Source organism: Triticum urartu, chromosome 5 (assembly GCF_003073215.2).
Source record: "Triticum urartu cultivar G1812 chromosome 5, Tu2.1, whole genome shotgun sequence".
NCBI classification, from domain to species: domain Eukaryota; kingdom Viridiplantae; phylum Streptophyta; class Magnoliopsida; order Poales; family Poaceae; genus Triticum; species Triticum urartu.
In genome coordinates, this window is record NC_053026.1 from 5,539,443 (window position 1) to 5,611,531 (window position 72,089).

Here is a 72,089-nt window from a genome sequence, read left to right on the forward strand (position 1 = left end):
GCCTGAGACTAAGTGCTTCTACTGCAAAGGGACTGGTCACTGGAAGCGGAACTGCCCCAAGTATTTGGCGAATAAGAAGGATGGCAAAGTGAACAAAGGTATATTTGATATGCAGATTATTGATGTGTATTTTACTAGTGTTCGTAGCAACCCCTCGGTATTTGATACTGTTTCAGTTGCTAAGAGTAGTAACTCGAAACGGGAGTTGCAGAATGAACAGAGACTAGTTAAGGGTGAAGTGACGATGTATGTTGGAAGTGGTTCCAAGATTGATATGATCATCATCGCACACTCCCTATACTTTCGGGATTAGTGTTGAACCTAAATAAGTGTTATTTGGTGTTTGCGTTGAGCATGAATATGATTTGATCATGTTTATTGCAATACGGTTATTCATTTAAGTAAGAGAATAAATTGTTGTTCTGTTTACATGAATAAAACCTTATATGGTTACACACCCAATGAAAATGGTTCGTTGGATCTCGATTGTAGTGATACACATATTCATAATATTGAAACCAAAAGATGCAAAGTTAATAATGATAGTGCAACTTATTTGTGGCACTGCCGTTTAGGTCATATTGGTGTAAAGCGCATGAAGAAACTCCATGCTGATGGACTTTTGGAATCACTTGATTACGAATCACTTGATGCTTGCGAACCATGCCTCATGGGCAAGATGACTAAGACTCCGTTCTCCGGAACAATGGAGCGAGCAACTGACTTATTGGAAATAATACATACTGATGTATGCGGTCCGATGAGTGTTAAGGCTCACGGCAAGTATCGTTATTTTATGATCTTCACAGATGATTTGAGCAGATATGAGTATATCTACTTAATGAAACACAAGTCTGAAATATTTGAAAAGTTCAAAGAATTTCAGAGTGAAGTGGAGAATCATCGTATCAAGAAAATAAAAGTTTCTACGATATGATCGCAGAGGTAAAATATTTGAGTTACGAGTTTTGCCTTCAGTTAAAACAATGTGAAATAGTTTCACTACTCACGCCACCTGGAACACCATAGTGTAATGGTGTGTCCGAACGTCATAACCGTACTTTATTAGATATGGTGCGACCTATGATGTCTCTTACCGATCTACCACTATCGTTTTGGGGTTATGCATTAGAGACAACTACATTCACGTTAAATAGGGCACCATCTAAATCCGTTGAGACGACACCGTGTGAACTGTGGTTTAGCAAGAAACCTAAGCTGCCGTTTCTTAAAGTTTGAGGTTGCAATGCTTATGTGAAAAAGTTTCAACCTGATAAGCTCAAACCCAAATCGGAGAAGTGCGTCTTCATAGGATACCCAAAAGAAATTGTTGGGTACACCTTCTATCATAGATCCGAAGGCAAGATATTCGTTGCTGAGAAAGGATCCTTTCTAGAGAAGGAGTTTCTCTCGAAAGAACTGAGTGGGAGGAAAGTAGAACTTGATGAGGTAACTGTACCTGCTCCCTTATTGGAAAGTAGTTCATCATAGAAATATGTTCTTGTGACTACTACACCAATTAGTGAGGAAGCTAATGATGATGATCATGTAACTTCAGATCAAGTTGCTACCGAACCTCGTAGGTAAACCAGAGTGAGATCTGCACCAGAGTGGTACGGTAATCCTTTTCTGGAGGTCATGTTACTTGACCATGACGAGCCTACAAACTATGAGGAAGCGATGGTGAGCCCAGATTCCGCGAAATGGCTTGAGGCCATGAAATCTGAGATGAGATCCATGTATGAGAACAAAGTATGGACTTTGATTGACTTGCCCATTGATCGGTGAGCCATTGATATTAAATGGATCTTCAAGAGGAAGACGGACGCTGATAGTAGTGTTACTATCTACAAAGCTAGAATTTTCGCAAAAAGGTTTTCGACAAGTTCAAGGTGTTGACTACGATGAGAGTTTCTCACTCGTATCTATGCTTAAGTCTGTCCGAATCATGTTAGCAATTGCCGCATTTTATGAAATCTGGCAAATGGATAAACAAAACTGCATTCCTTAATGGATTTATTAAAGAAGAGTTGTATATGATGCAACCAGAAGGTTTTGTCAATCCTAAAGGTACTAACAAAATATGCAAGCTCCAGCGATCCATCTATGGACTGGTGCAAGCATCACGGAGTTGGAATATACGCTTTGATAAGTTGATCAAAGCATATAGTTTTATACAGACTTGCGGTGAAGCATGTATTTACAAGAAAGTGATTGGGAGCACTACAACATTTCTGATAAGTACATGTGAATGACATATTGTTGATCAGAGATAATGTAGAATTATTCTGCAAAGCATAAAGGAATGTTTGAAATGAGTTTTTAAAAGAAAGACCTCGATGAAGCTGCTTACATATTGAGCATCAAGATCTATCGAGATAGATCAAGACGCTTGATAAGTTTTTCAATGAGTACATACCTTGACAAGATTTTGAAGTAGTTCAAAATGAAACAGTCAAAGAAGGAGTTCTTGCCTGTGTTACAAGGTGTGAAGTTGAGTAAGACTCAAAAACCCGACCACAGCAGAAGATAGATAGAGAATGAAAGTCATTCCCTATGCCTCAGCCATAGTTTCTGTAAAGTATGCCATGTTGTGTACCAGACCTATTGTATACCCTGCCCTGAGTTTGGCAAGGGAGTACAATAGTGATCTAGGAGTAGATCACTGGAGATTGGTCAAAATTATCCTTAGTGGAATAAGGATATGTTTCTCGATTATGGAGGTGACAAAAGGTTCATCATAAAGGGTTGCGTTGATGCAAGTTTTCACACTGATCCAGATGACTCTAAGTCTCAATTTGGATACATATTGAAAGTGGGAGCAATTAGCTAGAGTAGCTCCGTGCAGAGCATTGTTGACATTGAAATTTGCAAAATACATACAGATCTAAATGTGGCAGACCCGCTGACTAAACTTCCCTCACAAGCAAAACATGATCACACCTTAGTACTCTTTGGGTATTACTCACATAGCGATGTGAACTAGATTATTGATTCTAGTAAACCCTTTGGGTGTTGGTCACATGACGATGTGAACTATGGTTGTTAATCACATGGTGATGTGAACTATTGATGTTAAATCACATGGCGATGTGAACTAGATTATTGACTCTAGTGCAAGTGGGAGACTGAAGGAAATATGCCCTAGAGGCAATAATAAAGTTATTATTTATTTCCTTATATCATGATAAATGTTTATTATTCATGCTAGAATTGTATTAACCAGAAACATAATACATGTGTGAATACATAGACAAACAATATGTCACTAGTATGCCTTTACTTGACTAGCTCGTTGAATCAAAGATGGTTAAGTTTCCTAGCCATAGACATGAATTGTCATTTGATTAACGGGATCACATCATTAGAAAATGATGTGATTGACTTGACCCATTCCGTTAGCATAGCACTTGATCATTTAGTTTGTTGCTATTGCTTTCTTCATGACTTATACATGTTCCTATGACTATGAGATTATGCAACTCCCGTTTACCGGAGGAACACTTTGTGTGCTACCAAACGTCACAACGTAACTGGGTGATTATAAAGGTGCTCTGCAGGTGTCTCCAAAGGTACTTGTTGGGTTGGCGTATTTCGAGATTAGGATTTGTCACTCTGATTGTCGGAGAGGTATCTCTGGGCCCACTCGGTAATGCACATCACTATAAGCCTTGCAAGCATTGCAACTAATGAGTTAGTTGCGGGATGATGTGTTACGGAACGAGTAAAGAGACTTGCCGGTAACGAGATTGAACTAGGTATTGAGATACCGACGATCGAATCTCGGGCAAGTAACATACCGATGACAAAGGGAACAACGTATGTTGTTATGCGGTTTGACCGATAAAGATCTTCATAGAATATGTGGGAGCCAATATGAGCATCCAGGTTCTGGTATTGGTTATTGACCGGAGACGTGTCTCGGTCATGTCTATGTAGTTCTCGAACCCGTAGGGTCCGCACGCTTAAAGTTCGGTGACGATCGTAATAAGAGTTTTTGGGTTTTGATGTACCGAAGGTTGTTCGGAGTGCCGGATGAGATCGGGGACATGATGAGGAGTCTCAAAATGGTCGAGACGTAAAGATTGATATATTGGATGACTATGTTTGGACATCGGAAGGGTTCCGAGTGGTTCATGCATTTTTCCGGAGTACCGGGAGGTTACCGGACCCCCCCCCCCCGGGGAGAAGTTATGGGCCTTATGGGCCATAAGAAGGAAACACACCAGCCCAAGGGGATGGTGCGTCGCCTTTGGGCAGGAGGCCGAATTAGAGAAGGTTTGGGGGTGCCCCCCCCTTTCCTTCTCTCCTACTCCTCCTTCCCTTCCTCTCCTACTCCAACTAGGGAAAGGGGGAATCCTACTCCCTGTGGGAGTAGGACTCCTCCAGGGCGCGCCATAGGGGCCGGCCCTCTCCCCCTCCTCCACTCCTTTATATACGGGGGTGGGGGGCAACCCATAGACACACAAGTTGATCTTCATGATCGTTCCTTAGCCATGTGCGGTGCCCCCTTCCACCATATTCCACCTCGGTCATATCGTAGCGGTGCTTAGGCGAAGCCCTGCGCCGGTAGAACATCATCACCGTCATCACGCCGTTGTGCTGACGAAACTCTCCCTCAACACTTTGCTGGATCGGAGCTCGAGGGACGTCACCGAATTGAACGTGTGCAGAACTCGGAGGTGCCGTACGTTCGGTACTTGGATCGGTCGGACCGGGAAGACGTACGACTACTTCCTCTACGTTGTGTCAACGCTTCTGTTGCCGGTCTACAAGGGTACGTAGACAACACTCTCCTCTCTCATTGCTATGCATCACCATGATCTTGCATGTGCGTAGGAAATTTTTTAAATTACTACGTTCCCCAACAGCAGGAGCACGAGGCAGGACCGGTGCTGCTTTGGGCGGCTGGAGCAAGAAGACCAGAGGTTGAAGAAGCAGTACGGCCATTGGATGGACATCATACGGTCACTGGAGCTAGAATCGTGCATATTGACTAAGTTGACAAAGCCCTCCATCCCCGTCAACTTAGTAGGCCCCCAAGTTAGCCTGCCACTATACTGGGTCCCAGCTAACAGGGGGAGTATTCATTTTTTTGTGCGTAATAAGGAGGCACTTCCTTGTGTGCGAAGATATAGCTGGTGGGTCCGAGCTGTCAGCGGCGGTAACGTTTTTTCGTGAAATACAAAGGCCCTTTCGGTGGGTCCCTGATGTCAGGTGGAGGAATCATTATTTTGCGCGTAATAAGGAGGCATTTCCTTGCGCGCGGCCGTGGACCCAGCTGTCGGCCTCTCCACGTACAGTCCACTCAGATGCATGTCAGTCGTTGACCACATTGACCAGGCCGCGCCGAGAGCACTAGGGCGGTGGACGACGGCGAGTGAGGGAGTCCTGGATTAGGGGGTGTCCGGATAGCCGGACTATACCTTCGGCCGAACTCTTGGACTATGAAGATACAAGATTGAAGACTTCGTCCCGTGTCCGGAAGGGACTTTACTTGGCGTGGAAGGCAAGCTTGGTGATACGGATATGTAGATCTCCTACCATTGTAACCGACACTATGTAACCCTAGCCCTCTCTGGTGTCTATATAAACCGGAGGGTTTAGTCCATAGGACAAACAACAATCATACCATAGGCTAGCTTCTAGGGTTTAGCCTCCTTGATCTCGTGGTAGATCTACTCTTGTACTACCCATATCATCAATATTAATCAAGCAGGACGTAGGGTTTTACCTCCATCAAGAGGGCCTGAACCTGGGTAAAACATTGTGTCCCCTGCCTCCTGTTACCGTCCGCCTAGATGCACAGTTCGGGACCCCCTACCCGAGATCCGCCGGTTTTGACACCGACATTGGTGCTTTCATTGAGAGTTCCTCTGTGTCGTCGCTTTTAGGCCCGATGGCTCCTCCGATCATCAACGACGATGCGATCCAGGGTGAGACTTTTCTCCCCTGACAGATCTTCGTATTTGGCGGCTTTGCACTGCGGGCCAATTCACTTGGCCATCTGGAGCAGATCGAAAGCTACACCCCTGGCCGTCAGGTCAGATTTGGAAGTTTAAACTACAAAGCAGACCTCCGCGGAGACTTGATCTTCGACGGATTCGAGCTGCAGCCGAGTGCGCCGCACTGTCACGATGGGCATGATCTAGCTCTGCCGCTGAACAATGCCCTGGAGGCCGCACCCGCATCAGCTCCGACCCTTAATTCAGGGCCAACTGCGCCAATCGAGGATGGGTGGTTGGACACCGCCTTGGGGGCTGCAATCTCTACGACGATCGAGCCGAATACCAGCCCTATTCTCTGCGAAGCCCGTGACTCCAAGGAGCCGGACTCCTCTCCAGACTCCGAGCCCTCCACGCCCCTACCGATCGAACCCGATTGGGCGCCAATCATGGAGTTCACCGCCACGGACATCTTTCAGCACTCGCCCTTCGGCGATATTCTGAATTCACTAAAGTCTCTCTCTTTATTAGGAGAGCCCTGGCTGGACTATGATCAACAAGGTTGGGATGCGGATGATGAAAAAAATTTAAAGCCCACCCACCACCCATTTCGTAGCCACTGTCGATAATTTAAACGACGTGCTTGACTTCGACTCCGAAGACATCGACGGTATGGACGACGATGTAGGAGATGAACATGAACCAACGCCTATAAGGCACTGGACAACCACCTCATGTCATGATGCATACATGGTGGACACACCCAAAGGAACACAGGGATGCAACGAGGGATCGTTCACTCGAAAAGCAATCAAAGTGGTGACGTAAGCGCCGCTCCAAGCCCCGCCTCGACAGAGACAACAACCATACAGACCCAGCCATAGAGCAGGACGAGCCGGCGGACAACGAACATGCCTTCGAGCAACCGTCCGAACAGGGCAACTTGGATAAACAAACCGAACACCCCGTCCCCGGCGAAAACAGCAGTCCGTACGACCTTACGCCGGATAGGCTCATGGAGCAGAAGAACCTCCAAGAAGGGCTCGTCGCTACTGCGCGTAGCCTGAAAAAGCAGAAGCGGAAGCTCAAAACTGCGGAAGATGCACTCAGAATCAGATGGAGCAAAGTACGCAACACCGTAGACAAATATGGCAGCAGTCGCCGCACAAAAAGCTATCCAAAGCGAAAGCTACTGCCTGAATTTGACGAGGAGACCTTAGAGCCCCCGCGGTCAAAAAATAGGAAAGCCACCCGGTCGGATAGACGACCGCATGGCCAGCATGGAGCGGCAAGCGGCGACGCACACAAGCCGGCATGCGATCCACCAAAGGATCTGCATCAAAAAGATGGCCCAGCCAGATCTATCTACGGCCAAGAAAGCAAGCTCTAGTAACCAATGCAACACAACAAATAACCGAACATCGCGGTACACCCAAATACAGGGGTGCTGCACACCCCCTATGTTTCACCGATGAGGTGCTGGACCATGAATTTCCAGCGGGATTCAAGCCTGTAAACATAGAGGCGTACGATGGAACAACAGACCTTGGGGTCTATATCGAGGATTATATCCTCCACATACACATGGCCAGAGGAGATGACCTCCACACCATAAAATACTTACCCCTCAAGCTTAAAAGGCCAGCCCGGCATTGGCTCAAAAGCCTTCCCGAAAACACCATTGGAAGTTGGGAAGAGCTTGAGGATGCTTTCCAGACAAATTTTCAAGGGACCTATGTCCGCCCTCCGGATGCAGACGATCTCAGTCACATAACTCAACAGCCCGGAGAGTCAGCCCAGAAATTCTGGAACAGAGTTCTTACTAAAAAGAATCAGATAGTCGACTGTCCGGACGCCGAAGCCCTAGCAGCTTTTAAGCATAACAATCGAAACGAATGGCTCGCAGACACCTCGGCCAAGAAAAGCCAAGAACAATGGCCGCATTAACAAGCCTCATGACCCGCTTTTGCGCAGGAGAGGACAGCTGGTTGGCAAGATGTAGCACCAGCGACCCAAGTACATCCGAAGTTAGGGATGGAAACGGAAAACCCCGACGCAACAAGGACCAGCGCCGGAATATGAGAAACAGCCCAAAGAGCACGGCGGTCAACGCCGGATTCAAAACCTCACGGTAGAATCAGAGAAAGCCGCCCCTCAAGGATAATAGGGATGAGCTATCCAACTTAAACAAAATCCTGGACAAGATATGTCAAATACACAGTACTCCCGGGAAGCCTGCGAACCATTCCCATAGAGATTGTTGGGTTTTCAAGCAATCCGGCAAACTCAACGCCAAACACAAGGGGCTCGACACACCAAGTGAGGACGACGACGAACCCCACAAGCAGAGCACCAGGAAACAAAAGGATTTCCCACAAGAAGTCAAAACAGTAAACTTACTTCACGTGACGAACAGAATGGCGCCAACAGAGATACGCGCCACACGGCCTATCCCAAAGGAGTCTCGCCAATGGTTGTTAAAACCGATCACCTTTGATCATCAAGATTACTCTAGAAGTATCCGGAACGCAGGCTGGACTACCTTGGTATTAGATCCATAATCGGCGGACTCCACTTTACAAATGTCCTGATGGACGGCGGTAGTGGTCTAAACCTGTTATACCAGGACACAATCCGCAACATGGGGATAGACCCAACAAAAATTCGCCATAGAAAAACCTCCTTTCAAGGGGTAACGCCAGGCCCGGACGCCCGTTGCATGGGTTCTCTACGGCTAGAAGTTATGTTCGGCTCCCCCGATAACTTCCATCGCGAATAGCTAACTTTCCACATCGCCCCATTCTCAAGTAGCTATCAAGCACTGCTGGGACGCGAAGCTTTCGCCCGCTTTAACGCAATACCGCATTATGCATCTCTTACGCTTAAGATGCCCGGTCCACGAGGCATCATCTCATTAAAGGGAAAACATTGAGTGTTCCTCCCGCGCGGAAGACAGTGCGGCTGCCTTGACAGCCCCACAATAAAGCGGCTTCACCAGCCAAAGCACCTAAACAGGTCGTCAAGACCAAGGACACGGCTAGACGAGTCCGGCATAAACATACAATTGATAAAGGCTTAATAGCCGTATACCCCTGTACTAGGGGCTCCGCGCATATAAAACAAGAGACAATAAAGCTCAATTTTACCCATTTCGATTTATACTTCGTTTATTTAGTATAACTCATGTTCGACACGATCTTTCCTAAACTAAGTTCCTCTCTTTTATAGATGAACACCGTCTTACGCTCGTCCAGGATACGGCACAACGGAGACACAGGCGCAGACGTGCAGCAGGGACCTGTTCCAAGGATTCTTTTCAGATTAAGACCCGGCGTAAACCTTTTTTACTGTCTCTTGTTGATACATATCCCCTGGTTTCTTGGTATAACCAAGGAGGAGGCTGGCGTTTTGGCATGTGGCCACGTCGGAGTTTTGCACGTACCTGGACACTAGGGGCTTATTACTAAGGGCGTTATCCCGCCTGCCCTCATAAAGACCGAATACCTTAGGGAGTGTTCGGCGTCGCGAGTTTGGCCTTATATGCATCTGCTCTGAATCATGTCTTTGGTCAAATGTTGGGTTTGCCTGGCTCCTGTGTTTTTCTACCTTACGTTCCGCTCTATCGGCTAAGGCGGCACCAGGAGAACTACTGCGATTGTGCACCGGTTCGGCTAGGCGAGCACCTCAGTAGAGAAAGCCGAAAACTGACTGTCATGATATAGCGTGAGACTGGTCAACCATTCGATGACTTGCCAGAATCTTTAGGATTCCTCCGCATTAACGAAGGGCCGCTTCCCGGCCAGGCACATACGCGCCCCGAGTTCGGGCGAGCGCAGGCGCCACCAGGGGCTATATAAGTAGACTCACTGTTAAACTCCTATGGCTAAGTGAAAGTGATAAAGCATCATAGTCCGATTGCCTAGTTCGCTGTGCTATCACCTCCTTTGTAGGACCAAGACGTTGGATCAAGTGTGAAAATGCGCCTTCTGCGAACACCCCCGCATTATGTGCGTGGGGGCTGAAGCCAACGACTGCCATCTTTCAGATTATATATACATATATGTTAAACGGCTGCACATGAGGTATTATAATACTTGCAGGCACAAGTATAAAAAGCTTCTGCAATTTATCAAAATATTGTTTTACAATAATGCTATTCGAATATAGTGTCCTTCGAGCACTGCATCTCTATTAAACGAGCGCCTTGCAGAACTTCCTGAAAATAGTGCTCGGCAGGTACTCGGCTTCCATCCGATTCTGGGGATGCAACAGCGGTGGCCTCCATTTCCGCCTAGTATGTCTTGACACGGGCAAGAGCCATCCGCGCACCCTCTATGCATGCTGACCTCTTCATCGCATTGATATGCGGCGCCGCACCAAGGAACTGCTGCACCAAGTTGAAATAACTTTTCAGCTCTGGCCTCTCTAGCCACAGATGACTCATGACATACTTCATGGCGAGTCCGGACAACCTATTTAGCTCGGCCCATTCGGCCAAACGATTGGCTAATGACAGCGGACACTCTGGATTGTGGAACTGCGACCAAAAGAGCTTTTCCACTTCGCGATCTTCTTGATCTCGGAAGTGTTCGGCCGCATCCGCGGCACTCGCTGCCAAATCCAGATAGGTGTCCGTCGTACTCCATATCCGGTCCAACGAAGCATGTTTAGGATCACAGAGCTTCCTCCGTAGCATAAAGGGCTTTCGAGCCGCGATCTCTCCGGCCTGACGCAACTCCTCCTTCATAGCCCTCATCGCAGAGCGAGCATCCTTGGCATCGGCAACGGCCTTCTCCAGGTCCGTCTATTCCGCCCGATCTTCTTTTTCAAGAAGCTTGCAACGGTCAGCAGCGTTCTTCAGCTTCACGGCCATCTCGGCCATTTCCTTCTTGCTTCGGCAGTGAGCAGCCTGTTCGGCCTTCAGCTCTTCAATTGCCTTTCCGGCAGCCGCATCACTTTTCCTGGCTGGCTCCTTGGCTCGGGCAAGTTCCGCCCGAAGATTCTCCATGGCGGCAGCACCATCTGCATCAAGCGCACACATTGTAAGATACTGGCATAAAGCTCCTCTTACCAGGTGCCGCCGGAGGAATTACATACCTTGCGCCTCGTCAAGCCGCTTGTTGACAAGCACAATGTCGGCATCTGCCACGTCAAGTTGCCGCTTTAGCTCGGCAAATTCATCAGTCCGGCTTGCCTCCGGACACTTCGCCACCTATGTATGAAGGCGGCATATTAGACCTGGGATTATGATCCTCTGCGCGCTGTCACTTTTGACAACGCACAGAGTCTCAGGGGCTACTATCTACACAGGGCGCATCTTATTTATGCGTAACTGTCCAAAAAGGGTACATTATTTCGCGTACCTCAAAACCTGTCAGTAAACTCCTGACGTCCTCGTGCAATCCGCTCTCCGCGGATGAAATCCTCTCAATCACCGTATCCATCAATGCATGGTGCTCCTCTGAGATAGATGCTCGCCCTAGCAGATCCTTCAGCTCCTCCGACCGCGCACCAGACGGCGCCGGACTCATCCGATGGCCCTTTTCGAAGGCCGGACGCGGAGGACTTTGGGGGGCCATATGACTGCCTTCCGGCCTTGTCGGATTCGGAGAAACCCTCCGCGACGATACCTCAGGGTCGCCCGCCTCGCGAGGCGGTACGGCAGGGGGAGGCGTTCCGCTCTCCATCATCTCCGAAAGAAGATCCCCCGAAGACGAGCTCTGCTGAGAAGGGCTAAGGTCCGAGCTACAAGGTAAATTTTCGATTACTTTTCTCAGATATAAAGCAAGGATTTCTCTCATTCCTTAAAAAGAAAACTCCTCTCTACTTACGGCTCGGTGGAGGGCTGATCCCCTTGAGGGAATAATTCGGCCGAAGTATCCCCCAGCACAGGACCCTCTGACGAAGATTTCTTCCCCCGTTTTGAGGCCATGGTCTCCGGGTCTTCAGAGGCGGTCCTCTTCTTCCCCCAAGGAGAGGAATTTTCGATTCCTTCCTTCCGGACAACCTCCTTCAAGGAGGCTGTAGCTTCCTTGTCCCCTCCCTCGCTTTCCTTTGAATGCACAACCTCCAACATCCTGACTAACACGGGACCCGGCGTAATCTCGTGGAGGGGGGCCGGGCACCTGATTAGCTTTTCTTTCGCTATCCACTCCTGTTTAAAGGAAAACTCTTTTAGGGGCAATTTTATGATAAATATACGGATAGCGAGTCCGGGCACAAGGCTACTTACTTGAGTATCCGAACGATTGCAGCTCAGACCAGCGTCCTCCGTAGAATCTGGACACACTACTTGTGGTCTGAAGAACAATTTGTACATCTCCATGGGCGTCATTCCAAGAAAATGTTGGAGAACTCGTGGTCCCTCCGGGTTGAACTCCCACAGGCGGAGGGGGCGACGTTTGCAGGGCAGAACTCGGCGAATTAACATAACCTGCGTCACCACGACCAGACTGATGTCTCTTTCTAGGAGATCTCAGATGTGGCCCTGCAATAGGGGCACGTCCTTTGCCGTCCCCCAGTCCAGCCCCTTATTGACCCATGACGTCAGTCGTGGCGGGGGACCCGAGCGGAAAGCAGGCAGCGCCACCCACTTGGTGCTCCTGGGAGCTGCAACATAAAACCACCCTCGTTGCCATAAGCTGGACTCCCCTGGAAAAGAGCCCTCGGGCCATGGAGCACCAACATTCTTGCTTATAAAAGCACCTCCGCACTCCGCATGCCATCCCTCGATCATCTTCGGCTCTACTTTGAAGGTCTTGAGCCATAGTCCGAAGTGAGGAGTAATACGCAGGAAGGCTTCACACACGACGATGAAAGAGGAAATATGAAGGATGGACTCCGGAGCTAAGTCGTGAAATTCCAGCCCATAATAAAACATGAGCCCCCTCATGAAGGGATCAGTCAGGAATCCTAGCCCCTGAAGGAAGTGAGACATGAACACCACACTCTCACTAGGCTTGGGAGTGGGAATGACCTGCCCTTGAGCAGGCAGCCTATGCGAGATTTCGCCGGTCAAGAACCTGGCCTCTCTCAACTTCAGCACATCCTCCTCCGTGACGGAAGAGGGCATCCATCGGCCTCGAAGATCAGAACCGGACATTGTCGAAGGTCCGAAGAGCCTGAAATCTGGAGCCTTGGGTGTTCGAACTCGAGGTGAAGGGCCAACTCGTTTGAGATTGAAAGAAAGGAATAAGGCCTTGGTCTCTTTATAAGAGGTTGAATACCAAGGGACCTCTCCATGACCGTTTGGGACTCGCCTTTGATCGAGAAAACATACCAATGAGTACGGTTGGGTTACCCATGCCCGTATTGATGAGAATCCCGGAATAAGGGGACACGATCTCTGCTTTGACAAGGCGTGCCAAGGAAACCACCTCGCTAAACGCGTTGAGGTGGGACAGTAAAACGATTCGAATAAAGACTTGGCCGTGGTGTGATGTCACGTTACGGAATACGTCAGCAGATTAGATTTGTGTAAATATTATTCTCTCTATGGCAATATGTGGAAACTTATTTTGCAGAGCCGGACATTACCTTTGTGTTCAAAATCTTCTATGAAGTACTTGGAGGAGGAACCCGCCTTGCAATGCTGAAGACAATTTGCGCGCTGGACTCGTCGTCATTGAAGCCTGGTTCAGGGGCTACTGAGGGAGTCGTGGATTAGGGGGTGTCCGGATAGCCGGACTATACCTTCGGCCGGACTCCTGGACTATGAAGATACGAGATTGAAGACTTCGTCCCGTGTCCGGAAGGGACTTTCCTTGGCGTGGAAGGCAAGCTTGACGATACGGATATGTAGATCTCCTACCATTGTAACTGACTCTGTGTAACCCTAGCCCTCTCCGGTGTCTATATAAACCGGAGGGTTTAGTCCGTAGGACAAACAACAATCATAGCATAGGCTAGCTTCTAGGGTTTAGCCTCCTTGATCTCATGGTAGATATACTCTTGTACTACCCATATCATCAATATTAATCAAGCAGGACGTAGGGTTTTACCTCCATCAAGAGGGCCCGAACCTAGGTAAAACATTGTGTCCCCTGCCTCCTGTTACCATCCGCCTAGACGCATAGTTCGGGACCCCCTACCCGAGATCCGACGGTTTTGACACCGACAGCGAGGCGTAGGAAGGGAACGACACAGAGGCAGGGAAGACTCGGCAGTTGTTTCCCACGCGGAAGGGAGTACGACTGTACGAGCGTTTACTGGTTCATCTGCCATCGCCGGAGAATAACAGCAGGTGTGGGTGAGTAGAGGGATGGCTAGGCCAGCGATGGGAGTACGATGGGGTGGTGAGGCCTGCGCGGGAGCATAGCCGGTCGCGGGGAGGAGAGAGCTGGCAGTCCCGCCGGTGCTTGTTTGAGCGGCTGGAGCAGGAAGAGCATAGATTGAAGAAGCAGGACGACCGTTGGATGGACATCCAACAGTCACTACTTGTGCGTCAACTTTTTTTTAGGAAAGCCTCAAATCTGTGGAAAACAGCATACATCCCATCTGCGATTATTTCTAATAATTGTCAGCCCATTTGCAAATTCTTAAGGTTTTTTTGGAGCCCATATTCTTTTTGCTAGCATTACAGCCCAAATTGTGGCCACGGTTAAACCATTATACGAAATTTTGCATATTTCGGTGCGGTCCGAACTGTTTTTAATCCCAAAATTTCGACTCGCATTCAAACTGATTTTAAAAATAAATGTATATTAATATAAAATCCAACAAATTCTCCACAAAAAAAAATTAATGTAATTTAAAATCTCAAAATGAAAAAAAGATATTTGAAACTAATTGCCGGTTTGATGTGTTTTAAAAATGTACAACCCATTTCTCATTACTGATGGGCCATTTTCTCGGCCAGCCGAATGAAAGCTCTCCTCGTCTTGAAAGATTTGCAGCCCAATAGGCCTGACAAAGCGACTAACATGGCAAATCACAAAAAAACTGGGTTGTGGCCGTGGACCCAGCTGTCAGCCTCTCCACGTACAGTACTCTCCCGATGGAAGTCGTTACTTGACCACGTTAACCACGCCACGCGGAGAGCACCACGGCGGTGGACGACGGCGAGGCCTAGGAAGGGGATGACGCGGAGCCGGGGAAGACGCGACAGTGGAAGCCCGCGTGGAGAGGAGTATGAGGGTTCACTAGTTCGGCTGCGGTGTGAGGCTGCCGTCGCCGCAGGGCCTCGCCAACGGTGGGAATAGTAGGGGGCGGTGAGGCCTCCGCGGCAGCACAGCCGACCACGGGAGGCAGGAGCATGCGGCACGACCGACGCTGCTTTGGGCGGTTGGAGCAAGAAGACCAGAGGTTGAAGAAGCACTACGGTCGTTGGATGGACATCGTACGGTCACTGGAGCTAGAATCGTTCATATTGACTAAGTTGACAAAGCCCTCCGTCCCCGTCAACTTTGTTGGCACACAAGTCATCCTCCCACTATGGTGGGTCCCAGCTAGCAGGGGGGTATTCATTTTTGTGTGCGTAATAAGGAGGCACTTCCTTGCGTGCGAAGATATAGCTGGTGGGTCCGACATGTCAGCGGGGGGAACGTTTTTTTCGCGAAATACAGAGGCCCTTCCGGTGGGTCCCAGCTGTCAGGTGGAGGAATCATTATTTTGCGCGTACAGTCCACGGCCGATGGATGTCGTTCATTGACCAAGTTGACCAGGCCGCGCCGAGAGCACCATGGCGGTGGACGACAGCGAGGCCTAGGAAGGGAATGACACGGAGCCGGGGAAGACTCGGCAATGGTTGCCCACGCGGTGGGGAGTACGAGGGTTTACTGGTCCGGCTGCCGTCGCCGGAAAATAATAGGAGGTGTGGGTGAGTAGAGGAATGTCCTTGCCAGCAATGAAGTAGGGTGGGGCAGTGCGGCCTGTGCGGCAGCACAGCCGGCCACGGGAGGCGGGAGCAGGCAGTCCCACCGGAGCTGGATTGGGCGGCTAGAGCAAGAAGATCAGATATTGAAGAAGCAGCATGGCCGTTGGATTAACATCCAATGGTCACTGCTGCTAGAATCATTTGTGGACTAAGTTGACAAAGCCAAAGTACACGTCAACCTAGTAGACCCACAAGTCAGCCTCCAAATCTGTCCCAAACAGCATACAGCCCGAAATTTCTAGCCAGATTCAAATTAATTTTAAATCTAAATATACCTTAATTTAAATTCAATGAAATTTTACCCGCACAAAAACAATGAAATTTAAAATACCAAAATCTGAAAGAAAACAATATTTTGGAACTAATTGTCTGTTTGCTATATTTTTTCATTTTACAGCCCATTTACTATAACTTATAGCCCATTTCTTATTACTTATAGCCCATTTTCTGGGCAAAATGCATCCCTCCTTGTCTTGAAAGATTTCCAGCCCAGCAGGGCGTAGAAAAGCAAGTAGGCCTACGTTGGTTATTCTACAAAAAACAAAATAGTTGGCTAGCAATTTTTAGAAAGGAAAAAACAAACTGGGCTGGTCATGTGCTAAACATATGAAATAACTGGGATGGACGGGCCATGGTTCCCGCACAACCCAGTTGATACCCTTCTCCAACCCGAAAAAACAAAATTACTGCACGCGCTGCTGGGTCCATACTGTCATCCTCACCATGTACAGTCATCACCTTATTCCTCTCGGATGTTGACCATATTGACAACACCGGAGGGCGGCGCCGTGGCAAGCGAACCAAGGCGGAGGACGATGGTGAGGCCTCGGACGGGAACGAACAGGAGCCGGGGCAGATCACAGCCAGCCGTGGGAGGCGGGAGCAGGCGGTCCCGCCGACGCTGGTTTGGCTTTGGTGGCTCGAGGAAGAAGAGACTGAAGAAACGCGACAGACGGGGAATGTCAATCCAATGGTCAACGTTGGCACAATCGTTTTGTTGACTAAGCGGACACCAAGTAGCATACGTTTTTATATATAGGAAGAAAACTGCGAGGAAAATGTGTTCGTCTGCCGTCCTCCTCACACGGAACGTTCGCCACATAAGTGACTAGCACCCTTGGTTTTCAACTGAGAGGTCTTCGGTTCGAGTCCCAGGAACTCTCAATTTTTTCCTCCTTCCTTCCTTGCAAAAAAGGGAAAGAAAATCAAAGACTTGGGAAGGCGTACAGAACAAGATAGTGTACCAGTAATGAGACGTTGCCGAGTTTTAGAAAAAAGAAAGACGTGCTCCTGTAGCTAGTTCGAATCCAAACCTAGACTATGACTATATATGGTGCTATGCTACTCTGCAAGTAATGAAACTGACATATCCAACGTTCGCTTCTCCTCTTCTCTACTTACTCTGCCTAGCATCAGAAGCTCTGGTCGCAGCAACCATGTCCGCTGGCTGCTCGTCCACCTACTCTTCAGCAGGCAACAACCAGATATGCGCCAAGTCGCAACCCATACCATCGCCTGCGGGTCTCATCACACCCTCGCCGGCACGCGCACCGCAGCCGATTGCTCATCGCAACCCGCTGGCGTTGGTGTGGTGCCACTGCTGCAAATCACGCAGAGTCATCCGTCACGTCTCAACCACAATCCGCAACCCCGGCCGAGTCTTCTACAAATGCCCGAATCATGGGGTAATAATATGTTTAACTGTTGTTCTGCTGCTTTCAGTTGTTGATTTTTTTTGAATAGTTTGGTTGATGATCTACCAATTTGATTCATGCAGAAAAGGGAAGATTCATGTGATTTGTATTTCTGGGAAGTTGCTGATGTGGGGGAATGAAACTATGCTGATTATTTGGTTAGCCGAGGAATCCCAATACCAGCAGCTTGGGGTGTTGGACAAGTAACTGAAGGAACGACAGAAGAGGAAGATGCAGAGCAGAAGCTTAAAGATGCAGTTCCTCTGATCATGGCCAAGCAAAAGCTGCTGAACGGCCTTGACAACAATGAGGAGATGAAAGAGCTTGTGAAGATAATGGGCAAAATCGATGTGGTCTGTAGGATGATTGTCTCTTTATTTGCAGTGTATTTAGCACTCGTGATGTATTCAGTGGCTACGACATGAGCACTTTGCTGAAACTAGTAATGAATGAAACATGTGTAGCAGGTTGGGCGTAGTGTTGTGAACATCTAATGATTTCTATTAGCGGAAATCATGGGGTATCCCCTTTTGCTCATATAAATAAATAAATAGCAGAGGCCCTGTCGGGTCAGCTTTGTTCTCATTCGAAGACGTCGAGCAAATTGCAGTCCAACAGCAAACTATGTCATCAAATTCAAGTTTCACAGCCAAATATGAGTACAACTAAACAACAATGTCATCATGTTTTAGTTGTCATACAATCACCAAACACAAATCAGCATACATAACAAGTGATGTTCTCACAACAAAATACTAAACAACATGTTCATCAGGTTTCAGTTCTCATAGCAAACACAATTTCACATAGTAGATAAAAAACGTCTTCTGACAGGAAAATACAACAAAAGCAATGTAATCATCATCCGCAGCAGCAGCGTCAACATCTTCGCCATGTGTATTAGTCTGAATTGTAATTCCCCACGATGTCATATTCTTCTTCGTCCTCAACGTCCTCGGACGTTGGCTTCTTCTTGATCAACTCTTGTATGTCCACAACACGACAGGCAATCTTTTCACCGGCGTCATTGACGTGATGGTTCTCAAAGATATTAGGAACATCTGTGTTATCTTGTATATCAGGAGTAGTGTAAGCATCATCTTGTTGTGCAACTTCATTAAACGAATTCCTCTGCTCAAACCTTTGCAATACTCTCCAGTCATCGCTACGTGCAAATGTTTCTTCCAAGAAAAATATCTGTGTTGCTTGATTTGCCAAAATAAAAGGCTCATTGGTCTGGTACGCCGCCTTGACATTGATGGATTTGAAATAATCATCAGCTCTGGGTTTTGCGATCCTGGAAAACAGGTTATACCAACGACAACACAACAGAACCACACACCGATGATCCTCGAAACTGGAGATATACTGCAACTGAATAATGTTTGTTATGTTAGCATACATTTCAGTTGTCTCTTTGTCATACGTATCCGTGCTCATGATGGCACTGTTTTGTGTCTTCCTGCCTTCGTCTCATGCAAGGGTGTTGTAGCGCACATCTCCAACAACGCAAGATTCATAATGTCTTACCCGAGTATCAGGACCCATTGCTAATGAGTAAAGGGCATCTTCAACTGCCTGCCCATCCTCCCGCATCTTCTTAACCTATGGTTAGAAAATAGACAAGCTGATCATCTTATGTACTCAATATATTAAAAAAACTGACAGCGCACTTCAAAAGCTTACATGGTTCTTGAACCATTTCGCAAATCCTGCCATAACCAGTTTGTCAATGTTTCTTGGATTTTGTGGCAGTAACTCCTCTTTGTAGATGCTGCACAACATAGTGATCGCGTCAAACATCTAAATATATAAGAATGTGCTGCAAGTTTAGTAGATTACGATGTATAAGCTGCAGTACTGCACTTACTTGATATAAGGTAGTATCTCAGGACAATTATTCAACACATACCAAACCATTTTGTCAAAATCTTTAGGTTTGTCCTCTTGTCGACTCTTCCCTGTAACTCGAAAAGAATAATCGAAAACATTGAGCCCGGGATTGTCTTCACCCACCTCTTTGCTAAGTTGATCAGCTGTTTCAATGTATTTTGAGCAGAATGTCAACGCTTCTGTAGCAATGTAGGCCTCTGCAATGGAACCATCGGGTCTAGCTCTATTCCTAACATAGCCCTTGAAAGTGCCTAGCCGCCTTTTAATAGGGTACATCCAGCCATACTGTACTGGACCTCTAAGTAGTGCCTCATTAGGTAGATGAACAGCCAAATGCACCATCACATCAAAGAAGGCTGGAGGATATATCTTCTCAAGGTCGCATAGGATAGTTGGTATCTTGTCTCGAAGACGCTCCAAAGCATCTATCCTGATATTCCTACTATAGAGTTCCCTGAAGAATTGTCCCAACTCTGCAACTGCTCTGTATAAGTCAGGGCGGCCCAATCCTCTAAGGATAACAGGTAAAACCCTTTGAAGTAGGACGTGGCAGTCGTGAGTTTTCAACCCTTGTACCTTGTTTCCATCTGCACTGACTCTCCTTTCAGGGTTGGAAGCAAATCCATGTGGGAATCTCACACGTGACAGGACCTCACAGAATTCTTTTCTTTTTACCTTGTCCAAGACGTACATAGCTGGTGCCATATCCCGTGGTTTACCTTCATCTTGCACCTGCAAATCCTTTCTGATACCTAGGTGTGTCAAATCAATCCTAGATTTTAAGGTATCTTTCGTCTTGCCTTCAATATTAAGAAGTGTGCCGATAATGCTGTCACATATATTTTTCTCGATGTGCATCACATCAAGATTATGCCTCAGATCCAAATCTTTCCAATACTCCAAGTCCCACAAAGTGGACCTGCGGGTAAACAATAATCTCTCTTCTACCTTGCCACGCTTCCTTTTCCCGCTACCATTACCAGGATGGTTTCCTGGTGTAATATGTCTGACCTTCTCTAATTCCACTTGCAACTCATCGGCGATGAGCCTCTTTGGCGCATCACAGTTTTCATGCTTTGCATTGAACACATGTCTTCGGTATTTTCTAGGATGCGGCTTGTCCTTGTCAAGGAAACGGCGGTGTCCAATGTAACAGATCTTGCTAAGTATTGCGTATGACATCGGATTCCTGTCACAGCGAACACATGCATTGTAACCATGTGTCGTTCGCCCTGACATAGTGCCCAAAGCCGGATAATCATGGATGCACCAAATTATAACAGCACGCAGAAAGAAATCAGCTGGTGGGCTGCTATATTGGTCTTGAGTGAGAACACCCTTCCATAGCTGTTGAAGTTCCTCCACAAGAGGCTCCATGAACAAATCAAAATCCTTTCCAGGACTTTTTGGACCTGGGATGAGCAAGGCCATCATGTAGCTTGATTCTTTGGTGCAGACATTTGGAGGCATGTTGTAAGGGATAACAAGCACTGGCCACATGCTATATGTGGCGCTCTGGTCGCCAGATGGGTTAAATCCATCTGAAGCTAAGCCAAGTCTAATGTTTCTCGGGTCAGCAGCAAATCTTTGTGTTTATCATTGAAGCTTTTCCACTCACTACCATGAGATGGATGGCTCATTACATTCTGATCTCTGTACTCCTGGTTCCTAGAATGCCACAGTACATCCTCTCTTGTTTCAGCATCATGAAACAACCTCTGCAATCTTGGTGTAATTGGAACATGTCTCAGAACATTATGAGGAATCCTCTTCACAGCATCGCCATCTTTCCATCTTGATGATTTGCATTTCGGGCATTCACTTAAGTTGGCATAATCCTTCCGGAACAGAACACAATTATTCTTACAAACATGGATCATATCATATCCAATTCCAACTGCACGAAGGAAATTCTTCATTTTACTGTAGGTGTGTGGCAGCTCGGGCGCATCTGGGAAAGATTCACGGAAAGTAGCCAACATCGCATCGAATGATTTGTTGGTCATCCGCTCAGATGTCTTCACCTGAAGAAAGGTGACCATAGCTGAGAATACTGACAACTTATTTCTTGGGGTGACAGCAACGTTGCATTGTCCCAACATGCGGGCCCACCGTTTTTCTTCTGCAGGTGAAAGTTCATGAAATGCACGAGCATTTCGTAGTATTGTTTCAATGTTGGTCAAACTCACTGGCTCCGCCACCACCACCACCTCCTCCTCTTCCACTTGAGCATCAGGCAGATCAAGATGGTGATCTGCTGCTTCCACGTAGTCAATAACATTGATGTTCACAGCTTCACCATGATGAACCCACCTAGTATATGTGACCGACATCCCATACAAGTGTAGATGATTTTGCACAGTTGACTGGGGTCTTGTAACTGAATTCATACAACTGCTACACGGGCAGAGCACATCTGATTTCGGACCACCGTACTCAGCTGTGATAAAGTTCATGAAGTTTTCAACCCCCTCGACATATGCAGCGGAGAATCTTCGAGCAGAAGTTATCCAAGTCATGTCCATCTGTTAGACATACAAATTAGTTCTTCTACTAGATATTACAGGAAAAACATATATGCTTTTTTATGAAGTCTAGAAAAAAAATACCTAGGTCGATGTCTAAAGCTATGGCAAGATATTTGGACGAGCAGATCTAAGTAATGAAATATATGTAAAGCTAATTCAGCAAACAGATTTGAGTGCCAAATTATGGCAGGCTGTTTCAGCAGTCAATGAGGCCGAGCACACAGCCATCGAACTATCGAAGGCCATCGCAGTAACAAAGATCGAGTATAAAACGGTGTAGAGCTATTTCAGCTAACAGATTGGCTACTAGACCATGGCAATCTATGTCACAATAAGTATATGGCAAGATATTTTAGCAACTAATCGGCCTTGGCATGCCATCTCAGCTAAGCAGATTGAGTGCAGAACAGGGCAAGGAAGCTTCTTAAGCAGAGCATATTGACAGTAAACTACTTCGGCAAACAGTGAGATTAACAGCGTCCATCAGCTAACATTCAGCGCTACACCGACATGAACGGGGCCTCAGTCTAGAATGCGCGTACCGTGGGAGAAGCTGACCGCCGTGCGTCTCCACACGAACGTCGCCAGCGGTGGCGGCGCTGACCGCCGTGCGCCTCCACAAGAACGTAGCCAGAGGTGGCGGCGCGGCTAAAGGACGACAGTCTACGAGAGCGTACTGTGGGAGCGAGAGGATCGCCGAACCGTGGCGCCGACGTATCGGCGCGGCGGGGAGGGCAGCTTTGGCGGAGCGAATGGAGTGGAGGAGGACAGGGGGAGGGGGGGTTTGGGGAATATTATTGGCTAGTTGGCCGAAGGGCGGATGAATCGGATTTGGGGGGAGTTTTTGGGTGTGGGGCGGGGAGGATTTTCGCGCGGTGGGCGGGGGGAGTTTGGCACATGGTCGGTTTCTCCAAGTGCAGTCCCACGTGTCAGTGAAGAGGCAAGCCGAAGCGCGTTCTGTTTGCGTGAGCCGTGTGCAGGACCGACCGTGTGTGGGGTGCAATGCGACCGCGACAGGAGTGCTGTGAGTGTACCGCATTTTTTCCTTTTAAACTAGGTGCTTCGCCCCCTCAAAAAAATATGTTGCTTCGTGCGATCCATCGATACTACTACTAGTAATCCGGTAATCCTGACTAAAATGGCACGGCCGGGTCTTTTCCCGCGCGATATGCTGGGAGGTTGGCTTAGTTGGATTTTTTAGGACGATTAATGCTACACCTACGTAATCCCTGTTACATAATTAACGTAATGTGAAACGTGTGAGCAGTTGATTGTACATTGGGGGGAGGGTGGCCCACCACCATGAAAATCAGGGGAGGAGAGAGAGAGGCAATTTACATTAACCCTTTCATAGGTTCCCGTAGATGTAGAAAGATGTGTCCGATCCTGCAATATAGGTCGTCCGATCTATATCTAACGGATAGGAAGGAAACTATGACAATTTACCCGCAGTCCTCTCCACATTTGCAGATAAGGTTTTCCCTCGTTCATCCTTTTCTCCTACAAGATCTTGATCTTCCATGCAACGCACGGGCATCTTGCTAGTACTCCTACAATATGTATATTATTGTGAAAGTTCATATACACCGGCCGAGATTAATGCAAACACGGCAGATTTTCATTACATTTCGAACTTTTATAGGACAAAAAAATAAAAGAAACCCGACCCTAAACCTATTCTATGGCAGTGACTGACGTCCTCCATCTGTGATTTCCATGCACGGGGGAGGGGTTCAAGACCCGTGAAGTGAAGGTGCGGTCTCCGGCGAGAAAAAGTAGAACACGGGAGACGTACCGACCAGTTAGCACACCATGCCCTGCCGCCTCCCATGCCCTACTCATCCTCGGAGGAGTCCCCGACCTCGGCGGTGCCGGACATTGGACGGCGGCAAGTAGGACGCGTGGCTGATGGTGCTCCCATCGTCGGCCCCCAGCGTGGCCACCGCTTGTGCGGCGACTTGAGCGAGGGCGGCGACCTTGAGCTCCATCCCCGAAGACAAGCTCTCCCTCAGAGCGTTTGCGCTTGCAGTCATGGCGGATGTGGTTCCAGGTAGGAGGACGATGCACTATGGTGTGGAGGTTAGCTGGGCGTTGCCGCTTTAAGTAGCGCATTCCGGTGAGGCCAAGCGTTCGGGTGCGTCATTAAGTCGTCGGAGTTGGTTCCGCGGGCACCGAGCCTCTTAATGACGACATACGAATGGACGGCATGAATGCGGGCAGCTGGCGCCGGCTGGGAACGCACCGCGTGACGGCGCGAGGGACAAGGGTTTTGGTGTGCCAGGGTAGTCAGCTGCGGTCGTGGCAACATTGGAGATGCCCTTTGCTCACATGTGATCCCCGCATGTCATTGAAAAAGCAAGACGACCTGGCATGGTCTCAGGTCCAAAGGATGCAGTTGGCCGCGCTACACCACTCCGCAGACGCGTCGCGGCGCCCCGTGCATCCTCGACGAGCCGGGTGTTGGGGTGTGTTTGGATTGTGGCCAAAGTGCACCTTGCCAAAATTATGGTCATGACCAAAAGATTGGTCTTTGTTTGGATGGTTGCCATTTTTTGGCATGCCAATGAACTCTAGCCAACTCTAGTTCATTTTTCTTACCAATGTCGGCCAAATCATGGGCAACCAATACCTCAACCAAAATTTTGGTCATGACCCAAAGATTGGTCTTTGTTTGGATGGTTGCCATTTCTTTGGCATGCCAATGAACTCTAGCCCACTCAAGTTCATTTTTCTTGCCAATGTCGGCCAAATCATGGGCAACCAATACCTCAACCAAAATTTTGGCTACCCAATGCTTTGATGGGGTAACCTTGGGCACAAACCAAACCTACCGTTGGTCGTGCCACAGCACTAACGCCACCCTCAGCAAACTGAAACCGACCGTGTCTAGCGACGATATGAGCGTGTCGCTCACCGCGGTCGCCGTGTCCAGAGGCGGTGCTGGAGCTGTGCCCCGTTGTTGGCCCCAACGACCCACATGAACGGTTGTCGGTGGCGAGGAGGTCGTGGGCCAGCTCCTCCATTGGACTAATCTGTGCTACGTCGTCCCGACGGGTGTGCCCCACATGTCTGTTTCCCTGTTTTCCCGGCCATATTCGAGCGTCAGTGCTCCGCGTTGCGCATTAGGCCTCTCACTATGTAGGCCAAGTGAGACAACTTATTGTTTATTTGAGCCGTTCAAGTATAATCATGTGGCGTTTCCTTATTTCTCATTCCTCTCCAACCCTCTTCTCCATCGATCATGTCGCCCTCCAGTCGAGTCCATCCTCCCGCATGCCTCATTTGAACATTCCGCCGAGTATCATTCGCATGTACCCACCCTAGTCCTCTTTCAATAGATCTCCAGACCCCGAGATGAAATCGAGAGGGAACGAGTGGGGGCACGTGATACCTAAGGTGGATTCAAAATTTTGAACCGGTGATCATAGCATCCGCAAATCATATATAAAGGGTATTCAATGTTCGTTTCATTTTTGAACGTACAATATAATCCCTCCTATCCTTTCTAGTTTACATATAAGTTTTATGTGTAGTCAAAGTATATCTACTTTGATCAAAAAGGTATCAACATTCAACAACGCCCAATTAATATTGTTAGATTCGTACGTACTCCTAGATTTGTACTCGAGATGGTTTCCAATTTGACTATTGACAAGATTAATAGTAGATGAGATGTATAATGTGAAAATTATATCATTGGAAACTCCTTTCACATACGAATTTGACCGTATGCTTTGTGTAAGTTGCATGTCCTATATTATTACTCTAACATTTGGTCAAAGTTAGCCTCGAAAAACGCATTAGACCCTGTATGCTTTGTGTAAGTTGCATGTCATATATTATTACTCTAACATTTGTGTAAGTTGCATGTCATATATTATTACTCTAACATTTGGTCAAAGTAGTATAGTGGAAGTGGATCCTCTGACGTAGGTATCACTGCCTTGCCCTCCCTTTCGGTCACTTACTGGCGGACCCCATGCTTGCTAGGCCCCGCATGTCAGTTACTCAATGGGTTCGGCCACGTCAGGGGATCCTCATCCATAGTATACTCCCTTTGTTTTTATTTACTCCGCATAAAACGTAGGGAGTGGTGGTATAATAAATGACACGGGCAGGGGAGGGGGAGGGACGTCGGTTTGCTCTCAACTGCGGTCCCACAAGCGAGTGAAAACGCAAGACGAAGCGCGTCCCATTCGGTGAGCGACATGGAGGGTCCAGCGTGCTGGGCTGCAACGCGAACGCGACAAGAGCGATGTACAGTCAAAACTGATTGACCGGTCGTCACCGGAACCACTATTCACACCAGAACCTTCGCTGCTCGGCCTACGCCAGCCACTGCCCTAAAACCACACCAAATCTCCAGCACATTACCCCACCTTTCGATCCCCTAGCCCGCATCAAGCGTCCCCTAGTTCGCCGGAAAGCCATGGTGCGCCGCAAGATCACTTACTCCCTCCGGTCCTTTTTACTCTGCACATTGGTTTTGCCAAAAGTCAAACTTTGCTAAGTTTGACCAAATTTATATTAAAAATTATTAGCATCTATAATATCTAATAAATATAATATGAAAAAATATTCCAAGATGAATCTAATAATATTGGTCTTGTTATGTGAATGTCTATAATTTTTTATATAAACTTGGTCAAAGCTGGATGAGATTGACTTCGGACAAACCTAATATGCAGAGTAAAAAGGACCGGAGGGAGTACTACAAGATGCTGAAGCCGGAGTGCCGCGCAGAAATTGCGGCGGTGGTCGGCGCCACAGACCTCCGTTCCCAAGCTCGCTTTGCGGCGGGCCAATCCCCGAGTTCTCTGGAGCCAAGCTACGAGGAGGAGGAAGCCGATCCAATGTTCATGGCAGAGGTCGCGGCGCAGAAGGCCCCCGATGGGTATGAGACGATGGACGTCGACTTTGTGCCGGCGTCCGAGTCCCCCATGGTGCCGGCGGACCAGCGGTTCAACATGGCGATACTAAAGGAGGACCGGGAGGCAGAGGCTCAACTCGACGCGGAGCGCGCGCATGCCGCTGCCATCGAGGCTCTCCTGCAGGCGGAACCGGATGTCGTGGATGTGAACCGAGCGGCGGAGGCTCAACTTGAGGCGGAGCGCGCGGATGCTGCTGCCATCGAGGCCCTCCTGCAGGTAGAACCGGACGTCTTGGACTTGAACCGGGCGGCAGAGGCTCGACTCGATGCAGAGCGCGCGGTTGCCACTCTCATTGACGCCCTCCTGCAGGCGGAACCGGACGTCCTGGACTTGAACCGGGCGGCGGAGGCTTGACTCGACACGGAGCGCACAGATGTCGCTGCCATCGAGGCCCTCTTGCAGGCGGAACCGGATGTCCTCGACTTGAACCGGATTGTGCTCTCGTCCGTGCAGAGCGCCCACACGCTCCGCTTGAACGAGTAGCTGGAGGCCGAGGACAACCACGGTGCGGAGACACACGTCGGCAGCGACGGCTGGTTCGCGCCGGCAGCCAAAGACGACAAGGTCGTCTCTTTCCGCGAGAAGTGATAGTTTTTCTTTATGTTGTTGTTTTATGGATCTTTTGCTGTGTAAAAACATATATTTGTTATGCAAGTCGCTTGACTTGGGTCAGTCTACCATTTCAGGTGGTTGGATGAATATCCTACGTCGCCTAACCCTTCTTTCCTTCTTCCTCACCTCTTATTCTTCCCCAACAGACCACCGCATGGGCCGTACGGATATTCCCCAACATGCGGTTGGATAAACATACTCTATGAACGAAAATTATGTGTCAGCGATAGGATGCCTGAGTTTGGTGTGTTCACATGCGACAACACGTGTCAGTGAGGGTGCGTTCCCTTGGTTGGGTTTGCGGCGCGCAGGAGTGACCGTGTGAGGGTGCGGTGCGACCGCGGCGTGCAGGAGTGACCGTGTGAGGGTGCGGTGCGACCGCGATAGCCGTGTGCAAGTGTACCTCCTTCTCATTTTGAAAACTTTAGGCAAGCTTGGCAAAAATGTGTGGCGAAGTTTGGCAATGCAAGGCCTAGACCCAAACAGGATAAGTACGTACGTACTAGGAGTACTAGTGTTAAAAAAGAAAGCTTGGGTTTTCCTTCGCGGGATTTAATCGATACAAATCCTCGTTTCACGTGTCAATTAATGCGTATTTTTTTATCCAAAGACCAAAGAGCTAACCATCTCACTCCTCATCACTTGATTAATGCAGCGCCATGCAAACCAACCTTCTCACTTCCGCATGCATGCAGGGGATATTAATGTCCTTGGTTGCTAACCCCATCAATTTTTCCTCGATTAGTGTTAGTGGCCCTTGCGAATTGTAATTTTAATATACTGGCCTTGTGTACAAAAAAATGGAGGTAGTAACTATATTTGACTTCCTTCCCCATTGCGGTGACGTCGATGATATTTTTTTGGGTGGTTTGGCGAAGTGCGTTCGACGGAGAACACCATTGAGGGAGACCACGGTAAGTCGTTCGCAAGTGCCGCCTGCAAGCCGAGACAACCGCCTTATTTGCATCTAGGAATTACTTTACTAGTAGTACTACTATAACTAATGCGGTGAGATGGCTTCTCGAAGAAGACGATGGAGAAGCGGAGTCAGCGAAGAGTGAAATGATGGTTGCTTCGTCCGTGCTTTTGTGATTTGACGCCTCACTGCTTTGTGATTTGTGATAGAAGGGACAGGGGAGTAGACTATGTGCTCTATACTGTACTACATGCGTCCAAGCATGGGAGAAAGAGGAGAGACGTTGCATTTTTCTATTCCTTCAATCAATCAATCAGGGAGCTTCGGTTCCATCTTTTTGGCTTTGGCAACACCGTCCACAATGGTTCCCATAAGAAAATAAATCACCACTTTAAGGTACTATAATAAACTCATTATTTATTTATATTGGTGTTAAACCTATTGTATTCCAACTTTTCTATGGTTCATACCCCCCGATACTAGACATAGATTCATCAAAATAAGAAAACAACACACGAAAAACAGAATCTGTCAAAAACAGAACAGTCTGTAGAAATCTGGATAGTTCGAATACTTCGGCAACTCCAAAAATTCAGAAAACTTAGGACGACTTAAATAATTTTGTATATTGATCTACTGCAGTTGGAATTCGTATTTTATCGCTCTCTGGTAAAAAATAGTATTTATTTTCGTGAGCGCATACTTTCTGTTTTTATCAGCAAGATCAAACAACAATCACCCAAGAAGATCCTAAAGGCTTTACTTGGCACAAACACTAATTAAAACATAAAAACACAATCATAACAGAGCCTAGACAAATTATTTATTACTAAACAGTAACAAAAAGAGAAGAAGGCATTGATAATTTTAATGATGCTCACATGAAACATAGCAATTGAAACACAAAGAGAGCATCATATAGCATGTGAAAAACACATCTAAGTCTAACATACTTCCTATGCATAGGCATCTTATAGGCAAACAAATTATCATAGCAAGCAAAAACAAGCATATGCAAGGAAGAGGAAAGAAACAATAGCAATCTCAACATAACGAGAGGTAATTTAGCAACATGAGAATATCTACAACAATATTTCCCTCTCTCATAATAATTACATGTAGGATCATAATTAATTTCAACAATATAACTATCACAGAAAATTTTCTCTTCATGATCCACATGCATGCAAAGTTGACACTCTTCTGAAATAGTGAGATTATCATAAAATAAAGTCATGACCTCTCCGAACCAACTTTTATCAAAAACTTCATCAGATTGAACATTATCCAAATATGTGGGATCTAAAGTTGACACTCTTCCAAACCCACTTTCAATATTATTGCAAACATTATTATCAATCTCATATTCATCATGGGGCTTAAATAAATTTTCAAGATCATAAGAAAAATCACCCCAATGATCATTGCAGCAAGTAGTAGACATAGCAAAATTAGCATCCCCAAGCTTAGGGTTTTGCATGTCATTAACACAATTGACATTAATAGAATTTATAATAACATCATCACAATTATGCTTTTCATTCAAGGAGCTATCGTGAATCACTTTATAATTTCCTTCTTTCAACACTTCATCACAATTTTCAGATTCACGAATTTCAAGCAAAACCTCATAAAGATAATCTAGTGCACTCAACTCACTAGCAATTGGTTCATCATAATTGGATCTTTTAAAAAGATTAGCAAAAGGATGAGGATCCATAACAATAGATATTTAGCAAGCGAAGATGCAAGCTAATAGAAGGCACATGGTAACACGAGCAAACAGAAGGACGAACGGAAGAAGGGCGAATAAAACGGCAAAGGTGAAGTGGGGGAGAGGAAAACGAGAGGCAAATGGCAAAAAAATGTAATGCGAGGGAGAAGAGTTTATGATGGGTACTTGGTATGCCTTGACTTGGCGTAGATCTCCCCGGCAACGGCGCCAGAAATCCTTCTTGCTACCTCTTGATCATGTGTTGGTTTTACCTTGAAGAGGAAAGGGTGCTGCAGCAAAGTAGCATAAGTATTTCCCTCAGTTTTGAGAACCAGGGTATCAATCCAGTAGGAGACAACACTCAAGTCACCTAGTACCTGCACAAACAATCAAGAACCTTGCAACCAACGTGATAAAGGGGTTGTCAATCCCTTCATGGCCACTTGCAAAAGTGAGATCTGATAAAGATAAGAAGATAAATATTTTTGGTATTTTTGTTGTATAGATTGGAAAGTAAAGATTACAAAATAATAAAATGAAATGTGATGTAAATAAAAGAGATGAAATATAATAAGAAAGAGACCTGGGGGCCATATGTTTCACTAGTGGCTTCTCTCGAGATAGCATAAATTACGGTGGGTGAACAAATTACTGCGGAGCAATTGATAGAAGAGCGCATAGTTATGAGAATATCTAGGAAATGATTATGATTATAGGCATCACGTCCGTGTTAAGTAGATCGAAACGATTCTGCATCTACTACTATTACTCCACATATCGACCGCTATCCAGCACATGTATCTAGAGTATTAAGTTCATAATAACAGAGTAATGCATTAGGCAAGATGACATGATGTAGAGGGATAAACTCAAGCAATATGATATAAACCCCATCTTTTTATCCTCGATGGCAACAATACAATACGTGCCTTGCTGCCCCTACTGTCACTGGGAAAGGATACCGAAAGATTGAACCCAAAGCTAAGCACTTCTCCCATTGCAATAAAGATCAATCTAGTAGGCCAAACTAAACTGATAATTCGAAGAGACTTGCAAAGATAACAACTCATGCATATAAGAATTCAGAGAAGAACCAAATATTATTCATAGATAATCTTGATCATAAATCCACAATTCATCGGATCTCGGCAAACACACCGCAAAAGAGTATTACATTGAATAGATCTCCAAGAACATTGAGGAGAACTTTGTATTGAGAATCAAAGAGAGAGAAGAAGCCATCTAGCTAATAACTATGGACCCGAAGGTCTGTGGTAACCTACTCACGCTTCATCGGAGAGGCTATGGTGTTGATGTAGAAGCCATCCATGATCGATTCCCCCTCCGGTAGATCGCCAGAAAAGGCCCCGGATGGGATCTCACGGGTACGGAAGGTTGCGATGGTGGAAAAGTGGTTCCGTGGCTCTCCTGAATGTTTTTAGGGTACAAGAGTATATATAGGCAAAATAAGTACGTCGGTGGAGCTCCGTGGGGCCCACGAGGGTGGGGCGCACCCTCCTGCCTCGTGGCCGCTTCTTGGACTTCCAGACTTCCATTCCAAGTCTCCTAGATTGCGTTTGTTCCAAGAAAGATCCTCGCGAAGGTTTCATTCCGTTTGATATTCCTTTTCTACGAAACACTAAAATAAGCAAAAAAAACAGAAACTGGCACTGAGCCTCCGGTTAATAGGTTAGTCCAAAAAATAAAATAAAAGAGCATATTAAAGCCCATTAAACATCCAAAACAGATAATATAATAGCATAGAACAATCAAAAATTATAGATATGTTGGAGACGTATCAATGATCATGACGGCTTAGGTGACCGAATGGCGGAGGAAGAAGGAGAGCATGATGACGGCTCCAGTGACCGAACGGAGGAGGGAGCTATTGCAAAGTCCGGCGAGGTATATATATTAAGTAAGCCTATGCTGACTAATTGATGCATTCATTGTTTTGGTATGTACATATATTAATGCTTATTTCTTCTTTTATAGCCCTCCGGGTCGAGCCAAACTTCCATAACGAGACGAGGCCCGATGAAAAGGTTGTGCCAGGATGAAAGGTTCACGGTCACAGCACTCGCGAACGATGGTCAACCGATTGAACACAAGTGGACTAAGGACACATTTGTTGCTCCGTGCAGTGCTATTGTTAGGGACATCATCCCGATCAGCATCCAGCAATGGAATAAGCCGGCTAAGGACGACCCTGAAGTTTCTTATGTCACTGATAGACAGAAAGATGATCTTTGGACCTCGTTGAAGGCAAATTTCACCCTACCACCAGAGGAGGATCCGAATAAGCCAGTTATAGAGCCAACGGTCAGGGAGTGTGCTTCAGGAGGTGGAAGAAAGAGTTGAACACAAAGTTTGTCGACAAAGGGAAGACTCCAGAATTCGCCGGCCGATATGAGAAGATAAGAGATCACTGGCCCGCATTTGTGGCCAACAAGACATCGGATAAGGGTAAAAAAATGTTAGAGACAAAACAAGAAAAATGCTGCAAAGAGGCAGTATCACCATCACACAGGGTCAGGTGGCTACTTCAAAGCCCGACCGTTGTGGGACACAACTGGGAATGACCTCCTTGCTAAAGGGGTCGAACCAGCGACATTGAACTGGCCAGACCATTCAAGGACTTGGTTCTTCGGGGTTGGGAGAACTTTGAACCCTGAAATAGGGGAGTGCCATTGGACGGATGAGCAACTTGCAATACCCGTCAAGAAGCTTCAGGAGTATATCACCGCAGCGCAGCAAGGGACGTTCATTCCCGATAGAGAGAAGGACGAGCTGACTGAGGACCTCGGGAATCCTGAGAACCCTGGACGAACACGAGGCACACCAGGCTTCGTTCCATGGGTGGTTGGGTTTCCCGGTGCAGGCGGTTACAGAAGCCGGGAGAGAAAGAGGAAAGCGGAGCTGAGCAAAATGCAGAAGCTCAATGCAAGACTAGTAAAGCTAGAGGAACTTGCAGGTGCCGCCCAACCATCTCAGCGGCACGAAGCTACCCTAGAAGCTACCCTGCCATCTTAGTGAAGAAGCAGCGTGGCTTCCACGGAGCTTGTTCAGCCTGACTTCACGGCTCCTCGCTACCCCGTGGATATTATCACGGAGGTTCAACATTACCAGCTTATGACGAAATGGCAGAATCTCACTTTGAAGGCGGCTGTCGGCTCTGTTGCACCTCCTCAGCCCGACAGAACTTTTCCGGCGCGTCAGAGCAGTCCTCCTTGTCAGCGACGGCAAAAGACAGATGCCACCGCTCCGGCTCCTCCGGCGCATCGGAGCACTCCGCCCCCTTCTCCGCCTCGTTGGCAATGGAGGAAGAGAGACGCTGCCGCTCCGGCGGCTAGCAGTACAAGTAGAGGCGGGAGGCAATTTAGATACGGTCCACCTCTCAAGCCTCTAGAAAAGTTACCATATGAGAGGACCAAGAAGGAAACCAAGGAGATCTGTGCTGCCCAAGTGAGGGACTTTTTGCAAATAAACCTCCACCTCCGAAGGAGATAATAGATCCGGTGAAAGCGAAGCGCACTATCGATGCCCTGAAGCGACCACCACCGCCTCCGTCGGATTCCAACTATGTCTGCTGTGGTGCCCGGTACCAATCCTGCTGATTACCTGAGCGATGATGTAGAGTTTGAAACAATGGAGGTGGACAAATTCAGATACCAGTACGGGTAGGCTCTCGTCAAACCTGATCATCCTCCTCTAACAACGATGTTGCGAAGATTCCATGAATGGTACATGAAAACCTGTAGAGAGTCTGGGAAGGATACTTTGACGTTGAGAATTAAAGAGGAGCATGACCTCGCTGGAATTGATCTGATGTCTGTTGAATTTGACGACTTATTCTAGTTATACAATCAAAAGGCCCTCGACAAAACACTCGTGACTTGCTACCGTCTGTAAGTACTACTTCTGTAATTAAGTCTCTATATATAGCTCAGCTCTTTCATTGCATGTATATATAATTATCCTCACTATATTATGCAGATTGAAGATCGTCGAATGCAGAAAAGCACAAATCTATGACATTGGGTTCATTAACCAAAATATCATACATAAATGGATGATTCAAAAGAATGTCAGTGAAACCGAGGACAACTTGCTACAATCGTTGCTTAAAAATCAAAACAAAGATAAAATACTCTTTCCTTACAACTTCAAGTGAGTGTTACTGTCTTGTGCATATTTGGTTTCCCTTATTACTCAGGTTATAGTAATGTAATTGATGAGTTATGCATGTGTGCGCAACTTTATTCTACTAGAGATTAAGCTTGAACGGGGAGTAGTAACCGTCTTAGACTCGAGACGAAAAGATCCCCAGGACTATGCAGACATGACTGAAATGCTCTAGAAGTAAGTTCAATCGATCATTATCGCACCATATCAGCAACTTTGTTCATTTCCTGGTATCAAGTAATTATTTTCTTTGTCTGGCGGGGTTTGGAAAGAGTTCACCGCAATTGTTTCGGGACTGCCGAGGGAGCTATGATTTACACACCCGAAAGTAAGTACTACTACCTAGTTCCGCGCATCTCCCATTGATTCTAGCTAGTTTCATCAATACCATATATCATGCTTGATTATCAGTTTGATTGAACTCTATTTCTCGTAAAGTGCTTGTGGTAGGAAGCCAGGAATGATTTTTGTGGATACTACGTTTGCGAGTTCTTCTACAACACGACCTCTCTGCGAGGCTACTCTGAAAAACAATATCAAGTGCGTAAGCAATAACATTCACAATTTTATTTTATTACCCTCATTTGTGTTGAGTTTCATTCATATATATCTCTTGACCCCCTTCTTTAAATTAGGTATGGCAGCTGCGGGATGAACTCCTACCACATGATTGCATATGAGCAATTCAAGAGGAATTGGCGGGATTCATTCTTGACCACATCATACATAAAGCCGGAGAATGCCATGTGGAAATTGATATAGACATGAGATGTTAGGGAATATAAGAGATCTTATATTGTATATATGTATCTAGTAGCGTCGGATAGGTATACGAAAATTTGTTGTTCGACCAATCTCTCGGAGAAAGAGAGGTCACTCCTCTATGTATATGTTCATGACGATCTTATGTAATTAATGGTTCCTTCATTTGCTTACTAGCTAGCTAACGTGTCGAGTTCTCTCTATACGTATATAGTAGCTAGCGTCGACCAAGCACGGAGAAAGAGAGGACACTTCTCTCTATTAGTTAGCTAATACAATATATGAAACCCCTAAATTAACCCTCCAAAACCCCCTAAACACCCTCTTTAAAAAAACAAAAACCCCAGCTCCTGTCAGCTGCTGACGCGTGGATGCTTTTTTGTCCTGGTTGGTGTTATCAACCGGGACTAAAGGTCCTCCTGCCTAGATGCTCCACAGCGGTCATGTAGAGCCCTTCTGTTCCGGTTCGTAAGTGAACCAGGACTAAAGGTTTTGGGCTTAAGTCCCGACCCTTTAATCCCGGTTCCTGGAACTGGGGCTAATTGGCCGTTTTCTACTAGTGTTTGTGTTCAAACATTGAGCTCATGCATTAATCAATCAATCGGTGAAACCATACTCGATTGAGCAATGATTGATAACTGAGTAATAATTGTTTGGCCGAAAAAGTTATCCCCAACGGCATGCATGCAGGAGCTAGCACGACCATGAGTGAGGTTGTTTTGTGAGTACTAGGAGTCTAGGAGTAACGGCATCTTTATTTACTCTCTCCATCTCAAAATAAAGTTATAGTCAATCAACGCACTTACTTTGGAATAGAGAGGAATACTAAATAATACTTCCTCCGTTTCTTTTTAGTTTGTATATAAGGTTTGGTCAAAATCAAGCTTGATAAATTTTGACTAACTTTATATTAAAAAATATCAACATTCACAATACAAAATCAATATTTTCAGATGCACCATGAAATGTATTTTCATATTATATAATTTTAATATTGTAGATGTTCATATTTTTAATATAAATTTGGTCAAACTTTGTGTAGTTTGACTTTGATCAAAACTTATACGCTAAGTAAAAAGAAACGGAGGGAGTAAGAACGAGTGATTACAATGCGAATTAACAAGCAAACTGGGTACTCTCCATATTTTTTACGGGGCCTCGTCAGAGGGCGGAGAGCTCCCGCATTGCATTAAAAAAAAGTTGGTCTGTACTAAAGAAAACCAGACCTAAAAATCATACATGGCACAATTAATCAAGGAAACCGGCAAAGATCACACACACAAGACTAGCACTCAAGCGAGGTCGTCCGAGCGGTCCGTGCTTACCATAGACTACTAGTCTAGAACACAAGGCATGATACCCGTAGTGAAAAGAAATTTCTCCCCGGGCTGGCGGTACACGTCCCTTAAATAAAGAAAGAAAGCAAAAGACAATGAATAAAGCAATAGTGAAGGAATCCGGGCTGGCGGTACACGTCCCTTTATCACAACCCCTCCCAGCGGTACCTTGCTACAACTTTGAACTGATTTGGCACAAGGCGTAGGTCGCTCTCCGACTTGAGCTGCAGCACGGTCTGATTCAGTGTATCGTTGGATCTGAAACCTTCGATCACCACCTCCTTTAGACTTGGCAAATGCTCGATGCCGGAAAGGCTCGTTTCCCAAGAACCGAATTCTACCTCCAGCTTTTCGACCATTGCCATGGATCCTTGCTCAAAAATGATTTCTTTCTGTTCTGCATCGGAGGAGTCAACACTCAGCTGCTTGAGCACTGGGAATCGGTACTTGGCGCTTATGGCTAGCGCATCATTGGTGTAACTACTGTACCCGAGGGTAAGGTGCAGTAGGTTAGGCAACTCACACAGGATGCCAAGTATCTCGTCGCTGCTAAGCATTGTAAATGCGATATATAACTTGACAAGGTGCATGAGTGACCCAAACCACTCGGGCATCCCATCAATTCGGCCACAGATCCTCATGGACCGGAGGAGCAGCGGCGGAGAGGTCATCTGTCCGAGGATGTTCATTATCTTCCCAGTACCGAGGTCGACGATCCAGAGTTTTCGAAGGGAATATGTCCTGTTTAGGGCGGCGACGAGCACTTGAAACACCTCTTGGGAGCAATTGACAGATATATTAAGCTTTCTTAACTGCGTCAACTCGCCGATCTCTCGGGCAGACTCAGCACCATCATCATAGAGCACCATCTTATTCAGCACGCGAAGCGCCTTCATTCTCCCTAGTCCACAGGGAAGCCTCCAACCATAATACGACCTCCTACTCCTAGTATGGAAGTAGAGGAACTCGAGCTTCTCCAGCTCGGTCACTGATTGAGGGAGGCCATCGAGAAGTGTTTTCCTTAGGCTCAGTGTCTGCAAGTGCACAAGCTTGCCGATCTTTTTTGGCATCTTGCTGATGTCAGTGCCGTTCAAGTTCAAGAACCTGAGCAGGATCATCCGGCACACATGCTTCATGTGTTTATTTTGCACGGCCTTGCAGTCTTCAAGGTCAAGTACCCGTAGGAGGGTGAAATCGCCCAGTCGCTCCAGCAGCTGGTGGTGCCCTTCAGGCTGAAACGTGCTGAGCGACCGAACATGCTTCATGCTCCTTTCGTCCATTGGCCCACCGCTGCTTTGGATAGAGAGCCGTCGGATCTTGCCAAGCGACTCTCCTTCGCATTGTTCACCTCCAACCAGGCTCACAAAGTTTGCCTCCATGGACCTTAACACCATAACCTCGAGCATCATGTCGTGGACGCGACATGACTTCACCCTCCCATCATAGCTTATGTTGGCTGGGACGATCATGTTTCTACTCACCAACTCATCGAAGTAGGATTCTGCCACCTCTAGCAATGTCAACCCTCGCCTCTCAGAGACCAAGCCTTCGGCTATCCATCTACTTAGTAGACGACCCTTCTTGATTTCATAGTCCTCTGGAAAAATACTGAGATACATCATGCAAGTCTTGAGATGGTGAGGCAGGTGGCTGTAGCTGGCGTAACTATCTGCCTCATTCCCTCCAAGGTAGGATTGCTCTCCAGTTGAGAACCGATGGAGTTGCATATTTTTTTCCCACATCTCCTTGCTTCCTGGCGACTTGTAGCTAGCCAAAAGACTGGCCATGCTAACAATCGTCAATGGCAACCCACCGCACTTCCTCAAGATAGTCAGCATGCTGGGTTTCAATTCTTCAGGGCAGGTACCCTCAGGGCCAAACACTCTATTGATGAACAACTGCTTAGACACTTCTTTTCCCAACGCCTTCATTTCATGGACAAAATAGTGCCCTAAAGCTGCACTAACTGAGCTGCAAGCTTTTGCCACCGAGTCCACCCGAGTCGTCACAATTATTCTGCTTTTGTATTTATTGTCAGTTGGCAATATGGAGCGGATAGCGTCCCATGCTAGTATGGTCCATACGTCATCGATCACTATGAGGTACCTGGTTTAATTAGACAATATGGTATGGGTTAAAAATATTAAATGTTATATATACATGTGGAAATTAGAACAACTGGTTTTGAGAAACTACAAAAAATGAAATATTACCAGATTTTTTGTTTATCAATTTACATAAATTGATGTACCCTTGTTTAAAATGCATTGAAGTTGATCTATAAATTTATAAAAACAACTTGTAAAGCCTATCTAAGGACGAAAAATGACTGCCTTCAATCATGAAACACTATTTTGCCCCGTTTTGAGAAGTTCTCGAGTTTACATTTATCAGCAATATATTATTTCCAGTATGGTATCAACATGGTATTTAAGTTTACTATCTTGATCCTAAATATATGTAGTTTGATAAGTTGTATCTTGGCTTTAACCACTAGTATGTCATTATATGAAATTATTACTTTGTGAAAAAAGTTTTGCAGAATCGCATGTTAGTGATGTTCGATATATTCATATATAGGCATTAGGCAATTACATACCGAACCCTCCAAATAGGATTCTGATTATATAGGGAATATGCTACCAAAAGAAAATAGGAATATGTACTACACTATGGTACACTAACATGCGCCCATAGTTGCAACATCAACGGATCGAACATTTAGGCTGTATCGGATATGAAGAGCGGTATAAAAAAAGTATCTTGATGAATAGTAACACTACTCAAGGGTCGCACTATTCGTCACCCTGGGTGAGGCATAGTTATTCTTCACCCCCCCTCTATTTTACCATCAATGCACCGTAAATTTACATTACGTAAGTTTTGTCTTATTTCCGACGCAAAAAGGGACCGTAAGAAAATATATAATCGCCGTAAAAAATATTTTATGTTATGTAAAATTACAAACATAAAAATATAGTCTAAAATACACATAAACTGCAAATTTTCTTGTCTTATGACCTATATTTTTATTTTCTTATGTCAAATTTTACGTAGTGAATCAATAAGAATGTAACTATTTGAATTCGAAATGTAATTTAATTATGAAATGATCGTAAGATTACCTCGGGTGAAGAATAACTTATTCTGCACCCTGGTTGATGAATAGTAACACTACTCAATACAATTAGAAAATACTCACTCTATGCCAAAATAAAGTGCATTAGATTTTTTTAAGTCAAACTTTGTAAACTTTGACAAAGTTTACATAAAAAGTTATAAAGATTTAGAATGCCAAATCATTACCATTAGCTTCATAAAATATATTTTAAAATGATATATATTTGGCATTGTCGATATGGATAATTTTAGAATTACCATGGAATTAAGCTGATGAACCATACAATGAAGCTATGGGAGAGAGAGTCATTGATCACCGCTTAAGAAGAATGATAAACATGACCAAGAATGATACAGTGAGAACCCTCTTTCGAATACGAATCCAGTAGTATACCTTTTTGTAGTATATTCTCATATTATGTTACTCAAATAGATGGTCAAAGTTTGACCCAAAATAGAAGTTGGCTATCGGAAAGAGGAAGTATGAGACACCAACGTAAAATTTACGTTGATATACATTTGGTGTCACATTTTTACTCCTCGAAATTTTATTCATGTCAACAAAAGATTTTAGTGAATTGATAGAACAGTGGAAACTACCTAATTTAAACACGAATTGGATCCTTGATACTTTGCTTTCTCACTAATTTAAATACATTTTGAAAATTAGATAGATACCCTCTCCATTTTTTGTGAAGGTTCAACTCCAACATTTTGTCAATTTCATTTGGCAAGCACACTATTGTTGATTGTCTCGTTGCATGCACAACCGTCATTTCTCTCATTTGGTCCTTGACGCTTTGGCTTGTCGCTAATTTAATGCTAAGTTCACATGTATAAGTGTGTGCATCATTTCTCACTAATTAATTTTGAATTAAAGAGGAAAGAGGAGACTTTTGGGCGTCCTCTGGTTTTGTAGCATAGAAAAATCATACTACATCCTTTCCGGTTTATAGGTCAATTCAAAAATCTCATCAACTAAGGTAGATGATGAGTGATGGAATAATTTTTGTAGTTTGCAAAAACACTCAATTAATGCACTCGTTTTCCTCAAAAAATTATGTTTACCAATGCATTAATTGCAATGCATGCATGCATGAAGTCCATGCATTAGTTACTTTTTTCTTAATACTTGCATGCAATGATATAGTGCACCTTAAAATCTGAACATGTGGTAGAGAACCATCAAATTGAGACTTAGGCTAGTCGTAATGATAGTATCATAGCTACTCCCTCCGTCACGGTTTAGAAGGCGTGCTTGAAAATTCTCTGGGATCTAGGTGGTTATCTATTGGTTATGAGATGAGCTAAAAAATAGCATTCACACTACGCATGTATATAGAAATAGTATATCGGAGTACTAATTAGCTACTAGAAATAAATGCAATGTGCCCTAAACCTGGTCTATTGTGGAAACGCACGTAAATTTTACTGTGCCTTCTAAACTGTGACGGAGAAAGTAGTATCATGCATCCAACTAGGCAATTTTGATGAGGTGTCATAGCATTAAATGAAAAAAGAGATGGTGGAGTATCATATCATAATACCGTATCATAATAAATGTTATGCTACTTTGTGTCATGCATGGCAATAAATAGAGTACTACATGATACTAATATATGATACTATGCATTAGGGAGGTAGTATCATACACTAGTATCATATGCATGATACTACAATGTGATACTCCCCATTACAACCAGCCTTATAAAATTTAAAATCTAAAATTTTAAGATAAGCCCTATAAACCAAAAAGGATGGAGTGACATAACATGTGTCTCAACTCTTATAGGTAAAGAGATGTCATTTGATGCATAGGATAATAATTTTTTTCATTGAGTCTTGGGTAATATTTTTTTTATTTTCTTTGAAATATGGAAGATTGATTCCTCTCTGACATAGTAATAGGAATCCACTCCTATAAACCAAAGGGTTTCAAAGGAATTTTTCTATAAAATTACTATCCTTTAGAATTCGTGTAAACCAATGGAGGACTTGAGTTCGATACGGGGAGGGAAGGGTAAAAGATGCGCATCTATTGGTCTTTTTTTTTTGGAAAACAAGATGTCGTTGAATTGGGCCTAAAAATAAGGAGAGTATTGCGCTAGAGGTAAAGTTGATCCAAGTTCACAAGCATCACGTCAGGAGGCAGAGATATGTTTTCCTTTTTCAAAAGGGCTAAAAACGAATTTATGAGGAATTATAAAAAATACACTTTACATTCTGAAATTTTATCAAAGAGAACCTAACACATCTTATATAAAGGAACGGAGGAAGTAATAAAGAGGGAGAAGTATAGTATACCTAGTACCTCTTGTCACGGAGAAGATCTTGGAGCTTGCCAGTCAGCCCGGGCACATCCATATCGTCGATGCCAGCAACAACGTCTTCTTCCTTGATGCCATCCTTGTTATCGGATTTCCGCTTCGCCATCTGATGAAGCATGCGCTTAAGCAATCCCTCCAGGTCCTTTCCACCATCAAATGCCTGGGACACCGACACTTGGGCTTGGTGTGGGAAGTCCACCTCTAGCTCCCGACACACTTCCATGGCGAGCGTAGTTTTTCCGAGCCCTCCAAACCCAACGATGGAGAAGACCTTCATATCTTTGTCATCCCCTGACCTCAATTTGTCGGCCAGGGCGTTGACCTGATCCGTCAGGCCGATGAACTGGTCGTGGTCGTTTGACGGGCGAAGCGCACGGGCAGACAGGGTGGCCGGTGACACAGTGGTAAAGGTGGCCGATCTGCGTAGTGCCTCCTGGTCGACGCCGTAACGAGCGCGCCGTTCGTTGATGATGACCATACGATCGAGGAGTTCCGGCAGATCGGCGGCGAGGCAACGCTTCAAGTAAAGCTTCAAAAACTGATGCCTGCAGCGAGGAAATAAAGATCATTCCATTTCTATTTTCCCTTTTCCGGCGATGGCTTATTTTATTCCAACGAGGAGACTTTGGGGCTTTTTTTTTGGTTTATAGAATAGAAAAATCATAAAAAGTAAGAAGACATGCATCTCAATCAAATGCTATAGGTTGAAATGTAAAAGATTGATTCCTCTCCTACATAGTAATAAAAATTCATTCTTACAAACAAAAGCGCTCCAAACAAAATTTTTATGGTCTAGAATTCCTGTAAACCAAAAGAGACCTTGAGTTGGAAAGGGAGGGGGGAGGAAGGGGAGGAGGTCCTTACCGGACAATGGCAGGTAGGAGCCTGGCGTGCCCGATTAAACGTCTGGCGCAGTTGAACGGCGCGCCAGGGTCGACTGGCAGTCGTGGCAGAGGGCGCCTGACGCGCAGCTTGTAGATATCCACACAGTCCTTGGCGTCGGAAGCAAGCTCGCGCACCTGCTTCGTCCACTCTCGGACGAGGTGATCGATGCAGTCGTCGTCGGCCTCGGCCAGCATGCGGAGCACGGCGTTCATGGAGGACAGCTCGTCTCTGAGATGGACGATCTTGTTGCCGACCCCGCGGATCTCCTGGAGCTCCTCCACCAGCGCCTGCCCGAACTTGCTCACAATCGACGCCGCGTTCTCCATTCTGCTAGCTTTCTCTCTCACAGCAAGATCTCAGGATGGTGGATGGCTGTCTGCTTGGAGCTTGCGATTTTGCATATGACAGACAGTGGAAATAGTAGACGGCAATGAGCCTCTCACAAGTGCTGGGCTTATATATTTATGAACAATTGGAGAGGAACTATCTATAGATGAGAAACTTGCGCACCTCCATCTCCGGTCCAACCATCTTAATAGCTGTTGTTGCTTTCGTGATTAGAAGAAACAATAAGTTACAATGGCGTAATACGGACGGACTATTGGATAGTTCACACATGGGTGGAGCCCATTCTTGCTGGCTAGCATGTGGGAGCGGCAGGTTAGTGCTTTAGATGATGTACCATTGATACGATAATGACCTCACATTATGATATAGATGATGTGCATGTCGTAGAGTGCAATGTGCTTTCGCGCATGAAACGATTCATAGACTTGCTGTCAGAAGGTTTTCCCTGTGCTCCTGCATACAAAACCCAAGGATACGTCCAACCACGCATTGCACAACAACTCATCCTCTATAGTAAAGTACCCCACCATTCTTTGTACTCTAAGAAAACAACATGGCGTTCGAAAATAAGCTCAATGGCATTTGACTGAACACCTACCAGGTGTGGTGACCACCATGAACGATGTCAACAGGGGGGCGAACTGTACCTGCCAACATACGTGTCCTGGGTGGACGACGCCGTCGTAAAAGGCGAGCGGGCATGTCGGTGCTGGTTTCAGAGGTCCAGCAATGCCTGTGTTCTGACTAGAGAGGTACATCAGTGACGTCAGAGGAGAAGGGTGCGGATGCAAAACAAGTGAGAAGAAGGGCCGAATTGGAAGAAAATAGACAAAAAAGGGGTTTTTGGTGGGCCAGGGGTGTCGAAGTCCTACGTGTCTGTTGTTCGGACTCCGGTAAAGCCCCAACTTTGTCTTTGTTTTGTGAGAAAAAGTGTCTGAGCCGCTCGATGAATCGATACAGACCCGCGCTGAACGGAAAACGCGTCCAGCCAGTACGGTCCAAACGTATGCGAACAATTTAAGGATCGGCGTTGAAGATGCTCTTATAGCATATCCATTTGGCAAAAGCCATGCCCACGTGGGACTCACATGTACAGAGAGGGGCAGCTATTTGGCAGAACAGTGTGTGTGGAACCCATATACGATAGGACCAACAAGTGACAAAACTTACGAAATACATTTATGTTTTGTGGAATTTTTGTTTTCCTAAAAAAGGAGGAACCTCTCCGTCGAGTGAGGCACACATGCATATATTACTAATTATTTAAAATCCAGCAGTAGATCATTATCGACCCAGGAAAAAAAAAGTGGCAACATGCCTCGCAACAGTAAGTTCACCAGACAACCACTAATTCTATGATACAAGACAAAAACAAAACAAAAAGTACATAACTCCTAGGCTAAACATTCAAAAAGAAATTATCTCACATGTACGGATGATGACGAGTCCAACCCAACTTCTATCTTAGGATTTACATCCTCGAAGGCAAGCTTCGATACACCATCTTCAACAAGAACACAATGCTAGCGTGCGACATATAGCTTGATTGAAGATATAGTGTTTACGCTAAAGTGTGCATGCTCGTTGTTGAAGTTGCAGGTGCCATCAACACTCGTCCAGCTACGAACATCTCACTAACCAGATAGTGCAGGAGGAGCAACCAAAAGACAAAGACACCCCGTATTGCCGCGCATTCAATCACTATTGCACCTCCTTTGATCTGGCAGTAACATGCAAAACACGATACCTTCAACAGAGCCACCATGCCGGCACCTATTGATAGCAGGCATGACTTAACATTTCTACATGAGACATCGCGCGTAGCAACCATCGGCGACATAACCTGCCAGTAATAGCATGACACGACGCCTCTCGAAGAAAGGCATGTGTTACCATCGAGCCGCATCGAACCCAATATATTAGTGGAGGGAGCGTTCATAGAGGCCGTCACCACTACGAGACCAATCACCGCGTCATCCACATGACCACGGAAGAAGTCGGGCCGCTGCCCATCGCCCAACTCCCGCGGCACCATCAAATGACGCCGCAACAGCCAAGAATGTGGCCACAATGCTGCTCCCAAACTGGCTGCAGACTAATGTGCTGCCAGGCAACAACAACCGCTGATAGCCACCACCTCCCCACCGGAAGTCGCTACAAATCCCGCTCCAAAAGCCGACAAAACAAAGAAATCAGGCCACCCCGACCTCAGCACCAGTACCGCTGGTCCCTCCAAAAAAATCATGGAATTTCTTAATAGTCAAAGGAGGAATGTAATTTTTTAACCACAAATTGCCAAGTTGATGGTCAAGTGGCTTGTCCCTGGAGATTCGAGGAGCATATGCCTAATGACCGGGTCTACGAGTCTAGATTTCTAACCATAGTTTAGAAAGTCGTGAGGTCCTTCTTGGCACCGATGGCCAAGTGGCTACATTAGCTGGCAGTATGATCTGTTCACGTTCGATATTCAATGAACCCACTGAGTCACGTTCTAAACAAATGCACTGAGACAGTCATATGGTGCTAAGGGCATCTCCAGCCGTTGGCCCTCCAGGAGGGGCAAAAAATCGCCCCCTGGGGCGCGCCGGCGCTAAACCGCGCACTGGGGACGTGATGCCCTCCAGTCGCAGCGCCCACGGCTAGTCAAAAAAAATCAAAAACGGCGAAAAAATGACTCAAATTTAACGCAAATATCGGCGACTTCGTTCAAACTTAAACATATTTTACAAAAAAAGAAAAAAACTTCCGCGGGCTACCCCGCCGTCTCCCTCGCCGCCCGCCCACGCGGTTTACATGCCGAGAAGGCTATAGAACCGCGTGTAGTCACCGTCGTCGTCGTCGTCGCCGCCCCCGCCTGCGCCTCCGCCGTCCCTGCTGCATCCCTCCCCCGGTTGGCGCGGCGGGTTGGACGGTCCGGGGGCGTCGGCGTCGTCGTCGTCGCTGTAGAGGACCACGACGCCGTGCTCGTCCTCACGCCCACGCTTGTGGGCGGCGATCTCGTCCAGGGCCCGGCGTTGCCGGACCATCTCGTCGCGGAGGTAGTCGTCCCGCGCCCACCGCAGGGCGTCCTCGTCGGAGAAGCCGCGCCGGGCTATCTCCTCGTACTCCGCGGGGAGGCGGGGCTCCGGCTTGGGCTCGACGAGGACGAAGCGGCCGGTGGGTGGGGAGGCGTTGGCGCCGATGCGGACGCCGGAGCTGCGGGTGCGCGCGCTGACCGACGTGCCCTGAGACTCCGGCTTGACGGGGCGGAGGCAGGGTGAGCCGCCGGACGAGGAGGAAGACCCCCCGGTCTCCATGCGCCTCGGGGTCCAGAAGCTTCCCCGGCGGCGTGAGAAGGAAGGGGGAGCGGGGTACTCGAGGCGCGGCGTGTTGCCGCCCTCGATGTACTCGAGGACGGCCTCCAACGTGCGCCCGGGCACGCCCCACCACCGACGCCGGCCGGCGGAGTTGAGCCTGCCGGAGGGCTCTACACCGTTGGTAGCCTCGAGCTGCTGGGCGTGACGGCGGCGGAAGTAAGGCTCCCAGAGCGGGCTGTCGGGGACGTACCGTGGCCCCTCCCTCGCCGCCCGTGGTAGGTTCGAGCGGATGCGTGCGATCTCCGCACGCCGCGCCGCGCCTGTGGGTATCGGGGGCACCGGCACCCTGCCGACGCTGATCCTCCACGCGCCGGGCACCCGCATGTCCGGCGGGACCGGGTACTCGGCCTTGTAGAGGAGGCGAGCCTCGTCCTCGTGAAGATGGCGGCGACCGAAGCCGTTCGCCGCCGCGCCGTCGCCTGGGTAGCGCTCGGCCATGGGTGATGAACTGGAGACGGCGAGAGAGAGGAGAGGAGAAACGACGACGGCGAGAGAGTGTGATCGCCGAGCACGCTGGTGCGCGTCTTATATAGGCCGAGGCGTCGCCCGTACGCGTGTCCGCCGTGTGCACGCGTGGCGGGCGAGGGAGGCCGAGGGACGCGCGTCATCCGGCCTTCACTGCGCCGCCCGTGAGGCATCAATGGCGTAGGCTGACCGGCGCGGTAGCGCGGCAGCTTTGGCATTGATTCGCCGCGGGAAACGAGGCGATGAGGACGACGAAGGGCCGAGAAGAGAGCCATGTCGCTGACGCGGCGGGCCTGCGGCTTTTTCGCGCCAAAAAAGTTCGCCCGGCGCCCCCGGGCGCCCCTCATCGCGCCGGGTTCGGCCTGGGTCCGCCGGCGCTGTTTTCGGCCCAAGCCGGCGAAAATCGGGCTCCTGGGGGCACGACTGAGCCGATTTTTCGGCGCCGGCGTAAAAAAAAACACCTGAGGAGGCCTTCCTAAGGGCGCGGCTGGAGATGCCCTAAGTCGCCAAATTTATATTTATCCACAACTCACTAAATTAAGTCGCCACACTCTCCAGCTACATCATGGAACTGAAATGTTTAGAGCATGGTTAATAATACGGCCAACAATCGGCTATAAGGGATTGTCATGTCATCTAAAGTCAACCTAATAACCGGCATGTATAATAATAAGTTTTAAATGTATATCACTTTATCAATAGTTGGCTCAGCTTATAATCTCATAATGTGTCTTGGGGCTCGTGCGGCAGCTGGTTACTAATCTCACAATGTGTCTTGGGGCTCTTTTAGCATTACAGTCTCAATCTCAAAATCCCGCTTTTTTTCTCTCCTTCAACCAAGCAAAAATATAATATTTAAGTTTTTATAGCCTGCTTATGTCAGTTTATTGTACTTGCTCTTATGTCTACTAACTAGCTGTTTTTTTTTCTTCTAAACAAAGCTAATTTATATGTTTAGAATTAGTAGAAATTAATCATCCCTATAAGATGTTCTGTGAATCTATCAACTAGCGCACCCAATCTTTCCTTCTTTAATGCATGATTGCCTTCTTAGCTTCTAGTTGGTATCTCCGTGATATTAATATATTTTCTTTGTCGATAACTTCTAGTCGTGAGTAGATAGGAAACGCGTCATGGCGCACAGTGCCTGGCTCATTGCATTGTCCCAACACTTCAACAACAACAAGAAAGCTTTTAGTGTCAAACAAGCCGGGATAGGCTAGAGGTGAAACTCATAAGATCTCGCTACCAACTCATGGTTCGGACACATGGATAGCAAGCTTCCACTCATCCCTGTTCATAGCTAGTTCTTTGGTGATACTCCAATAATTCAAATCTCTCTTTACGGACTCCTTCCATGTCAAATTAGGTCTACCCTAACCTCTTTTGACATTCTTCGCACGATTTAACCGTCCGCTATGCACTGGAATTTCTGGAGGCCTGCGCTGAATATGTCCAAACCATCTTAGACGATGTTAAACAAGCTTCTCTTCAATTGGTGCTACCCCAACTCTATCTCATATATCATCATTTCGGACTTGATCCTTCCTCGTGTGGCAACACATCCATCTCAACATATGCATCTCCGCCACCCCTAGTTGTTGAACATGTCGGCTTTTAGTCGGTCAACATTCGGCGTCATACAACATTGCGGTTCGAACCGCCATCCCGTAGAACTTGTATTTTAGCTTATGTGGCACTCTCTTGTCATAGAGAATGCCAGAAGCTTGGCGCCACTTCATCCATCCGGCTTTAGTTCGGTGGTTCACATCATCATCAATACCCCACCCTTCAGCAGCATTGACCCCAAATATCGAAAGATGTCCTTCTGAGGTACCACATGCCCATCAAGGCTAACCTCCTCCTCCACACTTAAACAAAACATTTTTATTGCTCAGGATCACTAGTCTGGTGCATTAAAGTCATATTAGAAACAGGGCATTGCCATTGCCTAGGACGTTTGAGTCCAACACAGAGGATTTTGTCAAAGTAATGCCAAAAGGGCAAGGCAACATATATATATCAAAAGTAAGTCAAATAGGACACATTTAGTCATTACGATATTGATCCAATTCATAGTGCTCGACATATACAGAAAGTCGCAATTCATGTCTTGGCGCACAATGCTTGTCTACTGGTGTGATCCAATGATCAAGCGTCTCGTATTTATCATGGAAGGATGTAATCCAACACAAAGCATCGAAGTACGGTACAAAGCAGGATATGGTTCAATAGAAAGCATCAAAATTTAGTATAATGCGGAGTATCTATATTGGTATCCAGGAGTCGTTCGGTACAAAGCATCAAGATTTAATGTAGCACAAGCCATGCAAATAACGGGTTTGCATAAAAACTCAGTACAAAGCATCAAGATTCATGACATATGAAGGGCAACTTGACGCGTGTGACCTGTCCTAAGTCATGTTCTAGCTTATCTCAAGGAGGAGGCGGCAGCTAGCATAATGCACATTGCTAAACAGTATAACTACAACATGACCCCACCTTTAGCAACGCTTTTTTCCGTATCTAAAAGTTCATATATGCGTTGCTAGGGTCTTTACCAACGGATTGAGATGCGTAGCCTTATCCAGCATTGCTAACGCATAATGCAACGCTTATACTGCCGTTGGTAAAAGGGACCGTTGCAAGAGTACAACACATAAAACCGATTTTTACAACACTTTTATACGTTGGTGCTTAAATCTGATTGCTAGGCAATAGAGAATTTCCAAGGCTTCAGGTGTTTGTGCATATATAATATGAATAACATTGTATAACGCCAGCAATTAAATTAATGCTCCACATAATAATGATAATTATGTGTATCAAGTGGGAAAAAATAAGAGAATATACTCACAAGAGGAAAAAATCATATATTAGATAAAACTGTTGGATTACAATAATGGATATTACAGGAGGAACATCATCCAAATGTGATGCATAATCTAATAATTTCTTGACAGCAAAATCTAAACTAAAATCATCCATCAACATCCCTACAACTTAACTAAAACTAACTGCGGAACATCGTCCAACTAGAACATCCCACAACTTAACTAAAATTGAAAGCATCCATCATCATGAACCAGAATATCATCATCATCATGATCATCATCATCATCGTTGCAGTATACTTGTTACGCACCCATATAATCATCCATATATCTTTTCAATCTACAAAGAAAATAACAAAATGAACTGTTAACACATAATGCATTGACATGATGCAAGTAGTGATAAAGGCAAGATATTAGACACGTACAAAGGTTGAAGGCCATGCAATATTTTTTTCTGCATCTTCTATATCTAAATAGCTAGCCCCCACTAATATATTTCTCTCAACATGCAAGCATGCCACATCATCAAGCAACATGCATGGCAAAAGGCCCACTACAACATGCATTCATGCACATGAAAATGTCCACCTCAACATGCAAACATATATTAAATATTTTACAATACATTAATCAAACACAATAAAGCATATGGATTTGCAATTTTAGTTTTCGTAGTATCACTATTCATGTTCCATAGAAATCACATATTATCGAAATGTATTGCAAATATTCCCGCAACAAAAACATTTAGCTCTAGTTGGTTTCAGTCATCCAACAGGAAATAGACAAACCTATAGGTGCTCAGCATGCTTTGGAACGAACGTACAGCCCCAAATCCACTGAAACGAATTTACATGGTCATCACTAGCCTAGAGATCCATTGCTAATTTTGTACACCTACAGTCAAACAGTTTTGTGTGAACTGACAGATTTATTTATTACTAAATATATCTACTGAAGCCTACACAGCCCCAAATCCTATAAATTTGCATCGACAACAGCATAGAACCTAACATGGCTCAATAGTCATGGACACAACGAGCAGTAGTACAGTAGGGAGAGGGAGAGTGTATACCTTCCATGGTGTCCCCCTACAACAAGTTGGTGCGTGCAGCTGCAAAGCCAAGGGGAAAAGGTTACAGGTGTCTCATGCATCTCTAGAACAGCGCAACACAAGTAAAGCTTCATCAAGTTCCATTCCTACTTAATAAAATGAGAGAATCTATATTCGTCCCAGTTACTATCTTGGCAACTTTACATCTGACTCAATGAATTTATCCCTGAGTTAGTTAGACTAGTCATCAACCAGTGCGTCTACACGACAATTTTAGTTTGCCATGTATGACTATAACATTTTTATGTAATAAAAAATAAAACCATAAATTTTAGAAGAAGCATACTTTTAACTAATTGAGAAATATTACATGTGATACTGTGTTGGCTTACATGTGGCTGAAATAAATTTATTTTAATAAATGCATTTATACATACTATTTATCATTCCTATAAATAAACTTTCCAAATTATAATTTATATTTAAAAGTCTGGGACCCAGGGTTAGTAAATATACAGAGAATATTAGTTAATATTGTGATTTCCTTTAATTACATAGCAGGAGTCTAAATCTTGTGTGCTCCTAAAATTAGCTATCTAGGAACCCCAAATGAACCCCATGCTTTAGAAAATATACATGAATATCTGTATAATACAAATCTTCATTAAGAAAATGTTTTCTGAAATAAACACGTACATCACTCAAATCTTATACATAAGAAGCACATCCAATGATTATGTTTTTGGTTGGCTGGAGGCAGCAGTCCAACATTACTGTTTGGAACTTTGATTATGTGGTGCTGCTGGAGGCGACCGGAGCTGCAGACCACAACAACTGGATGCTTTCACTCCCTACAACACAATCGAGTCAAGAGGAGTACTCATCAATACATGCGTACAAGACAGGTTTTTTTCGTAATAAAACAATAGTGATTGTATAGTTCTTTCTTCTGTTATGAGCTTAAAGGATGGAGAATAGAACACGACTCGCCACACCGCCATTTCCTTCACTGGACGGCCTCGCCGGCAAAGACGCCCGCGGCCGCCTAATCTGCTTCATACTACCGTTGGTACACCTCCACTGCCACATGAACCATCGTTAGATTGATTTAGTAATTAGCCTACAAGAATATATGTTGGCCATGGTCAAAGCCTGAAACAGGAGAATACTAAAGATTGCAAAAGAAAATAATCAGGGCCTTGAGATATATACTGTATTAATTACTTGTAGACCCTAACCTGAATTTTAATCATACCTAGGTGTTTTTTGTACTAATTGCCTCAAACACACTGGTTACTGCGTAGATGGGCTTCAGAATCCCTCCCTACAATGATGTTACCCTAGAAAGAATATGCAGCTAGGGGTTGATTTCTAGCCACTACTGCTTGCAAGGCAGCAGCATAGTAGGTGTATTTGCCATGGTTGGAGGCCATGCCGACCTTCCCAGCCTCAACACATCGTGACTCAGTCAAGCAGGTGGTCGTCCTCTGCTTTGACAATTTAGCAGCAAAACAAAATCAAATTGACCTCAACCAGCAGGCACTTGATCCCAAGCAGTAGAAAATCCTAACACCACCAGAACAACAATTTCTCCTTATCTGCCATGAACCAGAGCAGAGGGAGGAGTGGACCAACTCACCTGAAGCCGGAGGAGGAGGAAGCTCGTGGCTGCTTCATCCCGAGCGCAGCAAGGTTGTCCACTGGACGTTCCTCCCCGCACGTCTACATGAGAAGTGAAGAGCAGAGGTTAGACAAGGGAGAGAGAGAGAGAGGATGAAGCCAGGGGAGGGGATGCACTCACCGGATGAGACGAGGACGACAACGACATGGCCACTGGCACCAGATCCGACGCCCGGAACCCTAGCCATGGGGGATGGGTCGCGGGTGGGCTGTGGTGGCCTCGAGCGCTGGATCTAGCTGGATGGGAGGGCTCCACGGAGCGAAGGGACCTCGGGAAGTCCTTCGCGGTGGCGGGATTCGCCTGACATCACCTGATGCAGCCGCCGCAGGTAGCGCGGCGAGGAGCCGCGTGAAGAGACCAGGTGGGACGCGAGAGGGACGGTTGGGTGGGGATTTGGCGGATCTGGCAGCCTCCAGAGCTTTGAGGTGGGAGGTGGGGAGGGTCGGCGCAAGGGAGACGAGGTGGGTCGGAGGAGGGAGACGAGGCAATGGCGGCCGCGATTCGGGAGAGACGAGGGAGTCGTGGGCTCTGTTTCTCGCGCGTCTCCCTCTCCTTTCCTGATAGGGTTATGAGCTGCAAATCTACAACGAATATGCTACAACACATATATGTGTATCTATTCTGAATTTTACAACATATACTCAAAACGTTGTAGAATTTTTGTTGCTTTATAGCCGGTTTCCTTGTAGTATAACACACCTACCTAGGACCCCTCACAGCGATTTAACGTTCCTGGCCGTCAGATCAGGCTAATTACGTTCGAGATCGGTCTATCCTGCCACACGGTGCCTCTCGTCGTTTTGGCTCACCGTAGCAGGGCCGCTGCTCCGTATAGCGACCTGCGAATCCTCTCATTAATCAGGCCGACTGAATGGGACAGCCTACGTAGGCCCAAAAATGGATGGTTGAGGCCCATTCCGTTCATCCCCTGCCTCTTCGTCTCTCCCGAATCGGCGTTCTTCATGCGTTCTTCAGCGCTGCCACGACGCGATATGCGGCCGTTCTTCTGCTCATCTCCTCAGATCCATACGGCGATCGTCTCCTGTGGATCTGGTCCGCGAGCTGCTTAGTTTCAACCATGCGGCGGCGACCCACGCTGTCAGTGTCCTTCTCCAGCTTTCCTCCGCATGCATGGCCTCCATGCCGCTCCCTGTTTCCCATAGATGAGGAGACGAATTGTTCCATGTATAATCTGTCATCTAGGAGCAGGGAGTGGCTTGGCGATGATACAAAGAGTTGTCAAGCGGTGACCAACATGTCCACTTGACTTTCCTCTTCTTATTTGGGTTTTATATGTTGGTCCACCCTGTTGCTTCACTCCTCGTTGAGCTCTTTCAGTGTTTTCTTAGAACCCTGTTCGATCTTTTAATATGCCTTTTCTGATTTGCCTTTTAGCTGGTTTCAGAGTTTGGCGTAATTTACAACAGAATGATCAAACAAGTGAAGGCTGAAGAGCAGAGCACCTGATATTGGAAATGTCCAACCTTATGTCAAGTTTCTGATAGTAAAGTTGCAGGTTGCAACCCGTGCTCAAAAGATAGAGAGCTAAATCCAAGGGTAAACCATCACATTTTGAAACCAATGATCAAACTAGCTCAAAAGATAGAGAGCTAAATCCAAGGGTAAACCATCACATTTTGAAACCAATGATCAAACTGGAGCCATCGCTCAACATTTGTACCAATTTCACTTGCCTTCAGAAGATCTGGTACAACATGAATTTGTTTTTCCCTTGAGACCCTTTTGTTCCAATGATTTATTTATTTACGCTGAAAACAATGTGTTGACTGCAGCTTGAAGGAAGTGTTTATTCTCTACTTGTACACACATAAATTCATGCTCGATCATGTAGACAAAACCGATCTGAAAAGACAAAATTATTCGTGGTAATATTGTGATGAAACTATTGTTTTTTGAGAAGAGAACTACTGTGACGAAACTTGTACTGAAGGTACCTTTCAGTTTCCGACAACATTCTTATAGGTGGAAAGAGAAGAAACGACGATGACAGAATTATCAATGAAATATTTTCCCGTTAAATGATGCAAAATTTCATGCCATCACATCATATACTTTGACTGCTTCGGAGAGTAACATATCTAATTTCCCCTGCAAAGATAGTATTTTATTTGGATTGCCATTTTCTTCACACATTCTGACTTGAAGGAATGGGTCATGAAACTATAAAAGGGAATCAAAACGTTGCGGTCCTTTTTCTTGAATCAGTTGGAGTAATGAAAAAAAATCCATTCAAGGAACAGAATTTATAGGAACCATGTCAACTCACTGTATTGCAAAAATCTTGGTAACTATGTATGTATTCTGTAGTTCTGTAGAGAAGATAGCCAATTATTTGGAGACATTCCACCCAAGAACTCATCTTGAGAGTTGGACTATGTGCAAGAGCAGATGTTAGCTTCAGAAGATAGCCTCTAGATTTTTTTTCTTAGTTTGGAGTTTGTACATTTTTTGCTATGTCTATTTCTTGATTAGCTATTTTGAGCTGTAGTTTGAACAGGAAAATCATGAACACAAACGCAATTATGTGATCTGTGGATCAATTATAATTATCGGTTGATGATTATGCCCCACCACCCATATCAAAATATTGTAATTTGAATCGATGAAATTTCATCAAATATTTTTATCATCCAAACTTTCTTTATTGTTTCTATGTTCTTTAGGATGAACGGGTGCGACAACGCGCACCTTCATGGTCTAGTAGTAGTAATGGCTCAGCGGGTAGCGGACTTTGCAAAATCAAAGGATGGTACAAAACACTTAACGCAAACGAACCATTCAAACAGCAGGTAAGACTCAAGAAGTCACCCATATACTAACTCTCTGAGGTCCATACAACACATGAATGAGTTTCTTCACATTATCAATCAAGACTATCATTATCGAAGCACACAAGTATAATTTGTAAAATAACGAATTCAAGTACTGAGAGGGGCAATCTCGGGCAAGCCCACATCGACCATTCTATCAACATGGCAGAGATCGTGTGCACAACTTGAGCATGCCTGATGGTGTCGGGGCTCGTCTCCAATGACCCAACGTACTTGACATCCCCTCCTCAACCAGTTTTGTGTGCGGCATGGAAATATAAACGTGGCATGACAGAAAGTAATCATGGCAACCAAGAGATAGATATTGAAGGAAAACTATGATTAACTAACAATCCAAACATAAGCATGTCGTTAATTGGTAGCAGAACTGGTTGTACCCCTCCCGAGTGGATCCCACGAGCGACCGGGAGGACCAACCTAGCGCTGTCGAGTTCTCCCCTTCTCCAATCTCCTCCGCTCGTCGCCTCCTGGGCCCTCCGCCGGGTGAAGCCCGGTCGGCTTCGGCGGAGGCAGGGTCTCCTCTCCCCTCGTTTGAGGGTTGCTAGCATGGGTAATTGACCTCGGGCGATGGTGGCGTGTTAAGGGCGGGGCGCGTCGGCCCTGCAGTGTATGGCAGTGGGGTTGATGCGGAGCATTCTATGGACATCACCATGTTAAGAGTCCGTTCGGCGAGTGACACGTGCGACATCTACTTCACATACACAAAGGTGAATCATCTCCTTTACACGTGCTCACTTGACCCCTTCGAGGATGGTATACTACTTGACACTCCACTTGTGTGCATGCATAGGTATTGTCGGAACGCTACAGACGATGAGGAGGGGTGCGAACGCAAGTGTACAACTACACCACCCATGAGGGAAGCCTGGAAGCGACGATGGAAGAAGACGGATTTGCTGAAACTACAGCGGCCGGACATCCGGGCCAGAGGCCGGACATCCGGCGCCTGGGCAGGCACGCTAGAGCTGCCCCAACAGAAGGCCAACGGCATCAGCGGCTGGACATCCGGCCCGTGTGCCCGGACATCCAACGCCCCGCCAACTCCCGGACATCCGGCCTCTCCCCCGGAAATCCGGCATCGACGACATAACGCACCAAAAGTTTGGCCACTTCAACCCGGACATCCGTCCCGAGCCCCGTACATCAGGCACCTCCTGAAGCCCCGGACATCCGGCACCTCATGAAGCCCCGGACATCCAGCCCCCAGCCCGGACATCCGGCACCTGCGCGTGCACAACCGGGCCAGAGGCCCATGTATCCCCTCCTCACTTACCCCTTCGTGGCCTTAGACTATATATACTCCTCCACCTCCTCCTAGGAAGGGTTAGCAAAGTGATAGCTCACTTGATAGAGAGCTTTGCTCCTTGTACCACTCTACTCTTGAGAGAGAGAGAGACTACTACTCCATTGGAGGCCAAGACTGTTGGGAAACGTAGTAATTTCAAAAAAAATCCTACGCACACGCAAGATCATGGTGATGCATAGCAACGAGAGGGAAGAGTGTTGTCCACGTACCCTCGTAGACCGTAAGCGGAAACGTTATGACAACGCGGTTGATGTAGTCGTACGTATTCACGATCGACCGATCATAGCACCGAAGGTACTGCTCCTCCGTGATCTGCACACGTTCGGCTCGGTGACGTCCCACGAACTCACGATCCAGTAGAGTGTCGAGGGAGAGCTTCGTCAGCACGACCGCATGATGACGGTGATGATGATGCTACCAGAACAGGGCTTCACCTAAGCACCGCTACGATATAACCGAGGTGGATTATGCTGGAGGGGGGCACCGCGCACGTCTAAGAGATCAATGATCAACTTGTGTGTCTATGGGGTGCCCCCTCCCCCGTATATAAAGGAGTGGAGGAGGGGGAGGGCCGGCCCTCCTATGGCGCGCCCCATGGGGAGTCCTGAAGGAAATATGCCCTAGAGGCAATAATAAAGTTATTATTTATTTCCTTATATCATGATAAAAGTTTATTATTCATGCTAGAATTGTATTAACCGGAAACATAATACATGTGTGAATACATAGACAAACAGAGTGTCACTAGTATGCCTCTACTTGACTAGCTCGTTAATCAAAGATGGTTATGTTTCCTAACCATGGACAAAGAGTTGTCATTTGATTAACGGGATCACATCATTAGTTGAATGATCTGATTGACATGACCCATTCCATTAGCTTAGCACCCGATCGTTTAGTATATTGCTATTGCTTTCTTCATGACTTATACATGTTCCTATGACTATGAGATTATGTAACTCCCGTGTGCCGGAGGAACACTTTGTGTGCTACCAAACGTCACAACGTAATTGGGTGATTATAAAGGTGCTCTACAGGTGTCTCCAAAGGTACATGTTGGGTTGACGTATTTCGAGATTAGGATTTGTCACTCCGATCGTCGGAGAGGTATCTCTGGGCCCTCTCGGTAATGCACATCACTTAAGCCTTGCAAGCATTGCAACTAATGAGTTAGTTGCGGGATGATGTATTACGGAACGAGTAAAGAGACTTGCCGGTAATGAGATTGAACTAGGTATTGGATACCGACGATCAAATCTCGGGAAAGTAACATACCGATGACAAAGGGAACAACGTATGTTGTTATGCGGTCTGACCGATAAAAGATCTTCGTAGAATATGTAGGAACCAATATGAGCATCCAGGTTCCGCTATTGGTTATTGACCGGAGACGTGTCTCGGTCATGTCTACATTGTTCTCGAACCCGTAGGGTCCGCACGCTTAAGGTTACGATGACAGTTACATTATGAGTTTATGCATTTTGATGTACGGAAGTTTGTTCGGAGTCCCGGATGTGATCACGGACATGACGAGGAGTCTCGAAATGGTCGAGACATAAAGATTGATATATTGGAAGCCTATATTTGGATATCGGAAGTGTTCCGGGTGAAATCGGGATTTTACCGGAAAACCGGGAGGTTACCGGAAACCCCCGGGAGGTACATGGGCCTTAATGGGCCTTAGTGGAAGAAGAGGAGAGGCGGCCAGGGCTGGGCCGCGCGCCCCTCCCCCCTAGTCCGAATAGGACAAGGAGAGAGGGGGCCGGCGCCCCCCTCCTTCTCTCTCTCTCTGTTCCCACCTCGCGAATCCTATTCCAACTAGGATTGGGGGGAAGTCCTACTCCCGGAGGGAGTAGGACTCCTCCTGGCGCGCCCTATGATGGCCGGCCGGCCTCCCCCTCTTGAACCTTTATATACGGAGGCAGGGGCACCCCTAGAGACACAAGTTGATCCACGTGATCATATTCTTAACCGTGTGCGGTGCCCCCTTCCACCATAATCCTCGATAATATTGTAGCGGTGCTTAGGCGAAGCCCTGCGATAGTAGTACATCAAGATCGTCACCACGCCGTCGTGCTGACGGAACTCTTCCCCGACACTTTGCTAGATCGGAGTCCGGGGATCGTCATCGAGCTGAACGTGTGCTAGAACTCGGAGGTGCCGTAGTTTCGGTGCTTGATCGGTCGGGCCGTGGAGACGTATGACTACATCAACCAAACGCTTCCGTTGTCGATCTACAAGGGTACGTAGATCACACTCTCCCCTCTTGTTGCTATGCATCACCATGATCTTGCGTGTGCGTAGGAATTTTTTTGAAATTACTACGTTCCTCAACAGTGGCATCCGAGCCTAGGTTTTATATGTTCATGTTATATGCACGAGTAGAACACAAGTGAGTTGTGGGCCGATATAAGTCATACTGCTTACCAGCATGTCATACTTTGGTTCGGCGGTATTGTTGGACGAAGCAGCCCGGACCGACATTACGCGTACGCTTACGCGAGACCGGTTCTCCCGACGTGCTTTGCACATAGGTGGCTTGTGGGTGACAGTTTCTCCAACTTTAGTTGAACCGAGTGTGGCTACGCCCGGTCCTTGCGAAGGTTAAAACAGCACCAACTTGACAAACTATCATTGTGGTTTTGATGCGTAGGTAAGATTGGTTCTTGCTTAAGCCCGTAGCAGCCACGTAAAACTTGCAACAACAAAGTAGAGGACGTCTAACTTGTTTTTGCAGGGCATGTTGTGATGTGATATGGTCAAGACATGATGCTAAATTTTATTGTATGAGATGATCATGTATTGTAACCGAGTTATCGGCAACTGGCAGGAGCCATATGGTTGTCGCTTTATTGTATGCAATGCAATCGCGCTGTAATGCTTTACTTTATCACTAAGCGGTAGCGATAGTCGTGGAAGCATAAGATTGGCGAGACGACAACGATGCTACGATGGATATCAAAGTGTCGCGCCGGTGACGATGGTGATCATGACGGTGCCTCGGAGATGGAGATCACAGGCACAAGATGATGATGGCCATATCATATCACTTATATTGATTCCATGTGATGTTTATCTTTTATGCATCTTATCTTGCTTTGATTGACGGTAGCATTATAAGATGATCTCTCACTAAATTATCAAGATAAAAGTGTTCTCCCTGAGTATGCACCGTTGCCAAAGTTCGTCGTGCCCAGACACCACGTGATGATCGGGTGTGATAGGCTCTACGTCCATCTACAACGGGTGCAAGCCAGTTTTGCACACGCAGAATACTCAGGTTAAACTTGACGAGCCTAGCATATGCAGATATGGCCTCGGAACACTGAGATCGAAAGATCGAGCATGAATCATATAGTAGATATGATCAACATAGCGATGTTCACCATTGAAAACTACTCCGTTTCACGTGATGATCGGTTATGGTTTAGTTGATTTGGATCACGTGATCACTTAGAGGATTAGAGGGATGTCTATCTAAGTGGGAGTTCTTTAAGTAATTTGATTAATTGAACTTAAATTTATCATGAACTTAGTACCTGATAGTATCTTGCTTATGTATGTTTGATTGTAGATAGATGGCCCGTGCTGTTGTTTCATTGAATTTTAATGCGTTCCTTGAGAAAGCAAAGTTGAAAGATGATGGTAGCAATTACACGGACTGGGTCCGTAACTTGAGGATTATCCTCATTGCTGCACAGAAGAATTATGTCCTGGAAGCACCGCTGGGTGCCAGGCCTGCTGCTGGAGCAACACCAGATGTTATGAACGTCTGGTAGAGAAAAGCTGATGACTACTCGATAGTTCAGTGTGCCATGCTTTATGGCTTAGAATCAGGACTTCAACGACGTTTTGAACGTCATGGAGCATATGAGATGTTCCAGGAGTTGAAGTTAATATTTCAAGCAAATGCCCGGATTGAGAGATATGAAGTCTCCAATAAGTTCTATAGCTGCAAGATGGAGGAGAACAGTTCTGTCAGTGAGCATATACTCAAAATGTCTGGGTATAATAATCACTTGATTCAGATGGGAGTTAATCTTCCAGATGATTGCGTCATTGACAGAATTCTCCAATCACTGCCACCAAGCTACAAGAGCTTCGTGATGAACTATAATTTGCAAGGGATGAATAAGACTATTCCCGAGCTCTTCGCAATGCTGAAAGCTGCAGAGGTAGAAATCAAAAAGGAGCATCAAGTGTTGATGGTCAACAAGACCACTAGTTTCAAGAAAAAGGGCAAAGGGAAGAAGAAGGGGAACTTCAAGAAGAACAGCAAGCAAGTTGCTGCTCAAGAGAAGAAACCCAAGTCTGGACCTAAGCCTGAAACTGAGTGCTTCTACTGCAAGCAGACTGGTCACTGGAAGCGGAACTGCCCCAAGTATTTGGCGGATAAGAAGGATGGCAAGGTGAACAAAGGTATATGTGATATACATGTTATTGATGTGTACCTTACTAGAGCTCGCAGTAGCACCTGGGTATTTGATACTGGTTCTGTTGCTAATATTTGCAACTCGAAACAGGGACTACGGATTAAGCGAACACTGGCAAAGGACGAGGTGACGATGCACGTAGGAAATGGTTCCAAAGTCGATGTGATCGCGGTCGGCACACTACCTCTACATCTACCTTCGGGATTAGTATTAGACCTAAATAATTGTTATTTGGTGCCAGCGTTGAGCATGAACATTATATCTGGATCTTGTTTAATGCGAGATGGTTATTCATTTAAATCAGAGAATAATGGTTGTTCTATTTATATGAGTAATATCTTTTATGGTCATGCACCTTTGAAGAGTGGTCTATTTTTGATGAATCTCGATAGTAGTAACACACATATTCATAATGTTGAAGCCAAAAGATGCAGAGTTGATAATGATAGTGCAACTTATTTGTGGCACTGCCGTTTAGGTCATATCGGTATAAAGCGCATGAAGAAACTCCATACTGATGGACTTTTGGAACCACTTGATTATGATTCACTAGGTACTTGCGAACCGTGCCTCATGGGCAAGATGACTAAAACACCGTTCTCCGGTACTATGGAGAGAGCAACAGATTTGTTGGAAATCATACATATAGATGTATGTGGTCCGATGAATATTGAGGCTCGTGGCGGATATCTTTATTTTCTCACCTTCACAGATGACTTAAGCAGATATGGGTATATCTACTTAATGAAACATAAGTCTGAAACATTTGAAAAGTTCAAAGAATTTCAGAGTGAAGTTGAAAATCATCGTAACAAGAAAATAAAGTTTCTACGATCTGATCATGGAGGAGAATATTTGAGTTACGAGTTTGGTGTACATTTGAAACAGTGCGGAATAGTTTCGCAACTCACGCCACCCGGAACACCACAGCGTAATGGTGTGTCCGAACGTCGTAATCGTACTTTACTAGATATGGTGCGATCTATGATGTCTCTTACTGATTTACCGCTATCGTTTTGGGGTTATGCTTTAGAGACGGCCGCATTCATGTTAAATAGGGCACCATCAAAATCCATTGAGACGACGCCTTATGAACTATGGTTTGGCAAGAAACCAAAGTTGTCGTTTCTTAAAGTTTGGGGCTGCGATGCTTATGTGAAAAAGCTTCAACCTGATAAGCTCGAACCCAAATCGGAGAAATGTGTCTTCATAGGATACCCAAAGGAGACTGTTGGGTACACCTTCTATCACAGATCCGAAGGCAAGACATTCGTTGCTAAGAATGGATCCTTTCTAGAGAAGGAGTTTCTCTCGAAAGAAGTGAGTGGGAGGAAAGTAGAACTTGACGAGGTAACTGTACCTGCTCCCTTATTGGAAAGTAGTACATCGCAGAAACCTGTTTCTGCGACACCTACACCAATTAGTGTGGAAGCTAATGATAATGATCATGAAACTTCAGAACAAGATACTACTGAACCTCGTAGATCAACCAGAGTAAGATCCGCGCCAGAGTGGTACGGTAATCCTGTTCTGGAAATCATGCTACTAGATCATGATGAACCTACGAACTATGAAGAAGCGATGGTGAGCCCAGATTCCGTAAAATGGCTTGAAGCCATGAAATCTGAGATGGGATCCATGTATGAGAACAAAGTATGGACTTTGGTTGACTTGCCCGTTGATCGGCAAGCAATTGAGAATAAATGGATCTTCAAGAAGAAGACTGACGCTGACGGTAATATTACTGTCTACAAAGCTCGATTTGTCGCAAAAGGTTTTCGACAAGTTCAAGGGGTTGACTACGATGAGACCTTCTCACCCGTAGCGATGCTTAAGTCTGTCCGAATCATGTTAGCAATTGCCGCATTTTATGATTATGAAATTTGGCAGATGGATGTCAAAACTGCATTCCTGAATTGATTTCTGGAAGAAGAGTTGTATATGATGCAACCGAAAGGTTTTGTCGATCCAAAGGGAGCTAACAAAGTGTGCAAGCTCCAGCGATCCATTTATGGACTGGTGCAAGCCTCTCGGAGTTGGAATAAACGCTTTGATAGTGTGATCAAAGCATTTGGTTTTATACAGACTTTCGGAGAAGCCTGGATTTACAAGAAAGTGAGTGGGAGCTCTGTAGCATTTCTGATATTATATGTGGATGACATATTACTGATTGGAAATGATATAGAATTTCTGGATAGCATAAAGGGATACTTGAATAAGAGTTTTTCAATGAAAGACCTCGGTGAAGCTGCTTACATATTAGGCATAAAGATCTATAGAGATAGATCAAGATGCTTAATTGGACTTTCACAAAGCACATACCTTGACAAGATTTTGAAGAAGTTCAAAATGGATCAAGCAAAGAAAGGGTTCTTGCCTGTGTTACAAGGTGTGAAGTTGAGTCAGACTTAATGCCCGACCACTGCAGAAGATAGAGAGAAAATGAAAGATGTTCCCTATGCTTCAGCCATAGGCTCTATCATGTATGCAATGCTGTGTACCAGACCTGATGTGTGCCTTGCTATAAGTCTAGCAGGGAGGTACCAAAGTAATCTAGGAGTGGATCACTGGATAGCGGTCAAGAACATCCTGAAGTACCTGAAAAGGACTAAGGATATGTTTCTCGTATATGGAGGTGACAAAGAGCTCATCATAAATGGTTACGTTGATGCAAGCTTTGACACTGATCCGGACGATTCTAAATCGCAAACCGAATACATGTTTACATTAAACGGTGGAGCTGTCAGTTGGTGCAGTTCTAAACAAAGCGTCGTGGCGGGATCTACATGTGAAGCGGAGTACATAGCTGCTTCGGAAGCAGCAAACGAAGGAGTCTGGATGAAGGAGTTCATATCCGATCTAGGTGTCATACCTAGTGCATTGGGTCCAATGAAAATCTTTTGTGACAATACGGGTGCAATTGCCTTGGCGAAGGAATCCAGATTTCACAAGAGAACCAAACACATCAAGAGACGCTTCAATTCCATCCGGGATTTAGTCCAGGTGGGAGACATAGAGATTTGCAAGATACATACGGATCTGAATGTAGCAGACCCATTGACTAAGCCTCTTCCACGAGCAAAACATGATCAGCACCGAGGCTCCATGGGTGTTAGAATCATTACTGTATAATCTAGATTATTGACTCTAGTGCAAGTGGGAGACTGAAGGAAATATGCCCTAGAGGCAATAATAAAGTTATTATTTATTTCCTTATATCATGATAAAAGTTTATTATTCATGCTAGAATTGTATTAACCGGAAACATAATACATGTGTGAATACATATACAAACAGAGTGTCACTAGTATGCCTCTACTTGACTAGCTCGTTAATCAAAGATGGTTATGTTTCCTAACCATGGACAAAGAGTTGTCATTTGATTAACGGGATCACATCATTAGTTGAATGATCTGATTGACATGACCCATTCCATTAGCTTCGCACCCGATCGTTTAGTATATTGCTATTGCTTTCTTCATGACTTATACATGTTCCTATGACTATGAGATTATGTAACTCCCGTGTGCCGGAGGAACACTTTGTGTGCTACCAAACGTCACAACATAATTGGGTGATTATAAAGGTGCTCTACAGGTGTCTCCAAAGGTACATGTTGGGTTGACGTATTTCGAGATTAGGATTTGTCACTCCGATTGTCGGAGAGGTATCTCTGGGCCCTCTCGGTAATGCACATCACTTAAGCCTTGCAAGCATTGCAACTAATGAGTTAGTTGTGGGATGATGTATTACGGAACGAGTAAAGAGACTTGCCGGTAACGAGATTGAACTAGGTATTGGATACCGACGATGGAATCTCGGGCAAGTAACATACCGATGACAAAGGGAACAACATATGTTGTTATGCGGTCTGACCGATAAAAGATCTTCGTAGAATATGTAGGAACCAATATGAGCATCCAGGTTCTGCTATTGGTTATTGACCAGAGACGTGTCTCGGTCATGTCTACATTGTTCTCGAACCCGTAGGGTCCGCACGCTTAAGGTTACGATGACAGTTATATTATGAGTTTATGCATTTTGATGTACCGAAGTTTGTTCGGAGTCCCGGATGTGATCACGGACATGACGAGGAGTCTCGAAATGGTCGAGACATAAAGATTGATATATTGGAAGCCTATATTTGGATATCGGAAGTGTTCCGGGTGAAATCGGGATTTTACCGGAAAACTGGGAGGTTACCGGAAACCCGCGGGAGGTACATGCACTAGTAGAAAAAGGGTCAAACGTGAAGCACATTAGTGCCAGTTTGATTTTGGCCCGGTACTAATGGTACCATTAGTGCCGGTTCGAACGGATTTGCATTAATGCCGGTTCGTGTTGAACCTTTAGTACCGGTTCGTGGCACGAACCGGTACTAAAGGGGTGGTGGCAGGCTGGCGTCAGGTCGGGGCCCCACGATCACCTTTAGTACCGGTTCGTGGCACGAACCGGTAATAAAGGTCTAACCTTTAGTACCGGTTCGTGCCATGAACCGGTACTAAAGGTGTCTGACCTATAGTACCGGTTGGAGACACAAACCGGCACTATAGGGCAATTTTCAAACTTCAAAAAAATCATAACTAAATCATCCTAATTCAGAAAAATACATATAATATATCAAAATTTGCAGAACAAAAAGATTGATCCGCTGAAACAACCAGTTTTCCATTTCGACAATTTTTTAAAATCACAAAATTCCAAAGGGAAAATAGAGTTTTTGGGCGTTTTAGACGTTTTTAGCGTTTAGTGCTAGGGTTTAGATTTCAGCGTTTAGGGTTAGGTTTCATGGTCTAAACCCTTAGATTTTACTGTTTAGCATAGAGTTTCCGATGTTTTAAGTCCCGGGTTTAGGGCTTAGGACAATTTTTGAAATGACAAATTGTAAAAGGAAAAAAAGATATGCTCTAATTTATGTTTTTTTGAATTTTGGTTAAATCTTGTCAAACCGGTCAAACAACTGATTCAAGAAAGTTTGAGTGTTACTAAATAATTAAGCAATAATATTAGTGTTACTAAATAAGTATCTCAGCTTTTTTGAATTTTGTTCAAATCTGGTCAAACTATGGTCAAACTACTTATTCAAGAAATATTAGTGTTACTACATAATTATTCAAGAATATTAGTGTTACTAAATAATTATTTCAATTTTTTGAATTTTGGTCAAATCTGGTCAAACTATGGTCAAACTTATTCAAGAAATATTAGCGTTACTAAATAATTACTGTTTTTTTAGAATAATAGTTTCAAACTCAAACGGTGAAATGTGTGACTTCATGCTCAAGCTAAACTCCTGAGGGTTAATAGGATTGGCATCTTACTATTGTCAGGAAAACAACAAGTGCAGACTCGAAAACGAAGGAGAATAGAACCTGAAAGTTAAGCGTGCTCGGGCTGGAGTAGTGAGAGGGATGGGTGACCGGTCGGGAAGTTAGATGATTTGGAATGAGTGATCCACACTTGAGCAGTTAAGAGAGGTGATTAGAGACTAAATCATCAAATAATTCAGAAAAATTAAAAATAAAAAAATTCAATTTTTTTTCCAAAATTTTCAAAAAAAAATTCAAAAAAAAAACCTTTAGTACCGGTTGGTAACACCAACCGGTACTAAAGGTTCCCCATACCAGGGCGCGAGCTCACGCCACGTGGTTCCCCTTTAGCACCGGTTCGTGCTGAACCGGTACTAAAGGGGGGGGGTTTAGTGCCGAAACTTTAGTGCCGGTTCCTAAACCGGCACTAAAGGGCCTTACGAACCGGTGCTATTGCCTGGTTCTGCACTAGTGATGGGCCTTAATGGGCCTTAGTGGAAGAAGAGGAGAGGCGGCCAGGGCTGGGCCGCGCGCCCCTCCCCCCTAGTCCGAATAGGACAAGGAGAGAGGGGGCCGGCGCCCCCTCCTTCTCTCTCTCTCTGTTCCCACCTCGCGAATCCTATTCCAACTAGGATTGGGGGGGAAGTCCTACTCCCGGAGGGAGTATGACTCCTCCTGGCGCGCCCTATGATGGCCGGCCAGCCTCCCCCTCTTGAACCTTTATATACGGAGGCAGGGGCACCCCTAGAGACACAAGTTGATCCACGTGATCATATTCTTAACCGTGTGCGGTGCCCCCTTCCACCATAATCCTCGATAATATTGTAGCCGTGCTTAGGTGAAGCCCTGCGACGGTAGTACATCAAGATCGTCACCACGCCGTCGTGCTGACGGAACTCTTCCCCGACACTTTGCTGGATCGGAGTCCGGGGATCGTCATCGAGCTGAACGTGTGCTAGAACTCGAAGGTGCCGTAGTTTCGGTGCTTGATCGGTCGGGCCGTGGAGACGTACGACTACATCAACCAAACGCTTTTGTTGTCGATCTACAAGGGTACGTAGATCACACTCTCCCCTCTCGTTGCTATGCATCACCATGATCTTGCGTGTGCGTAGGATTTTTTTTGAAATTACTACGTTCCTCAACAAGTCCTACTCCCACCGGGAGTAGGATTCCCCCCTTCCCTAGTTGGACAGGAGTGGAAGGAAGGGGGGGACAGGGGGAAGGAAAAGGGGGGGCTGGCCCCCCACCCAATTCGGATGAGGCTTGATGGGGGCGCGCCCCCTTCTAGGCCTCCCTCTCTTCTCTCCCACTATGGCCCAATAAGGCCCATATACCTCCCGGGGGGTTCTGGTAACCTCCCGGTGCTCCGGTATATGCCTGAACTGACCCGGAACCATTCCAATGTCCAAACTGAAGGAAATATGCCCTAGAGGCAATAAAAATGTTATTATTTATTTCATTATATCATGATAAATGTTTATTATTCATGCTAGAATTGTATTAACCGGAAACATAATACATGTGTTAATACATAGATAAAACAGAGTGTCACTAGTATGCCTCTACTTGACTAGCTCGTTGATCAAAGATGGTTATGTTTTCTAACCATAGACATGAGTTGTCATTTGATTAACGGGATCACATCATTAGGAGAATGATGTGATTGACTTGACCCATTACGTTAGCTTAGCACTTGATCGTTTAGTTTGTTGCTATTGCTTTCTTCATGACTTATACATGTTCCTATGACTATGAGATTATGCAACTCTCGTTTACCGTGGGAACACTTTGTGTGCCACCAAACGTCACAACGTAACTGGGTGATTATAAAGGTGCTCTAGAGGTGTCTCCGAAGGTACTTGTTTGGTTGGCGTATTTCAAGATTAGGATTTGTCACTCTGATTGTCGGGGAGGTATCTCTGGGCCCACTCGATAATGCACATCACTATAAGCCTTGCAAGCATTGCAACTAATGAGCTAGTTGCGGGATGATGTATTACAGAACGAGTAAAGAGACTTGCCGGTAACGAGATTGAACTAGGTATTGAGATACCGACGATCGAATCTCGGGCAAGTAACATATCGATGACAAAGGGAACAACATATGTTGTTATGCGGTCTGACCGATAAAGATCTTCATAGAATATGTAGGAGCCAATATGGGCATCTAGGTCCCGCTATTGGTTATTGACCAGAGAGGTGTCCCGGTCATGTCTACATAGTTCTCGAACCCGTAGGGTCCGCACGCTTAACGTTCGTTGACGATATAGTACTATGAGTTATGTATGTTTGTGACCGAATGTTGTTCGGAGTTCCGGATAAGATCACGGACATGACGAGGAACTCTAGAATGGTCCGAAGATAAAGATTGATATATGGGATAATAGTGTTTGGACTCCGGAAGGGTTTCGGATGTTTCCCAAAATGTTTGGGTACGAGAACACTTTATTTAGGCCAAAGGGGAAAGCCCACAAGGTTTTTGGAAAGAGCAAAAGGAAGTTTTGCCGAGTCCAGGGGCAGACACCAGGGTCCCTGGCGTCTGGCCCTGGAGTCCGAGAAGGACTCTTGCCTTTCGGGTGAAACCAACTTTGTGGAGGCTTTTACTCCAAGTTTTGACCCCAAGGCTCAACATATAAATAGAGGGGTAGGGCTAGCACCGAAGACACATCAAGAAACACCAAGCTGTGTGCCGGCAACCCCGTCCCCTCTAGTTTATCCTCTGTCATAGTTTTCATGGTGCTTAGGCGAAGCCCTGCGAAGATTGTTCTTCACCAACACCGTCACCAAGCCGTCGTGCTGCCGGAACTCATCTACTACTTTGCCCCTCTTGCTGGATCAAGAAGGCGAGGGTGTCACCGAGCCGAATGCGTGCAGAACTCGGAGGTGCCGTGCTTTCGGTACTTGGATCGGTCGGATCATGAAGACGTACGACTACATCAACCGCGTTGATATAACGCTTTCACGAACGGTCTACGAGGATACGTAGACAACACTCTCCCCTCTCGTTGCTATGAATTTTTTTGAAATTACTACGTTCCCCAACAATGGCATCCGAGCCTGGTTTTATGCATAGATGTTATATGCACAAGTAGAACACAAGTGAGTTGTGGGCGATACAAGTGATACTTCTTACCACCATGTCATACTTTGGTTCGGCGGTATTGTTGGATGAAGCGGCCCGGACCGACATTACGTGTACGCTTACGCGAGACTGGTTCTACCGACGTGCTTTGCACATAGGTGGCTGGCGGGTGTCAGTTTCTCCAACTTTAGTTGAACCGAGTGTGGCTACGCCCGGTCCTTGAGATGTTAAAACAACACTAACTTGACAAACTATCGCTGTGGTTTTGATGCGTAGGTAAGAACGGTTCTTGCTCAGCCCGTAGTGGCCACGTAAAACTTGCAACAACAAAGTAGAGGACGTCTAACTTGTTTTTGCAGGGCATGTTGTGATGTGATATGGTCCAGGCATGATGCTAAATTTTATTGTATGAGATGATCATGTTTTGTAACCGAGTTATCGGCAACTGGCAGGAGCCATACGGTTGTCGCTTTATTGTATGGAATGCAAACGCCCTGTAATGCTTTACTTTATGACTAAGCGGTAGCGATAGTCGTAGAAGCATAAGTTGGCGAGACGACAACGATGTTACGATGGAGATCAAGGTGTCACGCCGGTAATGATGGTGATCATGACGGTGCTTCGGAGATGGAGATCACAAGCACAAGAAGATGATGGCCATATCATATCACTTATATTGATTGCATGTGATGTTTATCTTTTATGCATCTTATCTTGCTTTGATTGACGGTAGCATTATAAGATGATCTCTCACTAAATTATCAAGATATAATTGTTCTCCCTGAGTATGCACCGTTGCAAAAGTTCTTTGTGCTGAGACACCACGTGATGATCGGGTGTGATAGGCTCTACGTTCAAATACAACAGGTGCAAAACAGTTGCACACGCGGAATACTCAGGTTAAACTTGACGAGCCTAGCATATAACAGATATGGCCTCGGAACACTGAGACCGAAAGATCGAGCGTGAATCATATAGTAGATATGATCAACATAGTGATGTTCACCATTGAAACTACTCCATCTCACATGATGATCGGACATGGTTTAGTTGATATGGATCACGTGATCACTTAGATGATTAGAGAGATGTCTATCTAAGTGGGAGTTCTTAAGTAATATGATTAACTGAACTTAAATTTATCATGAACTTAGTCCTGGTAGTATTAGCATATCTATGTTGTAGATCAATAGCTCGCGTTTAGCTCCCCTGTTTTATTTTTGATATGTTCCTAGAGAAAACTAAGTTGAAAGATGTTAGTAGCAATGATGCGGATTGGATTCGTGATCTGAGGTTTATCCTCATTGCTGCACAGAAGAATTATGTCCTTGATGCACCGCTAGGTGACTAACTTACTGCAGGAGCAGATGCAGATGTTATGAACGTTTGGCTAGCTCAATATGGTGAGTACTTGATAGTTGAGTGCACCATGCTTAAACGGCTTAGAATCGGGACTTCAAAGACGTTTTGAACATCATGGACCATATGAGATGTTCTAGGAGTTGAAGTTAATATTTCAAGCAAATACCCGAGTTGAGAGATATGAAGTCTCCAACAAGTTCTATAGCTAAAAGATGGAGGAGAATAACTCAAGCAGTGGGCATGTGCTCAAATTGTCTAGGTAATACAATCGCTTGAATCAAGTGGGAGTTAATCTTCTAGATAAAATAGTGATTGACAGAATTCTCTAGTCACCATCACCAAGTTAGTAGAGCTTCGTGATGAACTATAATATGCAAGGGATAACGGAAACGATTCTCAAGCTCTTCGTGATGCTGAAATCGACGAAGGTAGAAAGCAAGAAAAGCATCAAGTGTTTATGGTAAACAAAACCACTAGTTTCAAGTAAAGGGACAAAGGGAAGAAAGGGGAACTTCAAGAAGAACGACAAGCAAGTTGCTGCTCAAGTGAAAAAACCCAAGTCTGGACCTAAGCCTGAAACTGAGTGCTTCTACTGCAAAGGGACTGGTCACTGGAAGCGGAACTACCCCAAGTAATTGGCGGATAAGAAGGATGGCAAAGTGAACATAGGTATATTTGATATACATGTTATTGATGTGTACTTTACTAGTGTTTATAGCAACCCCTCAGTATTTGATACTAGTTCAGTTGCTAAGAATAGTAACTCGAAACGGGAGTTGCAGAATGAACAGAGACTAGTTAAGGGTGAAGTGACGATGTGTATTGGAAATGGTTCCAAGATTGATATGATCATCATCGCACACTCCCTATACTTTCGGGATTAGTGTTAAACCTAAAATAAATGTTATTTAGTGTTTGCGTTGAGCATGAATATGATTGGATCATGTTTATTGCAATTCGGTTATTCATGTAAGTTAGAGAATAATTGTTGTTCTGCTTACATGAATAAAACCTTCTATGGTCATACACCCAATAAAAATGGTTTGTTGGATCTCGATCATGGTGATACACATTTCCATAATATTGAAGCCAAAAGATGCAAAGTTAATAATGATAGCACAACTTATTTGTGGCACTGCCGTTTAGGTCATATTGGTGTAAAGCGCATGAAGAAAATCCATGTTGATGGGCTTTTGGAATCACTTGATTATGAATCAGTTGATGCTTGCGAACCATGCCTCATGGGCAAGATGACTAAGACTCCGTTCTCCGGAACAA

The 72,089-nt window shown here is 45.7% G+C and overlaps 1 protein-coding gene across 1 annotated transcript; it reads right to left on the reverse strand.

Annotated features, from left to right (window-relative positions):
- Positions 1 to 36,302: 36,302 nt before the first annotated feature.
- LOC125555407 (disease resistance protein Pik-2-like) lies at positions 36,303 to 43,200 on the reverse strand. Its single transcript, XM_048718375.1, has 3 exons — positions 42,703 to 43,200; positions 41,823 to 42,383; positions 36,303 to 38,497 (listed from the first exon to the last, which is right to left on the reverse strand). The coding sequence occupies exons 1-3, from the start codon at positions 43,047 to 43,049 to the stop codon at positions 36,538 to 36,540; spliced, it is 2,868 nt and encodes a 955-aa protein (XP_048574332.1). The 5' UTR covers positions 43,050 to 43,200; the 3' UTR covers positions 36,303 to 36,537.
- Positions 43,201 to 72,089: the final 28,889 nt, after the last annotated feature.

What these genes read in the sequence shown, in the direction of transcription:
- LOC125555407 (XM_048718375.1), bottom strand. Translation starts at nt 43,049, where the DNA reads ATGGAGAACGCGGCGTCGATTGTGAGCAAGTTCGGGCAGGCGCTGGTG. An exon ending in CTCCTACCTGCCATTGTCCG is followed by an intron (nt 42,384 to 42,702) that starts GTAAGGACCTCC and finishes TCCTCGCTGCAG; the next exon opens with GCATCAGTTTTTGAAGCTTT. An exon ending in GATCTTCTCCGTGACAAGAG is followed by an intron (nt 38,498 to 41,822) that starts GTACTAGGTATA and finishes TAATTAAACCAG; the next exon opens with GTACCTCATAGTGATCGATG.